Source organism: Bubalus kerabau, chromosome 17 (assembly GCF_029407905.1).
Source record: "Bubalus kerabau isolate K-KA32 ecotype Philippines breed swamp buffalo chromosome 17, PCC_UOA_SB_1v2, whole genome shotgun sequence".
Classification (NCBI taxonomy): Eukaryota; Metazoa; Chordata; class Mammalia; order Artiodactyla; family Bovidae; genus Bubalus; species Bubalus kerabau.
The window spans coordinates 34,418,691-34,490,779 of NC_073640.1; positions in this window are offsets into that span (position 1 = coordinate 34,418,691).

Consider the following 72,089-nt stretch of genomic DNA (forward strand, 5'->3'; position numbering starts at 1 on the left):
AGAACTTGTCCATCTGTTAAACAAAAGCTAAATCTGATTCAGCTTGAGTACATCCTATGTATTTCCAAAGCAAAGCTTTCGTTCAAAGTATCTTAACAGTCCAGGTAACACGGTATTTATTATTAATGTTACTCTATGAGTAGAAAACTCTTTAAAATTTTTTAATGTCTTACAAAGTCAAAATTCAACTATGGTAATATAGGTTTCACCTAATAGCTCAGTTGCTAAAAAATCTGTCTGCAGTGCAGGAAACCCAAGTTCAATCCTTGGGCTGGGAAGATACCCTGGAGAAGGAAATGGCAACCCACTTCAGTATGCTTGCCTGGAGAATTCCATGGACAGAGAAGCCTGGCAGGCTACAGTCCGTGGGGTCGAAAGAGTCGGACACGACTTAGCGACTAAACCAAAAACCAACCAATAATCTGTTCAGGAATATTAAGAGAAACAGTGGGCATGTATGTGCAGTTCATGTCTGCAATACCCATCTGCCAAAGTTTCCCCCATATATTATAGAGCAAAACAAAAAATATTTCAAAGTACACAAACAGTTTTCTTAACAAAATCTTGTATTCATTGGTTAATTTGCACAGGCTTACAAAAGCATTTGTTAAAATAAGTTTTGATCATTCTTAGCATAAACAAACAAAAATTTCTAAATATCCCACTGGGCATGCTCATATGGGGAAAGAACAGTGGCCTCACCCAAAATGATGAAACTATCCCCTTTAATGGAGAAGGCAATGGCACCCCACTCCAGTACTCTTGCCTGGAAAATCCCATGGACGGAGGGGCCTGGTAGGCTGCAGTCCATGGGGTCGCTCAGAGTCGGACACGACTGAGCGACTTCCCTTTCACTTTCCACTTTCATGCATTGGAGAAGGAAATGGCAACCCACTCCAGTGTTCTTGCCTGGAGAATCCCAGGGATGGGGGAGCCTGGTGGGCTGCCGTCTATGGAGTCGCACAGAGTCAGATACGACTGAAGCGAATTAGCAGCATCCCTTTTAATGTGGAAAAACACCAAGAGCTTACAGAAACCGGAAGGTTAACTGGTAAGAATCTTAGTTCTTTCATTTACTAGTCCATTTAAGAAGCTCACTTGATCATCTAGTAAAGGTGGGCACTGTGAAAAATACCGTGTCATGTGTATTTAAAAGTTAATAATCTATAACCATAACTTACATCATCCTTAGGATTCAATGGACATACAGGAAATTGCTGCCCCTTTTCCTTTCATGGAAAAAGTGTTCATTTATAAAATGCACAACAGTTGCTGTAGTGCTCAGTGCTAGAGGAAGGAAAGGCCGTTTGCTTTTTTCTCACTGATTTACTGAAACAAGGCTATGTTGTATAATAAGATACTGTGAATCATTCAAATAAAAAAGACTGCACAAAATCCAATTTAACAGTTACAACACTTGTGTTTCCTCAAATAAATCTTCTAAACGGCATGTAGGTGATATGTGGAATACTTGATTTTTAAGATATAATTTAAATGATACTGGGCAATTTATAATGTTATTAAGGCACTCTTCTGTTGGAAAGGATGGAGTAATGAAAATCTGACTTGACCTGCATGAGTTTACTGGGACTACCATAACAAAATACCACAGACTGTGTGGCTTAAATAACAGAAGAAATGTATTTCTCATAGTTTCGGAGACTAGAACGCCAAGATCAAAGTGCAGAAGTGCAGTATCAAAGTCCAAGATCCAAGTGTAGCCAGGTTTGCTTTCTTCTGGGGTCTCTCTCCCTGATCTGGAGACAGCCATCTTCTTACTGATTCCTCACATGGCTGTCCCCTGGTCTATATGCATCTGTGTCCTAATTATCTCTTTGTATAAGACCACCAATTGTAATAGATTAAGGTCCACTTGTATGGTCTCATTTTATCTCAGTCACATCTTTAAAGGTCTTATCTCCAATACGGTCACATTCTAAGGCACTGGGGATCACAGTTTTAATGTATGCATTTTGGGCAGGCATAATTCAGTCCATTACACCTTCCTACTCTTAACAAGTACAAGACCAGATACCATATATAAGAGTTATTTTCAGATGTTGGCTAGCAGGCAGCACAGAAATGTTACCTCTGAGAGAAGAGAAATGAAGGTGGACTCTGCTATGGCCCTAGTTTTCTTCCTAGAAACCCATTCCAGTTTCCAAACTAGGATGGAAATTTTCAAAGCAGAGCATAGTGGTTTCACAGAGTTGAGGAGACAGAGATTAGAAGTTAGTGAGGTTAAAGAATGTCACTGAGCAGAATTTTGGAGAAGACAGATCTACACAGAGAAAGAGTACCAGAAACCTGAACAGGAATCTGTTCTATCTTTGCCAAACACTAAGCCAGGTATATACATACGGAGCAAAATTCCAGGAGGCCTTGCAAAGAATGATGAGTGTGCTGTAAACAGAATACTTCTCAGAAATCACACTAGATAGGCAGATTTTTAGCTCTGATTCATCATAGATTTTTCATTTCTCACTTGGGCATTCAGTAGAAACTGTAAAATGCCCACAACTTGAGTAGTAGGGCTAGTTTCTAAAATAATAGGTACTCTTAAAAAATGCCTAGACAAATCTCAACAAACTAAAGCTGATAGATGAGTGAATTAATACTGTTATAATAAAGCTCATAATTCCTTCCCTGGTGGTTCAGACAGTAATTCTTTAAAGGAAAACAGCAAAATTCAGATACTCATGAATATAACATTCACAACATCCAAGATCCACTTAAAATTTGTGAAGCATGATGATATGTAAAAAATGTCAACCAAAAAGTATTTTAAATGATCATTAAAAACAGAAATGACAGATATGATAAAATTTACAGACAAGACACTTTATTTGGAGCTTCCCTGGTAGCTCAGTGGAATGAGTCAATACAGGTGATATGGGTTTGATTCCTGGGTGAGGATGATCCCCTGGAAAAGAAATGGAAACCCACTCCAGTATTCTTACATGGGAAATCCCATAGACAGAGGAGCCTGGAGAGCTTGCAGACAATGGGATCAAAAAGTACTGGGCACGACTTAGCAAATACACACATCTGATTTTACTATGCCGAAGGATTAAAGTAAAATATGTACCAAAAAAGGAGAGAAATGGAAAATTTGAAAGAACCAAATGATATATCTAAAAAATAAAAATATAATATTGGTAATTATTCACTGGATGGGATTATCAGCAAAAAGACATTTGAGGAGAAAATATCAGTAAATTTAAAGATAGAGGAGGTATCAATTGATTACTCAAATAAAAGATATAGATGAACAGAATAAAATTTGCTTTTATGTGTTTGTGAGTTTCAGAAGAACCTGAAATATAATTAAGACAAATCCATCTAGGACTTGGACTTCTGGAAATACCAGGGTAATTGGAGGATATTTTTTTTTCTACTAATCTGTGTACAAACAAACAAACCATTAAAATTCAGGTGGATACTAAGAAGAGCATTTTCTCTAGAGTGAAATAAAAATAAACTCAGACTGGCAAACTGAATGACTAGGGAAAGTGGAGAGATGCATTCAAATTTCTGGAATCTCTGCAAAGTCACTAGACTAAACTAATCAATATTAAAGAGATTAAAGAGTATTTTCCATGATCCTCAATTTTCATGTGAAGATGGAAACCTTTACTCTCTGGCTACCTGATGAAAACTTGAAACTGATTCTAGAAGTAATTAGAATCAGTGATTCTGAGGTCCTTGGAATGGTTTGCTATTTGCTTAGGAAATCAGGATCATGTTCCTTATCTTCAGTTGAAGTAATAAAAGCCTAGAGGGAGTTACTTCTTCACTGAAGACAACATAAGACATTATGATCCACAGGCTGTGCATTTCACATCCAGCTTTCCCACTCACCTAACAAGTACAAGTGGTTTCATGTTCTTATCCTCAATTCCATCATTTATGAAATGAAAATATAAAGTATACTTCCCATGGAAAAACATTAAGTGTATTCTGAGTCTAAATATTACTTTAGGAATTAAAACAATAAATGATGTTAGTGTCTGTATTTGTTAACTTATTTAACAAATATTTACAGGGTCCTTACTATGTGCAGTTCAAATGTTATGGTGATGATCAAGATACAAAAGGCCTTATTCATGAGTATAATACATTCGAGTAGGAAAAACAGACAATAACCAGCACTTAAATCAACACGAATACAATGGAGAAACATAAACATAAAATGAAGTAAAGATTTGTAAAAGTGAATGGATGAAGCTAAGTTAAGCTTCCACTTCACATCATAACGCAAAGCAATTTTCAGATGCATTATGGAATAGCAACGTTAGAAGTAAATCATGGAGGCTACATATAAAAGCTAAGGGTGGGGAAAAACTTCTCAAACAAGAATGGGAATACATAAGCTCTATTAAAAAAAAATAGAGTCCTATTGTATAGCACAGGGAACTATATTCAGTTTCCTGTAATAAACCATACTAGAAAAGACTATGAAAAAGAATAGTCTTTTTAGATTATGAAATAGACTATGAAAAAGAATAGGGCCTTCTCTGGTGGTCCAGTGGTTAGGAATCTGCCAATGCAGGGGACACAGGTTGGATCCTTGGTCTGAGAGGATTCTACAAGTCACGGGGCACCTAAGCCCACATGCCACAAGTACTGCGGCCCACACACCACAACTAGGGAAGCCAGCATGCCGCAGAGCCCCTGCTCTGCAACAAGAGAAGCCGCTGCAATGAGAAGCCTGCTCACCACAACTAGAGAAAGTCTGCGTGCGGCAACGAAGACTTAGCACTGCCAAAAATAAATAAATGGAGGAATAATTTAGAAAAAAGAATGTATATATGTATAACTGAATCACTTTTCTGTAAAGCAGGAATTAACATAACATTATAAATCAACTATACCTCAATAATTATTTTTTTTTAACTGTAAGGAGATATTTTGTGATAAAATTTGTAATGATAATGATAGATTAAAGGCTAAAGGCCAATGAAAAACTGGTAAGTTGACAAGACAAAAATGCAACAGTTAAGGATAACTAGTTCATACTAGAAAAATCCCAGTGTTTAAAGGAATGGGATACATCAGATAAGCTAGTCATGATTGTCCTCTGCAAACAAAACTTGAATAAAATGAAGGATCAAGTCATGCAGCGGTCCAGTGTTGAATACACCAGGTGAAGTAAAGAGTTAAAGCAACCATCTTGAAACAGGAGCCACATTGGTCTCGTCAAGAATTGCTAAACCTGTAAGCTAGCATGTGATAGATTATAGGGGACCAGAAAAGTGTCAAGAAGATCTGTTAGTAGTTAATTGCAGCAATTAACATGAGAGTTGATGGGGACTTCAATTCAGGTAGTAGGAAGGTATGAGGGGTATCATTCATATTTTGAATGCTTTTTCTAAAGTTAGAAGAAACAAGCTGCTTATGGGTTGGGTTCCATTTGTAAAAGATACAGATATAAAGTTTACTTAGCAGATATGTGAGTTGAACCAAATTGCAAATCGTTTAGTAGAAAAGAGACTGAAGTTGACCTCACAAGACAATATTCAGGATTAAAATGGATAGTTTCTAAGAACTTCTAGGGAACTAAAACATTTAGTAGACATTAGATGAAGTTATATAAAAGCTAAATGCTTAATTTCTTACAGTGCTTTATTTTTTTAATAGTTAATTATGCAATTAATATAAATTTAAAATAACTAGAATAGGACATCTTGGAGAAGTAGATAAAAATCCTCCTGCCAACTCAGGGGACACAAGTTTGATCCCTGGTCCATGAAGATTCCACATGCCACAGCTTCTGAGTTACTTTCCTTAGAGCCAAACAACTGAAAGAAGCTAGGGTGCCTCGAGCCTGTGCTCTGCAACAAGAGAAGCCAGTGAGAAGCCTGCACATCGCAACTGTAGAGTGGCCCCTGCTCGTCACAGTTAGAGAAAGCCCGCAAGAAGCAACAAAGACCCAGTGCAGCCAAAAATAAAATAAAATTTTAAAAACCTTAGAAATAACTAGAATAAGCACAAGGAAAAAAATCAATATCCATAAATCTGCCTTCCCACATAACTATTAAGAAAGGGATAGACACATAATCTATAGATATAAATATATCTTAACATTTTTAGGTATTTCTCTTGAAAAATAAATATAAAATATAAAAAACCAAATAGACACACATATATGTTTAAAAATGGAATAATAATATCCAACCATTAGTACATTTACCTGTGCATTTCTCTATTCATACTGCTTATTAAATTTATATAAGTTAATTAACAATATGGCAGCTTTTATCATCAGTGCATTCAAAAAAATGACTTATTCTCATTGTCTCCCCTATGTCCTCCATTTCCATATGTGGAAACTCATAAAATGCTCTGCAGGCAGAATGATTTTAATGAGGACAGAGTGACTGATAAATTGAGACAACTTTGACTCTAGCAGAAGATTAGAAAAGAAAATTTTATCATAGCCATTTTTTTCCTTGCTACCACTGACTTGACCTGAGAAATTCATTGTAACATGAAAATTTAAAAAACCCTACAGACCTTGAGGGAGGAATTTCATCAAATGCTTCTGTTCGAGTAATAGCACATACAAATAGAATACATGCATCTGTGAAATATTAAATATCAATGCAATGTATAGTTATTCCAAAGTCATTCATTTTATATAAGATGTTAGACCTTGATCCTCCTTCCAATTTAACTTTGCCACTCTGCTCCTGATAGATTTCTTTTCAAGTAATGGCTATGCACGTGGATACAATAGCAGTGTAGATTTTAGCTCCACATGGTGTGCATTACCCAAGTCAGACTCACAATGATTTAAAAAGAAAACAAAATTTATAAAGTATAGTATTTTGGTATTTTAGTTAAGTATTCATTTTTGTGTATTTGTTGTGTATATGTGTGACTAGCCATTGTAAAGAAAGAAATTAAGTTGAAATTTTTGTAAGTAACTGGGGCAAAATTAATATCATGCACGAAGAGTCAGAGTTGGTCAAACCCAATACTCTGTAGTACAGTAAGGAACTGGACATTCAATGTAGGGTTTATGGTTGGGTTTGAATCCTATTTTCATTTTACAATATTTGACAACTTACTCATAAGCAAAGAACTGAAATTTCTTCTCCCATAACATGAGAGAAATAATTAGCCCAAAGACATTGAGAGAAAAATATTAAGTGTATAAGCACTTTCAATGCATCTAGCAAACATTTTATAAATATAACCACGAATGAATTAAAATGCAGGCAAGGCTTCCTGAAGGAGGTAAAATGACTCATGGTTTTAAAGAAGATTAGGGGTTCTTTTGGTCAACAAAAAGGATGGGGCAAGGAGAAGGCATTCTAGACTTGAGCAAAGGAACAGACATACAGAGCATAATGCATTAGGATATAACATTAGTTTAGTAGGGTTCATGCATGAAGTTTAGAATATTAGAAAGTTACAGTCATAGTAGAAGACTTACTTACAATGAGGTCTTTCCAGAATGAATATTTCATTAAACATATTAGGTTAATAAGATTCTTTACCATCTGAATGACCAAGGAAGCCTCTAAAAGACCGAGATTATACAGTTATGTAATATAAAAGCCAAAGATGATAAATAAGATAAGCTTATTTATTTTGAAGTGATGATTTTATTGACCTTGTTTTTAGCAATAACTCTCGGACCTGATATTAGAACCCTAAAGTTTAGAAAGTGATGGGATCTTGATCCTGGGTTTCTGGCTTGTCTGTTAATAGTTTCAGGATTCTTGAAAAGGTGTCTTAGTGTGTACAGATTCTAACTGATGCGTAACTGTACCCTTATGTCACTCCTGCTGCGGCTAAGTCGCTTCAGTCGTGTCTGACTCTGTGTGACCCCATAGATGGCAGCCCACCAGGCTCCCCAGTTCCTGGGATTCTCCAGGCAAGAACACTGGAGTGGGTTGCCATTTCCTTCTCCAATGCATGAAAGTGAAAAGTGAAAGTGAAGTCGTTCAGTCATGTCCGACCCTTAGCGACCCCATGGACTGCAGCCTACCAGGCTCCTCCATCCATGGGATTTTCCAGGCAAGAGTACTAGAGTGGGGTGCCATTGCCTTCTCTGTATGTTGCTCCTGGTCATATACAATTCCTTTGCTCCCTGTGAATTTAAATTACCTTTTCTTGAACTAGGTAAAACAATTACTCCCAAATTAAATCCCTCCAGCAACTTTGTAATCTATGTTCCACATCAAGATTTATTTTTCTCTCATTTTGTTTTAACTAACAAAGGCTTGAGTTTGAATGATGCAGAAAAATTCCCTCAGCAAGATTTCTACCTGAAGGTCATTCTTTTACAGAGATATATTTCAGGTGCTATGTTAATACTTCCAAGATAATTTACTGTTGTTTTCATTGAGAAAAGCCCCTCAAAAGAGAATATGAAAATATACTAATGTTTGAATAATGATTATAGGAGTTCTTATTATCTAAATTTGTTTCTTCCAATACATGATCTGTCATCCATAAACCAATATTATTCAGTTTATAGGCTCTTCAAAAGGGATAGAAAGAGCTGAACATTGGATATCCCTCCCCCATTTTTAACAACTTAAAAACCAGTCAAAAATTATTTCGTAAATAGAATTTCTGTGTGTGTGTTTATGTTCAGTCACTTCATTTGTGTCCAACTCTCTGCGGCCTTTTGGACTATAGCCCACCAGGGTCCTCTGTCCATGGGATTTTCCCAACAACAGTACTGGAGTAGGTTGTCACTCCCTTCTCCAGGGGATCTTCCCAATGCAGGGGTCGAGCTTGTGTCTCCTGCATTGCAGGTGGATTCTTTATCATTGAGCCAGTAGGGAATCATAGAGTTTCTTTGCCTGTTTGTAAATTTTGTACAGACAAAAAATTTAGCATACTACCAATTGCTGTGTCTCCACTCACTCTCATTTATTCCTTAATTTATTCTGTGCCTCAAGGGCAGTAGGGAATAAGGAGGGAGAGCTGGACTTTGACCATACTAAGAGAATTTGCATTATCTGTTTAGGACTCAGACTTTTTATTTTCCTGTATAACAAAAGGGTGACCTGGTCATTTGTTTTTTTCTCAGTCATCCTACTCTCACAGAGGGATAGAAAGTGGATTAACGGGACTAGAGGTGGGGATGAAGAATAAAACTGATAATAATAACAGATTAAAGGAACATTAGATCTGTCTAAAGGTGAGATAATGAAGGCTTAATAAAATAAGGTAGTGAGAAAAGGGTTCAGAAGAGAAGCAGAATTGCAAACACTTATTTAGTAGAAATTATATTGTTTGGGGCTGTGAAATAGAAAGGAAGAACAAGCTTTTGTGTTGTCTTTCTCCTTCAAATAACAGATGATAGTATTTACAGACCCATGGAACCATGCTGTTTATTTATTTTATGAAACTTTGAGGAAGGATTTAGTTGTAGAATAAAGTATTTTGATGCTTAATGAACAATGATTTAAAAATCTTAAATTCTTAGTCTATGGAAGAAAAACGTTTCACTTGATCATATAAGAACAAAAGTAAGGTGAGAATAAGTTGCATAGGTCAGGAGACAATGTCATTACATCTTTCATGAACTTTCTTTTTTAAAATGCAATGTAACTTCATTGAAGTTGTGGTTTTGTAAATTCAAACACATTTGATTGTGGTTTGAATTTAGAATGTGTCACCCAGCTTACTGGTATCAATTCTTTAGGATATACAAATGAGAATCTTGATACAAATTTGCAAGAACTGAAAACTTTTAAGAGAGGGAGAATAAAATCTGAATAGAACATGAATTTCTAATGTAGCCTCAATTTTCACTTGCTTAGATTGTTTCCAGTTTTCAAGGAACCAGAACCCATCTGGTGCTGAGTTGTGTGTGTGTGCATGTATTACCATGTTTGAATGAGTGAGTAGTATGGTCCCATTTCCTCAACCAGTAACAGGAAGAGCAGACAACACAAGGAATTACAGAGTAGTGCAAAGGTAAATGAATTTTATTTCATTTCTAAGTATTGTTGTCTGCAAAGCAGAGCCATGACAGGACAACACCGCTACCATTTCTAATAAATAATAAGCACTTTCAAAACTTCTCCATAATGTTAGTTACACAGTCCAATTTCTTTGCCTCCATGATAACAAGATGGAATGAAAACTGGCCACACCAATTTCTTTAAATTCACCCTATATAAGCACTTTGTTGAAATCAGCTATGGACCCAAGTAAGGCAGAGACATGTAGCTTTACACAGAGGAAGTGGTAACATGGAAAATATGTCAAGAAGCTGAGGATAAATTTCATGATAAAAACTAAGATCAGTCCCTGAGTATGTGATCCATCATAGTCTAACACTGAGACAACAGACTGAATTTATGTTTCATGTTCTAGTTGAGTACAAAGGTTATTCGTAGCTATATGGTACTGTCATCTAAATTGGCATCATGGATAAGGGGCATGTCAGATATTAGGGATTTAATCAAGTGTTTAGTGATCCAAAAAAGAAGGTTGCTTAGCATTTAGTTATTGGTATCTAATTCTGTAAGTGATCTCCTTTTTCTCTAGTATACTATTTTCTCTTATAATTTTGGGTGGGGGAATCAAGTAGTTTGAGAAGCATTGCATTTGTAGTAAAACAAAAGGGAGGGGAGGTATATATGCTATTTTTAGTCAATTTACTTAAATTATCTAATCTCCAATTTCTTCATTTGTAAGCTGAGGGTAATAACACGCAGCCTGTCTTTCTTGGCATTGTTTTGGAGACCTTTGGGATATGGAGAAAAAATAGTATACAAGCCAGACATCATTGCCATTATTGAATTATTTCTCTGCTTTTACCTTCCTAAATATAAATCTCTGAACTCTTAGTTAGGGTGTACTGAAGATACTTTTAGCAAGTCCAGAATTCCATAGGCATTTCAGGGTTAGTTCCAGTATGAGGGAGGGGATTCTAGAAGTATTGAGATCTGTATTAATTATGAAATGCTATTAAGATAAAAACAAGATTATTCACAAATTGAATGTATACCTGGGTTACATTCAAGCACAAAACATTCTCTAATCAAAAAGGTACATTTATGCACATATATGTGATAGGGTGTTTGTGTGTACGAATGAGTGTGTATATGTGTGCGCGCTAATGTGAGTTTACAGTGTCAGTACAGTTCAGTTGCTCAGTCATGTCTGACTCTTTGCAACCCCATGGACTGCAGCACACCAGGCCTCACTGTCCATCACCAACTCCCAGAGCCTACTCAAACTCAGGTCCATTGAGCCAGTGATGCCATCCAACCGTCTCATCCTGTCATCCCCTTCTCCTCCCAGCATCCATCTTCTTCAGGATCATGGTCTTTTCAAATGAGTCAGTTCTTCACATCAGGTGGCCAAAGTATTGGAGTTTCAGCTTCAACATCAGCCCTTCCAATGAACACCCAGGACTGATCTCCTTTAGGATGCACTGGTTTGATCTCCTTGCAGTCCAAGGGAATCTCAAGAGTCTTCTCCAAAACCACAGTTCAAAACATCAATTCTTCGGTGCTCAGCTTTTTTAATAGTCCAACTCACATTCATACATGATTATTGGAAAAACAATAGCTTTGACTATACAGACCTTTGTTAGCAAAGTAATGTTTCTGCTTTTTAATATGCTGTCTGGGTTGGTCATAACTTTTCTTCTAAGGAGCAAGCATCTTAATTTCATGGCTGAAGTCAGCATCTGCTATGACTTTGGAGCCCCCCAAAATAGTCTGTCACTGTTTTCACTGTTGCCCCATCTATTTGCCATGAAGTGATGGGAACAGATGCCACGACCTTAGTTTTCTGAATGTTGAGTTTTAAGACAACTTTTTAACTCTCCTCTTTCACTTTCATCAAGAGGTTCTTTAGTTCTTCTTCATTTTCTGCCATAAGGGTGGTGTCATCTGCATATCTGAGGTTATTGATATTTCTCCCGGCAATCTTGATTCCAGCTTGTGCTTCCTCCAGCCCAGCATTTCTCATGATGTACTCTACATATAATTCAAATAAGCAGGGTGACAATATACAGCCTTGATGTACTCCTTTCTGGATTTGGAACCAGTCTGTTGTTCCATGTCCAGTTCTAACTGTTGCTTCTTGACCTGCATACAGACTTCTCAGGGGGAAGGTCAGGTGGTCTGGTACTCCCATCTCTAAGAATTTTCTACAGTTTGTTGTGATCCACACAGTCAAAGGCCTTGGCATAGTCAATAGAGCAGAAGTAAATATTTTTCTGGAACTCTCATGCTTTTTTAATGATCCACTGATGCTGGCAATTTGATCTCTGATTCTTTGCCTTTCCTAAATCCAGCTTGAACATCTGGAAGCTCATGATTCATGTACTGTTGAAGCCTGGCTTGGAGAATTTTGAGCATGACTTTACTAGCATGTGAGATGAGTGCAATTGTGCTGTAGTTTGAGCATTCTTTGGCATTGCCTTTCTTTGGGATTGGAATGAAAACTGACTTTTTCCAGTCTTGTGGCCACTGCTGAGTTTTCCAAACTTGCTGGAATATTGAGTGTAGAACTTTCACAGCATCATCTTTCAGGATTTGGAATAGCTCAACTGGAATCCCATCACCTCCACTAGCTTTGTTCATAGTGATGCTTCCTAAGGTCCACTTGACTTCACATTCCAGGATGTCTGGCTCTAAGTCAGTGATCACACCATTGTGATTATCTTGGTCATGAAGATCTTTTTTGTACAGTTCTTCTGTGTATTCTTGCCACCTCTTCTTAATATCTTCTGCTTTTGTTAGGTCCATACCATTTTTGTCCTTTATTGAGCCCATTTTGCATGAAATGTTCCTTTGGTATCTCTGATTTTCTTGAAGAGATCTCTAGTCTTTCCCATTCTATTATTTTCCTCTATTTCTTTGCACTGAATCCCAAGGAAGGCTTTCTTATCTCTCCTTGCTATTTTTGGAACCTTGTATTCAAATGGGTATATCTTTCCTTTTCTCCTTTGCCTTTAGCTTCTCCTCCTTTCTCAGCTACTTTTAAGGCCTCCTCAGACAACCATTTTGCCTTTTTGCATTTCTTTTTCTTGGGGATGGTCTTGATTAGTGTCTCCTGTACAATGTCACAACCCCCCGTCCACAGTTCTTCAGGCACTCTATCAGATCTAATCCCTTGAATCTACAGTGAGTTTACAGTGTACAGAGCCTTTAAGTTGATAAGATTGATGTATCATATAACTATCTGCCTATACCAATCAATATTCTATAGAAGTACATAGGATTGAATATTGTTGATAATATTTAAAACTATAGAGTAAATATGTAGAGTTACTCAGACAGGATAAACCTATTGACAGAGGTCAGTCACTACTTGTGATTAACTGAGGAAGTGGTAATCACTCTGCTTTTAGAAATTCATTTTCTGCTACTTCATTTTTATGAAAGATCTGCATCACACCAGTTTTCACTAAGCAAAAGAAATCTGAAGAGGATTTTCACTTTTACAAAAATAAAAAATAAAAAGGCAAAAATTGAAATTAGCATTCAGCATTTGTTTTGCAGAGAGCTCTTATATAGGCAGCGCATACCCTGAGAAGAGTGCTCCCTACTGGCTCTTTCCTGGGAACCACTCTCAGCATCAAGCCATCGTAGCTTTGAACTGTGTCTGTGAGCATCTATGCTTTATCTTGGTTTATTTTGTGTATCTGTTAACAAGACGTTTCCTAAGGTCGCTGATTCTTCGCTTTATACCATTTTGGCTTACTAAAGGTTTCACAAGAATACTACTTTCAGAGAGCGGAGGAAACCTGCAAATCGATTGGCTCAGAATATGAAAACAAATATTTCTAGCTGGATTATGTACACTCCAAGGAAAATATCATTTTGAACTAAATGTACTCCAATGCCCACACCAGTTAAATATTACATGAGTATCATTCAAAGGTGCTAGTTCAGCAGGAAGCCTGGGCAGAGGAAATGACTTTCTTAGGTAAAATGATGAGCTCATTTAATCAGCTTCCAAACCCTTGACAGGGATTAATCTTCCATTAAGGAAGCAGGAAAGTCCTCCAAAGCAAACGGTGGGTGTTGTCCACCATTTTAAATGAGAAGTATTTTTATTGCAGCCATCAAACCCTTCTACATTAGCACTTTATTTGCAACTTTATTTGCAGCCTAATCAAAACTAAAGTATATTATCGTAACAATAAATGTCATTTGAGCACCAATTATATTTTAGATACAATGCTAAGCACCTTGCATGTCTAACCCTGTGTGTGTGATCAGTCGCTTCAGTCATGTCGGACTCTTCCCAACCCCATGAACTGTATAGCCCACCAGACTCCTCTGTTCATGGGATTCTTCAGGCAAGAATACTGGAGTGGCTTGCCAGGCCCTGCTTCGGGGGATCTTCCCCACACAGGGACTGAACCCCCATCTCCTGCATTGCAGGCAGTTTCTTTACCATTGAACCACCAGGGAAGCCCTGTCTAATCATATTTTAAAATAAACTGTTATGTAACTTTTAGTATACTAATCTTATTGACTTGCCAAGGTTTACACTGCTAACATGAGGCAACACTGGAATCTGAACCCCCTCAATCCACTCCAGAGGACATACTCCTTATTAGGTAGCTATTTTTCTCACGTTCTTCTTTGTGATGCCAAGACACAATAAAGACTACTCCAGAAGTGAAGTGGGGAAAAAATGGGTTTGTAAATGGATTTTATCGTTTTTCAATTTCATGAACTTGGTTCCTTGATACCATCAACTCAAATCTGTTATTAGAATATGCCTTAAGGCTCTTCTAGTACCAAAAAGCTAAAAACTCTCATATCTATATTGTGCATGTTTTCATACACTGTCCAGTGATAGCACATCCTGTTTATATTACACAAAGTACTTAATTCCTATAAAATTATTTTCTCATTTGTAAAATGCATTTTGCAGCTGTGCAAAATGTCTTGCAGCTATGATGATACATTCAAGTCATGGCTATGAAAGTATCAATACTTAACATGGTGCCTGACATATAGCTCTTACCAACGAAACAGTTTACTTATCACTTTCTAGAAACAATAGACAAGAAGATAATCTAAAATCTATCCATGCATAGATTGGGGATCTAATAATCAATCATTTCTCAGCCTGGGATTAATGTTATATGTCCTCTAGCAATTAATATACAGATAATCACAAGGTATGTAGACAGAATGGAGGCATTGACAAGGTACAGATTTTTGGCCTAGAGGTAAAAGAAACTCAATTTAGACGGAAAGGAAAGCTATGGACATATTTATGTAATGCAAGTAACCCAGCATTCAAATCAGAGTTCTTGACGAAAGGCTTCTCTTCCCGGAACCTGAGGCTGTAAAGTATAGTATGGGTCAGATGGGGGCTGAGCAAGGGCACGCAGTAAATAGAAGATTCCTAAAATCTCAATACTAATTTTCTAGAACAGTGCTTGGAGGAAGGGATCTTCCTCCAAGATCTTCCTCCAAGATGTCACATCAGTGACATCTACAAAAATCTAAACATCAATGCTTGTGTTTCATTTGTACTTCATGATAAAAGGGTTATATGATTATCATATACAGTCCTCTGATCCCTATACCTCAACACACACAGTCCCACACCCTCCCACAGGATGGAGAATAAATCTTCTATGTTTAGGGAAATGTTCTCAAACGTAACCCTAGGTCAGGTTAGGCCCCTGTGTATTGCACAGCACCTGAAGCCTTACTTCTGATCCCCAGTTCATTTACTGAAGAATTACTGAGTTACCAACCTATCCATTTTTTAACTCATTCTTTTGATTGAGATTTATTGAATACATACTCATGCCTGGTGCCACACCACACGTCACCCTGCTTAGACTCAATGGTGAAAACATGTATACCCTTTAACCTTAATGAAGCTTGTAGATCTAAAACATTTGGCACCTGAGTCCTGTAAGGCCAATGAATACATATGTATAAGTTAGGCTCAATCTCATTGTTGATAAGTGGCAAATTATCTTTATAAGATGATAGAATTTAACTAAATGATACCTCAGAACTGGCCAAGCTCTACTATTCTAAAATAATGAAGATAACAGTGGTAAGAATAGGTACGCTAGTTTGACGGTAAAACTAACACTTTGTTCACTAAATGCTAGGCTCCTTCCTAATTACTTCACATGAATGACCTCCTACAATACTTAGACAGGCATATGGATCAGATATAGCCTTCTTCATACTTTACATATGAGAAAAGTGAGCCCTAGACTGGTCAATGTGGACAAAATTTGGGAACAAAATTGCCAAACTCAGGTTCAAATCCAGGAAGTCTGATTCCAAAACCACCGTATGATACCATATCCTTTGTACAGAAACATTTTCTAGCAATAGATAAAAAATATTGTGGATAACAGAAGCACTGGAGTAAAGATGCATTCATTGTAAATAAAGATTTTAAAGAGAGAAAAATGTCTGATAAACACAATTCTTTTATCCATCACACTCAATGCAGTTAAAGAACACAGGCAACTTTTACAGCCTCCCTTGGCATTTAACTTATCTCTCCATTACTTTGGCAAAAGCATCACCATGACAACCAGTCTCTTCCAATTGTGTTTATAGTAAAGCTTCCATTTAAACTACTGACTTTGAGAGTACTTTCTAACTCTGGTTTAAGTGTAAGTTAGGAGGACACTGTTGTAAATAGTAAAGAATAATAATAATAATAATAATAATAATACAGCCAAAGAGCTTCAAGCAGAACACCTGAACAAGAATTATTCACAGAGAAACAATGGTAGTAGTAGTAGTAATGGTCACAACAGACGCTATGACTTATGAAGTTTATATGATACAGCAGGACATCTGGGAAGATCCCTCTACCTGTTACCTCTCCAAATAGCCCTGTGAGATAAATATTGCAGACAAGGACACTGAGTCACTAGAGGTTAAGTAATTTTCCCAAGATTAAACAGTTAGTAGTCAATATAGCACATCTACCCAAATTTGTCAGACTCTACAGACCATTTATATATATATACATATATAAAATGGCCTTTGCAGTGTGCTTTTATAGACCCCAGCATAGACCTTAGAGCTTGTTATTTCTTGCAAACAACTTCCATGCCAAGTGATTTAGAATTGACTTTTCTAGAAGCAAAGCCTGAGACTGAGATTCTAGTGAAAGTATTTACTAAGATTATACTCCTAGGAAAAGGTATGAATGGATATTCCAAATTCGTTCTCTCCCTCTCTCCCCCTCCCTCACTCTCCTCCCCACACACAGACACACATACACACAAAGATTTGCCTCCAAACTATATTTTTAGGAAAGAGAAGTCTGCATCATTTAAGATCTTATATCCACCTCTGATTTCATGAAATCTGGTCAACAGGACAGGATCATATAACAAACACATTGATACCAACACTTAAGGGTTAATTTTCAGTAAAGATGACCAAACATCGAAAAAAGTTATTCTTCACATTTAGCCTAAAATATCTATAATACATAGCAGATTTAGCTACTGGCATAATACACAAACTGTGAATAGCTTTAATATATTTTGTATTACTTAACCACCAGAATAGCCCCACAAAGTAGACATTATTTTCCTAGTTTCACGAGTGAGTAAAGAGCACAAAGGGCCAAATAATGGGCCTCAGGTCACAGAGCTGCAGCAGCAAAGTCACATTTCAAATGCTTTTTGCCACACCAAGCATCCTCGCATGCCAACCTCCTCAACAGATCCAGTATTTCCAGGGGAACTGCAGTGGGAGTGTGAGAGTGTGTGTTCCTTTTATGATTCTACCCATCCTTCCTCCTACATTGAAACAGGGTCAAAGGGGCCAGCTCTGGCCACAGCAGGCTCCTTTAAGGAGTAGCACCGGGGTGCCCTGGAAACCATTCATCTTCCCTCCCACACCAGGAGACCATCGAGAGCCTGCCACTCTCACTGCCAGGCTATTTAGATAAATATCTCACAGATAATCTCTTCTCTCTCTCTCTTTCCTATTGGCATCCCCCATCTTTTTCCCTCTTCAATTTCCAAAGAATTAATCTCTTAGATTAGGGCAAGAATTTTTAGACTAGAAAGAATTTCCAGGGACTCATTTAAAGTCTATAACAACTCTCAGAAATTCAATTTCACTACCACACATGGAGCATCTGCTATGGGCCAAGTAACAGAGTAAGATTTGAAGATGAAAAGGACGAGGCTGTAATGTTGAGAAAAGTGAAGGACTTGTTTAAAAAAAAACCACATTTGTAAACAAGAACACAATTATTTTTCAAATATCTAGGAGCTACCATGGACTACGTTCCTGTTACTGTGCTCTGCTTTAAAAATGTTTTCTTATCTAATCCATTTAACAAGGTGAGTTTTATTCTCACTATTTTACTAATGAAATATTGAAACTCAAGGCAACGTGGCTAAACAAGAGTTTCATGTGCTAAACACGCATTTTTCTGACTCCTTTCAATAACTTTTTTATCTGTTCTACAGCTCAGTGAACTATAATGAAATATTGAACAGAAGATTATAGTAAAACACAGTAAAATGCCACACAAGACAAAGAGATGTATAAAATACCACATCCGAATGTGGAATTATGAATTCTATTTTTTACTCTCCGTAATAGGACTGTCAGGGGTTGGTATCTTCAGGCAAGACTTCAATACAGGTCACAGGTCATACTCTCATCTGTTTCTAGTAGGCTACAGCTGTGTACTCTGGGGAAGTGGGAAACAGGTGCCTGGAGTCAAACAAGAGATTATTGGGGAGGCAGAGGATGAAGTTGCCAAGAATCAGTCAGACAAACGTGGAAGGTCACTGTCCTAGTAAATGACAGGAAAGGGAAATGAGAGTAAGAAAGCAGGCTGGCAATTCAGCACATTAGGAAGTGATACAGCAGACAACTAGAAGCTTGGACTCTGAGTTCACACTATTCCAGTTCAGCTCCTCTATCTCCATTTGCACCCTATAAGGTATATTTTAGATATTTACCATTACAGCTTCAGTTCCACCATCTTTACTGTGCGTATATGAGTGTGTGAGCAATCATTTGTAAATCACAGCATCTAGGCAATGGCACCCCACTCCAGTACTCTTGCCTGGAAAATCCTATGGACAGAGGAACCTGGTAGGCTGCAGTCCATGGGATTGCTAAAAGGCGGACACGACTGAGAGACTTCACTTTCACTTTTCACCTTCATGCATTGGAGAAGGAAATGGCAACCCACTCCAGTGTTCTTGCCTGGAGAATCCCAGAGACAGGGGAGCCTGGTGGGCTGCCATCTATGGGGTCACACAGAGTCGGACACGACTGAAGCGACTTAGCAGCAGCAGCGTTAGATAAGCATTAAAAGCTTATTATCTATAGTTCATGGAATAAAGTGGCAAATTTATCTCATCTCTTGTCTCTATTAGGCTTGAGTCCTACCTGCCTCGCCGCCGTCTGTTGAAGGGCCTGGCTTCGGTGTCCTGTGGGTGTCAGGAGACCTGGAGAATGAGGAAGGGGCACACATATAGCATATTGTACATGAATTTCTCGCTTTAACCCGAACAAACATACATGGAAATAAATTAGGCAGTCACCTGCAAAATGGGATCACTTGCCTTGCTTTCTTCCTTTACATAATGCTGCTTTCCTGACGTTGGGCATGTGCACCTCCTAAGGACAGGAGAGACATGGTTTTTGGCAAGGCCTTTGGAAACCGAAAGCTGTCACAGAGCTCTAAACCAGGCTGTGGGGTCAGTCACAGATGGACGTTGATGTATTTGGCAATTAGCTTATCCTAGCATATAATGTGTAAAAAAGAATATTTCTGTCTGTCTTAAAAACTTCTTAGGATGCTAAAGGTGCCTCTGTCTCACCTCTGTCCACGCAGCAGTAAATTTTAGCAGGATTAATGGCTGAGCTTGCTTGAGTTGGCATCCCTGGTAGGGCTATTTAAAGTTGTATGTTAACAACTTTCACCTGATGGCCTCCTCCCACACAAGCTCCCAATGAAGAGCCTCCAAGGTGATGATGAAGCTTTGAAGGTCTCCTTAAAGGAGCTACCTTGCCTAAGGGTAGAGTTCTCAAAGAGGCCTAGGCTCCCTGGGTAGTGGTGGAAAATATGTAATGAAAGAGTGAATAAATAAATAAGATTTTAAAGGTTTTATATATAGAAAAAGCTAATGTTTTAATTACTAATTAGAGGTAAAACAGATATTTTCACTATTACAACAAGTGTTATCAGTATTGGAATTTTGGCTCAGACTATGAGTACACAGGTTAAAATGTTAAAAGTCTGTTCTTTTGGCCGGTGTTGTGTCAACTCACTGCGGATACTCTGGTTATCTCCTGCTGAATCAGCTCTGACAGGCAGTGATAAATGTCTTTGATTAATAAAACATTAGGAATCAAATTAAATATTACTGAATACATGGCTTGTCTTTGGTAGACAAGATCTTTCAATATATGCAGGCTTTTCATGGCTGGGAAATAGTAACAGTTAATAATAAAAGTTTTACTGGTCAGCTATCCTGTCGTAGGCACTGTTTAAGTACTTCATCAAGTATTAACTTATAAATCCTCATAATAAATCTATAAAATAGGTACAGTTTTTATTTCCATTTTACAGATAAGAAAAGTTTTAGTACTTTGCCCAATAATTTGCAGAATGAGGCTCAAGATCCTGTCCTCTTATCCACTAGATTTTAAAATATAATAATAATAACAATAGTGATAATATCTTCAGTCAGTCAGTTCAGTTGCTCAGTCGTGTCCAACTCTTTGTGACCCCATGGACTGCAACACACCAGGCTTCCCTGTCTAGCACCAACTCCTGGAGCTTGCTCAAACTCATGTCCATCAACCCAGTGATGCCATCCAACCATCTCATCCCCTGTTATCCCCTTCTCCTCCTGCCTTCAATCTTTCCCAGCATCAGGGTCTTTTCCAAATAATCAGTTCTTTGCATCAGGTAGCCAAGGTATTGGAGTTTTCTTATCCTTATCCATCAGAGGGCTGGAAAGAATGAAAACCACAATCACAGAAAACTAATCAAACTGATCACATGGAACACAGCCTTGTCTAAATCAATGAAACTATGAACCATGCTACGTGGGGCCACCCAAGACAGACGGGTCATGGTGGAGAGTTTTGACAAACTGTGCTTCACTGGAGAAGGGAATGGCAAACCACTTCAGTATTCTGGCCTTGAGAACCCCATGAACAGTATGATAATATCTTCAGTACTGAATAATGGGACTTCCCTGGTGGCTCAGATGGTAAAGAGTCTGATTGCAATGCTGGAGAACCAGGTTCGATCCCTGGGTGGGGAAGATCCCCTGGAGAAGGGAATGGCAACACACTCCACTATTCTTGCCTGGAGAATTCCATGGACAGAGGAACCTGGTGGGCTACAGTCCGTGGGGTCACAAAAGAATCAGCCATGACTGAGAGACTAACACTTTCTTTCACTTTCTTAAACAGTGGTCCTAATTCCTGGAACCTGTAAATATTTTAAGATGAGGAGACTATCCTTGATTATCTGAAAGATCCTAGATCCAATCACAAGTGACCTTTTCAGAGAGGAAGAGAAGGAGTATACACATAAAAGAGGAGAAGACAAGGAGCAGATGGAGGCAGAGACTATAGTGATTGGGCCACAAACAGAGAAATGCCATCAGCCACCAGAAATTGGAAGCAAGTGATGGATTCTTTCTCTAGAGCCTCTGGATGGCATGTGACCCTGCCAACATCTGACACACCCTGACTTAACCCCAATGAAACTGATGTTGAACTTCTAGCCTCCAGAATGGGGAGGAAGTAAGTTTCAATTGGTTTAAGCCACCAAGTTTGTGGCAATTTGCTATAGCAGCCTCAGGAAACCAATAGAGGTTGTGAGAGCTAATTAAGTCAGAACTTATCAAACACTTCATTTTATTTAAAGTTTGGGGGAAATATTTTGGCTAGGGTCCCTACATAGCAACTTCTGGGAGTAGGAACCAGATTTGTTGACTCCTAGCCCAATATTTTCAGCTCAGATGGAGCATCTCCTATCTTCCAGCTAGAATCTCCTGATTAATCCATCAAAGCCTCCTGCTCCAAGGAGCTCTTTCTGCATTACAGTAATTGTAGTCTTGGAGAGCAGCACTTCTTTCTTGCTACATCTCATTTGAGACCCTCACACAGAATATCTGGTTTAGATACCTTTCTGGCTTTTGAAAGAAAATGGATTTTTAAAGGGCAAGAGTGCAATTCTTCCATGTTGACAAATGTCCATAATTACTATCTTCCATGATTTTTGTATTAAAAGGTGTAATATATGTAAAGTGCCAATCTTAAGTATGGTCCATTTGATTTTTAAAATTTTATTTACTTCCTTATCAAATTATTAGCATTCTTTGGAGAGGTTAAATAGCTAAATTTTCCTAAAGGACATTATCATTTAGATTACTCTTTGTATTTAAATGCATCAGACATCCCTGGAAAGGCAAAATGTTGTACAAGAACAGAGGGTTTCAAGTGGAAATTGTTTCTTTCATAGAATATGTTGCTTATCATTTAGATTACTCTTTGTATTTAAATGCATCAGACATCCCTGGAAAGGCAAAATGTTGTACAAGAACAGAGGGTTTCAAGTGGAAATTTTTTCTTTCATAGAATATGTTGCTTAAAGGGTAATATTAGACAAGATATGTACTCTTTGATCCTTGGTTTCCTCATCTTTAGGTTATAGATAATTGTCTTTGGTCTCCAACAAAACTGTGTGTGTGTGTGTGTGTGTGTATGTGAAAAATGATAATGGATCTTACATACTTTATTTTTTTAGTGTGAAGAATTCTGTATATGAATGAAGGATTATAACTGAGCTGATTTTCATTCTTCATGACCTCATTTGATGCCTCTTTGGTGAAACTTCCACAGTTCGTCAAGACAGGTTAAGCTTCTTTCTGTCCCATGTTTCACAATGCTTATCTCATGTCCCTGTAATAGTACTTGCATTGGCTGGGCAATGGGTTTCTTTTTCAAGTCAGTCTCTTCTGCTACTTCCCTGACCTGCATGGCTCATTTAAGCCAGCCAGGACCATCCGTTTCCTAACAATGCAACCAGAATAGTAATGCATGCCAACCCATTTTCAGTGTAGACATCCAGAGAGATACATGAAAGTCAAACTCTAACATCATCTCCCCAACCATCTGCTCTGCTGAATAGCATTTAGAGCAGATTTCTGACTCAATTAATTTCCTTAAATATCTCTTTACCTGATTTACTAGGTACCACTTCCCAATTTTGATCTAGTTCCTTGTCTTAACTATGGCTTAAATTTTAGCCTTAACCTAATTGCTTCTTAGCTTAAAAGTAAACGCTTATAGCAGTCATACCTGGGCCCAGGCTTCTCATAGGAGTACAATTAAGGGAGCCCTTCATAAGAAATTCACACATTGGCCAGCTATAAAACTAGAGAGACTGCATATGATCCCCTTAAGGTTAGAATGTATCTCCCTATACCTTTTTAACCCTTTCATTAGGATTTGTGTTATATTCAGTACATGATCACTAAACTTATGATGAGATTTGACTTTAGTAATAGTGAAGTTAAGCACCAAGCTCTGATGATCTCATTAAGATCTCATCTTATTATAAAGACCTGCATTAACTCCATTTCAGTAAAGGTGTGATGAATACCTAGCTGTATGCTACACAATGGAATGTCTGAACAAGACATTCTGGAGATGCTCACAAGATAGTGCTGGAGACAGAGAAGTAAATAGAATACTACAATATAGCCCATTCAGAAGGTTATTTTAAAGGGGAAATTCTCTGTGCCAGAGGAATAGGGAAAGAGAACCTACAAAAGACTAGGAGGAGGACTGTAGATTCTGAAGCGCATGACTCATGAAGGAAGACTGGGATGCAGCCAGATGGAGAGAGAGAGAGAGAAAGCAATACTCAGTGTTGCTCCTATTTCTCTTTCCTTTCAACACCATTCCAGGCATACTGAGCACCCTGCAGTGTTTTAAATGATTTTCTTATCATCCCCTCACTTCTCTCTACCTTCATTTAGCTTATGTGTCTTCATTTGTAAAATCCTCCTTGTAGTTAGATAGCTTAAGTAATACAGAAACTATATCACAGTAAAACTGGTTATAAAATCAAATGGATTTTATATGAGGCCTGTAACAAAAGCTATGGATTACTCTTGAAAACTGTTTAAAGTGTGATCTTTGGGCTCACTAACTTTTATTCAAAAGACACAGTTGGATGTTTGGTATGAAAATTGGTAGGATCATACCATTCAGTGAGTACAAAAGCTCCGTTGCTTGGTATTTAAATCCAAGTCCCAAGTAATTTATGACATTACATTTTATGCCCTGCTCTTATGAATGGTAATAGACTGTTTTAAAAGGATTATTAAAGGTTTCAAAATACGAGTCATGTTAGCACTGAGTAACACAGCTATTTAAAAGAACTAAGGACTGTTGCCATAGAGGTTGAAATGGGTCAAAAGGTCCAGGGTAACTACTGAGTTCATCTATATGCAAATACTTTCCTAGAAGTGTGACTCTTCAGCTTTGATTTTTTAATAAGAACAGCAGGAGGAGAGTCTAGTCCAAGTAGTACTATCCTTTGAAACCTTAATCATAATACAGCTAGAAAAATACCATATAAACTTCAAATTAGGAGTTATATAAACAATGTGAAAAGCAAATTCTGAAATTTGTGTAGGGCTTTTTAGCTTATTCAGCGTTATCTACTATAAAGAGAAAAATAGCAGAACATTAATCATGTGCTTCTGTTTTTGTTTTGTTTTTTTTTTTTGCCCAGTGCCTCACTTTGTTTATTGTAGTTATGGTGTAACAACCTTGGAAATTAAATATTATCCGTGTAGTTTAAAGATGAAGACTGGCTCAGGTGATCCAATACGCCAAATCAACTGCTTAGTACCAAGACAAGCCAGATGAAAAGCCATGCTGCCTGGTCTCAAATAACAAGTTTTTCTTCCTGTCATCTGTCTAAAAACAGTAGGAGAAACCGAAGCAAAAAGAAAGCAAGGCATACGATGAACAGATCTGAATTTTACTGGCCTTGAGCAACTCCAAGGACAAACAAATAGGTCACAACTCTCTGAGCTGAAGAAATGCAGGGTAGAAACTCTCTTGTCCACCAAGCACTTGTCTTGCTTTGGTAAATGGTGATCAGCAGACAAAAGGGGAAGGTGATTAAATCATTCGCAAGTGAGTGAGTCAAAGGAGGTAAAGGTCGTGATGCAAAACTATGGAGTGGGCTTGGGGTGGGGCATGGTAATGTCTGGCCCCTCCCTTCCCTATGGAGCCCGTTTGACCCTTTTCCTATCATATGTGCCTGTGTGTGCTAAGTCGCTTCAGTCTTGTTCAACTCTTTTGCGACCCCATGGACTGTAGCCTGCCAGGCTCCTCTGACCCTGGGATTCTCCAGGCAAGAATACTGGAGTGGGGTGCCATTTCCTTCTCCAGGGTCTTCCTAACCCAAGCATCAGACCTTTGTCTCTTGCAGCTTCTGCATTGCAGGTGGATTCTTTTACCACCGAGCCATCAGGGAAGCCTTCCCATCATATAGCTCTCAATTTTTACAGGACAGTCATTCTCACTTCTTTGTAAGTAAGACTTTTGTTCTTACTTTCTTGACTCTCTTACTGTCAGGAGCTAAGCTGAATTATATCAGCATCCTCCTTTTTCAGACCCCAAGACAAACTTAATCAGTCAACTTCTGCTTCCATTCGTCTTGGTCCATCTTGACCATTGAAAGTAGACTAAGAAACAATCATAAAAATAACAGTATTCTCAATTACTTATTTTCTGGTGTCCCAGGTCTTCTACTAAGCTCAGTTTAAACATATGAGTATTGTTAGTGTTAGTTTCATCTCCTAGATGGCTTTGTTTGGGCTTTCCTGGTGGCTCAGAGAGTAAAGAACAGCCTGCAATGTGTGAGACTCCAGTTTGATTCTTGGATCAGGAAGATCTTATGGGGAACGGAATGGCTACCCAATGCGGTATTCTTACCTGAAGAATTCCACAGACAGAGGAGCCTGGCAGGCTATAGTTCATGGGGTCACAATGAGTCGGACATGACTGAGTGACTAACATGTATTGGCTTCAGTTCGGTTCAGTTCAGTCGCTCAGTCATGTATGACTCATTGTGACCCCATGAACTGCAGCACGCCAGGCCTCCCTATCTATCGCTAACTCCTGGAGTGTACTCAAACCCATGTCTATTGAGTCGGTGTCGCCATCCAACCATCTCTTCTGTCCCCTTCTCCTCCTGCCTTCAATCTTTCCCAGCATCAGGGTCTTTTCAAATGAGTCAGTTCTTCACATCAGGTGGCCAAAGTATTGGAGTTTCAGCATCAGCATCAATCTTTCCAATGACTATTCAGGACTGATTTCCTTTAGGATGCACTGGTTTGATCTCCTTGCTGGCCAAGGGACTCTCAAGAGTCTTCTCCAACACCACAGTTCAAAAGCATTAATTCTTCGGTGCTCAGCTTTCTTTAGAGTCCAACTCTCACATACATACATGACTACTGGAAAATCCATAGCCTTGACTAGATGGATCTTTTTTGGCAGAGTGATGTATCTGCTTTTTAATATGCTGTCTCAGTTCAGTTCAGTTTAGTTAAGTAGCTCAGTCCTGTCTGACTCTTTGTGGCCCCATGAATCGCAGCACGCCAGGCCTCTCTGTCCATCACCAACTCCTGGAGTTCACCCAAACTCATGTGCATTGAGTCAGTGATGCCATCCAGCCATATAATCCTCTGTCATCCCCTCTTCCTCCTGCCCCCAATCCCTCCTAGCATCAGAGTCTTTTCCAATGAGTCAGCTCTTCACATGAGGTGCCCAAAGTACTGGAGTTTCAGCTTTAGCATCATTCCTTCCAAAGAACACCCAGGACTGATCTCCTTTAGAATGGAATGGTTGGATCTCCTTGCAGTCAAGGAACTCTCAAGAGTCTTCTCCAACACCACAGTTCAAAAGCATCAATTCTTCGGTGCTCAGCTTTCTTCACAGTCCAATTCTCACATCCATACATGACTACTGGAAAAACCATAGCTTTGACTAGATAGACCTTTGTTGGCAAAGTAATGTCTCTGCTTTTCAATATGCTATCTAGGTTGGTCATAACTTTCCTTCCAAGGGGTCAGCGTCTTTTAATTTCATGGCTGCAATCACCATCTGCAATGATTTTGGAGCCCCCAAAAATAAAGTCTGACACTGTTTCCACTGTTTCCCCATCTATTTCCCATGAAGTGATGGGACCAGATGCCGTGATCTTAGTTTTCTGAATGTTGAGCTTTAAGCCAACTTTTTCACTCTCCTCTTTCACTTTCATCAAGAGGCTCTTTAGTCCCTCTTCACTTTCTGCCATAAGGGTGGTGTCATCTGCATATATGAGGTTATTGATATTTTTCCTGGCAATCTTGATTCCAGCTTGTGCTTCTTCCAGTCCAGTATGTCTCATGATGTACTCTGCAAATAAGTTAAATAAACAGGGTGACAATATACAGCCTTGATGAACTCCTTTTCCTATTTGGATCCAGTCTGTTCTTCCATGTTCAGTTCTAACTGTTGCTTCCTGACCTACATATAGGTTTCTCAACAGGCGGGTTAGGTGGTCTTGTATTCCCATCTCTTTCAGAATTTTCCACAGTTTATTGTGATCCATAGTCAAAGGCTATGGCATAGTCAATAAAGCAGAAATAGATGTTTTTCTAGAACTCTCTTGCTTTTCAATGATCCAGCGGATGTTGCCAATTTGATCTCTGGTTCCTCTGCCTTTTTGAAAACCAGCTGAACATCTGGAAGTTCACGGTTCACATATTGCTTAAGTCTGGCTTGGAGAATTTTGAGCATTACTTTACTAGTGTGTGAGATGAGTGCAATTGTGCAGTAGTTTGAGCATTCTTTGGCATTGCCTTTCTTTGGGATTGGAATGAAAACTGACTTTTTCAGTCCTGTGGCCACTGCTGAGTTTTCCAAATTTGCTGGCATATTGAGTGCAGCACTTTCATAGCATCATCTTTCGGGATTTGAAATAGCTCAACTGGAATTCCATCACCTCCACTAGCTTTGTTCATAGTGATGCTCCCCAAGGCCCACTTTACTCCCCATTCCAGGTGAAGTGGGCCTTAGAAAGCATCACTTATTGGCTTAGTTACCTTAGATTCAGAATCTATTTTGTCTGACTGTAAATGTCACACTCTATACCCTGGGAGAAGTCATTCTATGATTCTCTATTTGTACATAGTTGAAATAAAAACCCTACCTTGTGATACTGTTGTAAGAAATACATTATATTTATGTGGTAGAGTAAGTAAAACACAGTAAACCTCCATAAATAGCATTCTTGTTCAAATTTTTACTAGACTGCCTGGTAACAAATAAAGGTGACCAGTATTTGCCAGATGCTGGCTCAGCCAATAAGGAATTGCCTGCAAGGCAGAAGACCCCGGTTTGATCCCTGGGTCAGGAAGATCCCCTGGAGAAGAGAATGGCAACTTGCTCCACTATTCTTGCCTGAAGAATTCAATGGACAGAGGAACCTGGTGGGCTACAGTCCATGGGGTTACAAAGAGTTTGACATGACTGTGCAACTAACACTAAGAAACATTTGCTATTTAAACAAATAATTGAGCAAGTGGGAAAAAAAAGAATAGGTGGATAAACAGATTGAAATATCTTGATCATTTTTTCTCCCCCTTAGTTCTTCTAGATTTTTAATCTTTTTTGTCTTATGGATATCCTTGGCTCCCTGGGTTAAGAATTATAATACTTTTGAATCTTTCAATTATTTGCCCTTTCTCATGCTTGTAATTGATTCTGGTTTCCTAGTAATCAGAGTAAAAGTCAAAAACTGGTAGAGAATCTTATTTTCACCACAGCAAACATAACACCATCATTGTGCATGCTCAGTCACTTTAGTCATGTCCAGCTCTGCAGTCCCTTGCACTGGAGCCTGCCAGGTTCCTCTGTCCATGGCATTCTCCATGCAAGAATACTTGTTTGGTTTGCCAAGCCTTTCTCCAGGGTCTTCCCTACCCAGAGATCAAACCCACATCTCTTGAGTCTACTGCACTGAAGGCCGATTCTTTACTACTGAGCCACCAGGGAAAGCCATTGTTAGGTAATATATAACAATATCTTTCCATGAACTAAACATCAGATATATGCTGAGTCCCTATTCATATGCCAAGAACTCTTACAAATAAACAGATGATAAAGTACAGTTGCAATTGGAAAAAAAAAAAAAAAGGTTTTTTTCCAGCATTTTTGTTATTGTCAAAATGAAATTTTAAATCTAAATGTATATCAACAGATGGACACATTGAATTGTGATACATTTATGACACTGATTACCATGTATCCACAAGGACAGTGACCTATATGCTCAGAGGGATAGCACTGCAAAGTGTATTGCTAAATAGTAAGGAAAAGACATACAAAGCAATATGCAAAATACACCCTTATTAACAGAAAACAAATGCTATAAAGGCCAAATCCACATACAGGTACACAAAATGGATTGTGATGGGATGCTCACAAGCTGTTACAGGTGGTTCCCCTGGAGAGAAGTAGGAGATTTTAAGGTATTATTTGAGGCTTTCATATCATGTGCTACCTATTTATGTATTTTATGATTAAATAAACAAATAAAAGTGTTACGATTCAGGATTTCACATTTTATAGGAATGAAATGGCATATGAGCAAAAAAAATCACATTATGGGTATATATTCTGTACAGAAAAATTCCTGTGTTCATATTCATAACACACTCTTCTTATTTATGAAATATGCTTGTGGAATAAAAACAATTATGATAACAAGTAAAATAACTTGGTATATAACTTGGCCATCAAAGCTGAGTCTTTAATTTGTTAATGAAAATGCTAAAAATGATCAAGTTCCCATTCTTTCACTTTATATATATGAAAAATTAGGTCCAGATAAGGAATGCCACCTGACCAAATCACACAGCAAATTACCAGCAGAACCTAGGGATATATATTAATTGGAATCCATATTCAGATTGATTACTTGAGAGCTTATTTTGATTCTAAAATCAAAGAGAACAAATAGAATTTGATGTGCAATATATTAAGAGAGTTAGCTATCTCACTGTTTCCAGTGTTTGTTTGTTTGTTTTCACAATACAAAGTAGGCAGAGGTGATGTTTAACAATTAGAAAATACTGAGGTGTGATCATGCTTTGCTCTCAGCATTAGGCAGAGAATATCATTCCTCCCCTTTCCTTTGATCACAGACTTGCAATTTGAAAGCCAGAGGAATGATAAATGGCCATGAAATCCAGACAAAGATTCCTTTTGTTTGTCTCACAGAATAGGAAGATGGTCAAATTGATCAGTCATCAAGGTATAACAATCTGAAATAAATACCAGCCTCTTTGATGTGGCTTAGGATGCCAGCATCAGGGAAAGAGACCATTCTTCTGACTTTCACATAATTTAATGATTATGTCTGTTTGTAAATGAGCTTCCTTAATTGCTAACTGGTAATTTGGCATTCGGACAGGAGTGCAGGATCCCTCACCCTGCACAAGGAAGAAAAGATTGAACTGAGAGGGATAAATGGGAAGAGAGGCCTCCAAATTAGAAGTAATTGGAGCAGAGAGCAGGTGATGAAAAAAAGGTACAGAAATTACTCCACCTTCCCACAAAGAAATAACACTGATTCATCTGAGTGAAGCTGCAGCCAGGATCTTTGACAGGTGTGGATTTGTTTCTAGAAAACACCAAGCAAAGACTATATAGCCTAGGGGATGTTTCCATTTATAAAAAAGATAAAACTTGAAAGGACTTAGCCATCCTGATCCTGGGGAAGCATTTAACAGAAAATACTGGGTCAATGGAGTTGACTGGTGAAGGGCATTGGAAAAGGTCAAGAAATATGAAAGATGAATTAATGTATTGGAATAATATACATGTAAATATTGTTTGGGGACCTGTCATTTTTATTTACTTACTGTGCTACACTGAGCAAATTAGTTAAGTTTCTGGAACCCATATTCTTACTTACGCTGAAAAAGACACTGATGAATTTGTGCGTGCATGCTCAGCTGTGTCCAACTCTTTCCGACCCATAGACTGTAGCCTACCAGGCTCCTCTGTCCATGGGATTTTCTAGGCAAGAATACCGGAATGGGATGACATTTCCTAATCCAGGAGGATGTTCCTGACCCAGGCGTCAAACCTATGACTCCTGCCTCTCCTGTATTGGCAGGTGGTTTCTTTACCACAGAGCTACGTTGGAAGCCCTGACAATGAGATCACAACTATCCTTTGTGATGATTAAAAGAGTTTATGAAAGTGGTGCTTTCCAGAAAACAGTACTAAGTGACTGTTAGGTCCTACACTTACTTCCTGTCTTTTAACTGGAAATGAGATGGAGTGTACAGTGTCAACATTTTACTAAGTCATAAAGGTCAGTTGATAATTTCCCATTATTCATAAGGGCTTCCCAAATAGCGCTAGTGGTAAAGAACTCACCTGCTAATGCAGGAGACATAAGGGACGTGGATTTCATCCCTGGGTCAGGAGGATCCTCTGAAGGAGGATCTAGCAACCACTCCAGTATTCTTGTCTGGAGAATCCCCATGGACAGAGGAGCCTGGTGGGCTACAGTCCACAGGATCACAAAGAGATGGACACTACTGAAGCAACTTAGCATGCACATAGACATTATCCACAAACACTTTTCTATGGAATTTCTCTTTCTTCAAAATATGATAGGCCTCATGTGACTTGTAATTTCTTATATTTAGATATGTAAAACCTCAATGATCATGATTATTTAAGACTTTTACAACTTTTTATATACATACCATCAGATCCTTATCTCTGGTGCTATCATATTCTCACTATTAATTGGACATTTTCAAATTTAGATATCTTACTGGTAATTCATACACCAACTGAAATTACATTTTTCTTCTAACCATTATCAAAAATTCTCCCATGATAGTCTTTATTTGTTTTGCTTATACATTTATCCTTTGATTAATGAACTAAAAATAATTTTGTAAGTACTCACTCTGTGCCAAGACATGGGCAAGGGACAAAACCAGGTATGTCTCCTACATTCATCAAGCTTACAATCTAGAGGGAAAGTATAAATGAATAACTGAAATGACCATAGAATTAAAACTGTGTTTAAATCTGTGATATAAAGTAACAAGATACCAAGAGGGTATTTGGCTGGGAGAATTCCTCCCGTGGTATTCAGGGTGACTTCCTTGAGTAAAGGATGCGTGATGTATAATATATATATGTATGTGGTGGTGATAAAGATGTCACCCCAGACAGAAGGTTACAGTTATGCAAAAGTTCTATAGCTAGAGGTAATAAAGCATATTCAAGTGCAAGATGGATGAACATGATCAGAAAGCAAATTGTTAAAAGGATTATGGTAGGATATGAAGTGGGAGACATGAAACATATCAAACTCTCTGAGAACCATTTTCCTCTTTAGCCTTAGGTAACTTTCACAGGGACACTTGACCACTTCCTTTCCCTTATTCCCAGGGCCCTGTTACCACAATCTGTATAACATGCCTATGATGAGTCTCTGAAACCTTCCTGCTTCTCTCCATCCATATTGCTACTTCCTCAAACATTTGCCTCAAACTGGAAAGAATTGGAGCAAAGATCTGGTGATGATGGGTAGTTATAGCTGGTCTCCTTCCCTTCAGCCAAACCCCTGCTCCCCTAGAGATTTAATAAAGGTAGATTTTCAGGTGTGTTATTAGCAGCATTGCTTACAGTAAAAAAAAAAAAAAAAAAAAAAATCTCTGATTATTAAATCGTGTCTGGCTTGTGATGTCTTTGTATGGCTGAAAATATTTTGCTTTGGAATCATAGCTTTGAAATTCTACACAAAAGAGACTCTTTTAACTGGTATTTCCCATGTAGAGATCCTGAAAGCTAACTTCATAGACACTGAAGTGGTTAATAGATACTGGCTCATGTTGGAAATGACACTTTGAAACTAGGCTGGATCCCACATGCATACAGGTATGTATTCTTCCATTACCTGAGCTTTCCCCTGCTGGAGGTAAGGGGAGCTGGTCAAAAATACTTAACTATGTGAACAGGTCCACTTCTGTAAGGCATGCTGAACGTCTGGTGTGTGGTGCTTTGTTGCCTAAATCTGAGTAGCTACAACCAGGTATGTCCTCTAACAGTCTTGTAAATATTCATATTTATTTAAAGCTGAATATAAGAGCTCCTGGTGGGTATTGTCCTTGGCAGTAATATGTATGCTTTCTCAAACTGTGTGTAATTTTGTGTCCTCATGTCTTTGCTCAGTGTTTCTTCTTCATAGAAGTATATCACCACCCTTCTCCTCCAGATAAACTACAGTCCATCCTTCAAGGCTCATCTTAAAAGGGTCTTTAACTTATTATATAGTGCTTCTTCATGGTGCTCACATTCAGAACTTACCAAGTTCCAGTCACCTTGAAATATCTGTCTTTTCTCTTGGGGAACAGTGTGCTCAGGCATTTTTGCATATCCAGAGCTTTGGACAATTCATGGAACAGAAAAAAGAAAAAAAAAAAAAAATGAGCATCTGTTCCTTAAATCTCAGGGACAAAGCACGATGTCTTGCTACTACTACTAAGTCGCTTCAGTCGTGTCCGACTCTGTGCTACCCCACGGACAGCAGCCCGCCAGGCTCCCCCATCCCTGGGATTCTCCAGGCAAGAACACTAGAGTGGGTTGCCATTTCCTTCTCCAATGCATGAAAGTGAAAAGTGAAAGTGAAGTCGCTCAGTCATGTCTGACTCTTTGCGACCCTATGCATTGCAGCCTACCAGGCTCCTCCGTCCATGGGATTTTCCAGGCAAGAGTACTGGAGTGGGTTGCCATTGCCTTCTCCGATGATGTCTTGAGATCAGATTAAAACACTTCTTCAAGAGTTAGGCAATAGCTTCTTTCTCAAGGGAATATTTTCCTAAAACTCTTTACGTGCCTCACCCCCTGGGATTTAGTCTCTGTCTTTAATGATTCATATTACTTTCAATTTTGTGTGGTTATATTATTATCATGATTATCCTTAAAGAAATTATTATACCTAATTTTGTCCTCTCAGACTATCACACCCTTGAGAGAATGAGCCATATCTTACTCTTAACATGTTTTAAGACACCTAAATTGAGAAGTGAATTCTAAAGAACATGCAGTGGAAAAAAGTCTGTTAAAATACATGAAACTACCATTTTAAAATTTAATGATTTAGATTACTGTTGGAAAGGAATTTGCTTATGCAAGTTGTTTAAATGGGTTTGTTTTTGCTAACTTTAAAGAAACACATTTTGCTTTGTTCTATAATCATTATTTCCATTTAAGTGTATGTAGTGGACAAATGACTTTTATAAGCATGATGTCATCTGATCCAAGGGCCTTCCCAGATGGTGCTAGTGGTAAAGAACCCACCTGCCAATGCAGGATACTTAAAAAAACATGTGTCTGATCCCTAGATTGGGAAGATCCCCTGGAGGAAGGCATGGCAACCCACTCCAGTATTCTTGCCTGGAGAATCCCATGGGCAGAGGAACCTGGGGGGCTAAAGTCCATAGGGTCACAAAGTGTCAGACATGACTGAAGCAACTTAGCACACATGCACACATCTGATCCAGATCTTTATAAACACAAGAAGGTGTGGAATAAAGGGAAGGGGACTGATTTGGAGGCACGAAAAAACGTCCAGTTCTGATTCTCTGATTTCCTTCTGAATTTTCAATTTTTCCTTTAAAATTATATTAGTAAGCTGCTGGGTTGGAAGAAGCACAAGCTGGAATCAAGATTTCCAGGAAAAATATCAGTAACCTCAGATATGCAGATGACACCACCCTTATGGCAGAAAGTGAAGAGGAACTAAAAAAGCCTCTTGATGAAAGTGAAAGAGGAGAGTGAAAAAGTTGGCTTAAAGCTCAACATTCAGAAAACTAAGATCATGGCATCTGGTCCCATCACTTCATGGGAATTAGATGGGGAAACAGTGGAAACAGTGGCTGACTTTATTTTTGGGGGGCTCCAAAATCACTGCAGATGGCGACTGCAGCCATGAAATTAAAAGTTATAACCAACCTAGATAGCATATTAAAAAGCAGATATATTACTTTGCCAAGAAAGGTCAAGGTCAATCTAGTCAAGGCTATGGTTTTTCCAGTGGTCATGTATGGATGTGAGAGTTGGACTGTGAAGAAAGCTGAATGCCGAAGAATTGATGCTTTTGAACTGTGGTGCTGGAGAAGACTCTTGAGAGTCCCTTGGACTGCAAGGAGATCCAAACAGTCCATCCTAAAGGAGACCAGTCCTGAGTGTTCATTGGAAGGACTGATGCTGAGGCTGAAACTACAGTACTTTGGCCACCTCATGTGAAGAGTTGACTCATTGGAAAAGACTCTGATGCTGGGAGGGATTGGGGGCAGGAGGAGAAGGGGACGACAGAGGATGAGATGACTGGATGGCATCACCGATTCAATGCACATGAGTTTGGGTGAACTCCAGGAGTTGGTGATGGACAGGGAGGCCTGGCATGCTGCGATTCATGGGGCCACAAAGAGTCAGACACGACTGAGTGACTGAACTGAACTGAACTGAACTGAATGTTATATATACTTAAAATTGTCCTAGAAGGACGAATCTCCTATATACTAACGTTTGCTTGCCAGTGTCAATCCCTCCCTACTTCCAATATAATAAAATGTAATCATTTTAATGTTCCATTTAAGCCCTTCTATGATCTGACTTTATTTATTATTATTATCATTATTACCATCATCATCATCATTTTAGCTTTTACCTTTCTCTTTTGTTAATTTCTTTACTAAATCTTGTGATGTTTCTAGACTCATTTTAAAGTTCTACCTGGCATGAAACTAGGATAGCATCAGTTTGCAATAAATGTCTTCACAATTAATCAACCCAAATTGGTTACCCTCTTCTCAAGTCCCAGATAATATTCTCCCACAGATAATACCCAGGTCTCTGAGTGTGCACATGCATGCGTGTGTGCTCAGTCTCTCAGTCATGTCTGACTCTTTGTGACTCCATGGACTATAGCCCACCAGACTTCTCTGTCCATGGAATTTTCCAGGCAAGAACACTGAAGTGGGTTGCCATTTCCTCCTCCAAGGGATCTTCCAGACCCAGGAAATGAACCCATGTATCTTGTGGCTCCTGCATTGGGAAGGAGATTCTCTACCACTGAGTCACCTTGGAAGTCCCAGAGTATGCACACCTCTTCCATATTTCCTTATTTCTGATGTCTCTAGGTATTTTAGGACAGAACCTTGAAGAAATCAGCTGTTCTCATTTGAATTACTCTGAGTCACCTGTAAAAGAAGGGTCATAGCATAAATGTGTTTCCCAGAGGAAGAAAAGTTAAATTATATGCTGGTTACAGTGGTAGTGGTTTTTCATTCTTATACCTTTAAAAAAAAATCAGTATGAAGTGTTTAGCACAGTATGTGGCAAACTATAGTCCTACAACAACAAATGTTAAAGCGATTATACTTATTGAGAATTATTCTTGTTATAGTTTTGACAGTTTGAATTATTTTCCCATACATTTTCACTCTTGCTGCTCCTAATCTCAGATTAATGGAATCTGATTTCCTTCTTAAATGATGAAGCCTTGACTATTGGACTAGCTTTGACTAATACGATGTCAGCAAAAGTGATGCAAGCAGAGGCCATATACATACTAGTACAGCTTGACTTGGCTTTGTACATTAGTGACCAGACATGAAAAAATTATGTCCCAAGTATTTGCTGGCCCTGGATTCTGGGTCCCAGAACAAGCACTCACGGCGCACATATAAACCTAATCCAGAGCCTAAAGCCATGCTCAACTGTATTTGCCACCTGGAGTAAATCCATCCAGCTGAGATCCAGACAGGCTTAGCCAAATCACAGTTGACTTGAACCTCCCTGAGAAGAAATGCTTATTGTTGTAAGCCACAGAGTTCTGGGATCATTTGTTATGTCACCTGCGCAGTATCTAACAGGTATACCACAGGTACCCAGCAGCATCGATAACAGCAGTAACAGGTCGCCAAGTGCTTACTATATTTTGTCTCATTTGATCTTCTCATAATTGTAGAATGTCTCATTATCCTCAGACACAGAGAGTTTAAATAACATGCTCAAATACAAAAATAATAGGTGATAAACCCACCCAGGTTCTTAATGACCATAACAGACAGCCTCTCTCAAAATGTCCAAAATTTGGCTTCCCAAGAAGACAACATAAGATGTTTTGAGGGCTTTGGAAGTATGTTTGATATTCTCTCTTTGTGAGTGGAATTCTGACCTAACCTGAGATTAAGAATACAGTGCAAAATGGTCAGTTCCAATCTCAGACACATGTAAGAATTACCCAGTGTTGGTAGTGGGGAGAGAGAAATAAGTGTCCATCCTAGACATTCTAAAGCAAACACTCCAGATGTCGAGAAATATGGATATTTATTTGGAATATGCTTTCGAACTGTGGTGTTGCAGAAGACTCTTGAGAGTCCCTTGGACAGCAAGGAGATCAAACCAGTCAATCCTAAAGGAAATCAGTCCTGAATATTCATTGGAAGGACTGATGCTGAAGCTGAAACTCCATTACTTTGGCCACCTGATGGGCAGAGCTGACTCTGGGTTGAATGACATCACTCAATGGACATGAGTTTGAGCAAGCTCCAGGATATGGTGAAAGACAGGGAAGCCTGGCACGGTGCAGTCTATGGAGTCACAAAGAGTGGGACATGACTGAGCAATTGAACAGCAACAATAACAACAAAATGCTTTCCAGGCAATCTCAATGGAGCTAGACCTGCATCTCTCTGAGGGACTCTTAGGCTACGAATGGTGATGTTTATTAAGAGAATAAGCCTCTTTACATTCTCTTTCCTGAATGTCATGTTGTGTGAATCTCTATTTTTGGACCTTGGAGAAAATGTCATACCCAGTGTAAAAAAAAGTTGGTCATTCAGTCATGTCCTACTCTTTGTGGACTGTGTAGCCCACCAGGTTCCTCTGTCCATGGAATTTTCTGGGCAAGAATACGCGAGTAGGTTGCCATTTCCTTCTCCTTAAAAGGAACTTGACATTCTTCTTCTTCACTCTCTTAGCAGTATCACATCATGAAAAGATTATGAAAAAAGCATGACATTAGAAGTAAAAAAGACTTGTGTTCCAATCCTGGCTTTTCTATAAGCTATATGACTTTGAACATAACACTTAAATTTACATTCTTCCTTTTAAAAAGTAAAAAGACTATTAAACATAATAGTCTTCACTAAGTAGAGCTGTTTAGAGGACTCACTGAGATAACATGTCCTAGAACACCCTGTCCCATGGCACAACTTGTTGTGTGAGTGCTCAATACACACCAGGCACTGTGCTCCCTTCTAAAGTGAATCAAGTTGTACAGAAAGTTTGTAACAGCAAACAAACTGTTTTAAATGATCAATGTTTTAAACTGTTTTAAATGAACAAAGACTGTTTTAAATGATCAGTGTGCAAGAGTTCTGTGAACAGTGGATGCTAGGTTAGCACTTTTATTCAAGAGCACAAGCCAGGGGGCAGAGTCTATGTAAACACAGGATTATGCCTCAGGACAATATTGCCTTCACAACTTGTGTTTAGTCCAGAAGAGAAAACAGGGTCCTGAATGGCTCAGATCCCAGGGACTTGCCAGAATCCCAAGTTCACAAAATGTTAAGTTGTCTCCAGGCGGTGAATCTGAGCTAGAATTTCTTCTTTATTTTCTCACTTTATTAAAAAATGTGATAATGGAATATGATCACTATATATTGTCTATGCCTGCCTGCCCACTGCCCGTGCCTAATTTAGAGGAATACCTTCTTGATATTTTAAAAGACTACCAGATTTTTTTTTTGAGGCGGGGGGGGGGGGGGTCCTGTTTTTTTGTAAATTTGTAAGGGAAATATATTGCACATTAAATGAGAAAAATATATATATAACTTTTTTCTCCCATCATATTCTCTTGTGCTTTCCAGATAAGCAAAGCAAATTGTCAGCTTTATACTCATCCCGGAAAACTGACACTTAAGTGATACGCTCAAGAAACTATAGGAAACATAGGTAGAGGACAGAGTACTTGTGCTTTTAAAAACTTGCTGAATCACTGGGGAAGATTGTGTTCTTTGGGAAATTAGCATAAATATCAGGGTACAGAGCTTTATCTCATTATTTTCTAAGTTATCACCTCATACCCCTCAGTCCAGAAGATAATATTCTGTGGTGTAATTCTTAACAGAGTACACAAGCTTTCCCCGCCCCCTCCCCCCCTGCACCCCCCACCCCCCTTGCTCTGGTTTCAGTGTATTTTAAATTTAGATCACCAACAGACCTTTTGTTATGAGATAGAAGATCATCACACATTAATCTGCTCCCACCCACCCCACCCCCTTCCTCCAACCACAAAGAGGCACTGGCCAAGGCTGAGACAATCAAGTAATCAAGGGGATATTCAGACAGAAAGGAAAACAGAGCTCTAGCCCATCACCCACCTCCACAGAATACCCTATTACTACTTCTCAGGAAGCATCTCAGGCAAGGTTTCTAAGGACAAACCCTTTGAAGCAGGAACTAGAGAGATCATGAGTTGTAATCAGTAAAAAGAAATGAGTGAGATGCCAAGGCTGATTACTGGAAATTGGAATGTATGATGAACACAGGGCCAGAAGGAACATGAAAAATCAGAGAACTGGGTGGTGAACTAAGTTTAGGTATGTTCAATGCATGCCAGGGTCTGTTTTAGGGTCAATAATTGGTAGGGTTTAGAGCCTCATTCTTCACTACTATGATCAGATGTACTTAATAGTTCCTCTGAAGTGTAGATGCCTCGTTTGCCTGCATGGAGGTGAGTTTATATTTTTGCTTCATAACCTATAATGTACTTAGCGTCATTAAGCCTAATGGAGAGCGTGGCAACACATGGGGGAAGTTATGTGAGTCTCAAAAGAAATACTTTGCCTTCTTCATAAAGATAATTTGGGAAGAAAAATAAAATGTTGCATGCAGTAAAGGCTGTATATATTCTTATATTTGGTATGTAAATATCCTAACTTAATCAGATTTGTTGCTATTTAGTCGCCAAGTTGTGCCTCACTCTTTGCGACCCCATGGACTGTAGCCTGCCAGGCTCCTTTGTCCATGGAATTCTCCAGGCAAAAATACTGGAGTGGGTTGCCATTTCCTTCTCCAGTGGATCGTCTCGACCCAGGGATCAAACCCACGTCTCCTGCTTTGGCAGGCAGATTCTTTATCACTCAGCCACCAGGGAAGCCTACTTTAGCGATCGGGTAACCTTAAATAGATGGTGCAAAGAAGAACTCTTGTCCTGGGAGAATCTGAACACAGCATGGCTGTACCTTATCTAGTTCAGGGAAAGAGAAAGGCTGCTGGTGGCAGGACTTTGCTTTTGATTGTGGCGACAACGTGTTGGGAAGCATCTAACATTTAGAATCTTCTTTTATAAAAAAAATCTCGGTCCCACTTATTCGTTTTGCCTTTCCAAAAAATTACACACCACCATGACTACTGTGACCTGGTTTCCTTACTAGTAAAAGAAAAGGGCTCATTTGGTGATTTCTGAGATCAAAGGCTCAGTCTACCCTAGGCCTCATCCTTGGCAAAAATAAGCCCAGGGCTTTAAGAAAAAAAGACTTAAATCTCCACTGGAATTATTTTTGCTTTGAGATGACAGGACTTCAGCTATGCCTTCAAAATATTCCTATTCTTTCATATAATCACATTCAATAATCATTAAAAAAATATTTTTTTTCTTTTCTTGCCTAATGTTCTGTGTCCTTCATTTTTCTCTGCACCTAATTTGATGGCAAAATAAAGCCATGAATATAGAAATATTCATCCTCTAGCCATTGCATTAATTGATGTCTGGGAGTAAGGTGATGCTATCTAATGAGACTGAATCAAGTGATCAGTGCAAAATACTGATTTTCAAATACATTTTATCTAACCATTTGAGCTGCCTTGAAAATTGGCATAATTACACAGTCTGAGCCTCTAAGATATGGTAATTCTTGATTCAGATATTTCATTTCACAGGAGAGGGAATCAGAAGGCAAGGTTTGATGTGAGTGACTTCAGCACTTATTACCTATAACAGAGCATACTTTTCAAACACACACATGAAAGAAATGTAAATTATTAAATTACCGCAAGTGATTCTGAACAAGTAGATCCACTCTAACATCTTTACCACAAATGAAGCCTTTACTACTTTTCTTTCTTTTTCAGAAAAATAGTCTAATAATCAAAGGACTATGAATATTCAGAACAAAAATGGGATTAGAAATTTTAAGGTGCTTATACAATGAGAGGAGAGAAATTAGATTTTTTTAATTCATTGGGTCACATTACATCCATTTCAGATTCCACAACTGGTACTTCCTCCTCACAACAGAGGATTCATTATGAAGTAAAAGCAATTTTAGAAAGAATTTTACTGAATCATGGAAAGAAAATCACCACAGAATTACTGGTAGTTAAAAAACTGAAATAACATGTGTGCAAATGTGTATGTGGGCATCTGTAAAGTTTACACATTTACACATTTCACACATATGGATGTGAGGATAAGCATAGGTAAGAGGCAGAGTCAAAGTTATGAATCCTGTTTCCAGAAAGTATGCCAAATTGTGTGTGACTCTACAGTTTCAAGGAGCACAAATAAGCCCTCTTTCAAAAACTGAACATCATTATTGTCTGCCTAATATATAGCAGCAATTGGATAGTGCTCTAAAGTTCACAAAAAATTAATTCAATATATTATAAGAAATACCATAATGTATTTGCCGCATCTGTACTACTGTACCCTGGATCTGCTCAAGTGTAGGACCACAGCTTTCCAATCAGCTTTCATTTCATCATTTTCTACTCCGTCTTCCAGAGTCCTATCAGAGTAATTAATTTTTATGATGTGAAAAGCTGAACACATCACCTCCCCAACACTTCTTTTGGAAAAACAAATCCAGTTATGGGATTTTCTGAAACTCGGCAGACTTTGCTGATAAGTCACCAGAAAATAAATTGCAATTTCTGAGAGAAATAACTTTTCTTCTTGCTTTTCAATATTAGAAAATGGTTTTGTGTAACATATTTGATACATGGATATATGAATCAAGCCATTGATTTTTACCCTCACAAACAACAATATTTATGTGATAGCATGAAGAGGAAAAAAGCTGATTGCTCATGGAAAAAAAGACCATAAAGTCATGGAAAATGACTGTGGGAGAGAACAATATTTTTTCAGATATTCAGCTCCTTTCCAGAAGGAAAATATATATATATATATATATATAAAAAATGATCTCAAACATATAAAACCTTATTATTGTAAAATATATAACCTTAAAATATACAACCTTAAAATTATACAATCTTAAAATACTTGCCACACCACTTTTAGAATTCTAAATAAAATGACAGCTATATTAGATTGTCAAAATAATGCAAACTTAAATCAGTATTACATCAGTAGGTTTAAACTGCGAGTAATGTACAGTATTGCAGATATTGTACAAAACTGGGAACCCAGAACTCAAGGAAAAGAATGACATTGTTGAAAGGGTGGTGATTTCAAAACACGCGAGATTCTAAACCCTAGCTACACCCCAGCATATTTGCTAATTATGTGCTAATGCTTTCTAATAAGATCTTTAAGACAATAACCAATTCTTATTTATGAGTGGCAAGTGTCCCTGGAGGAGGCAATGGCAACCCACTTCAGTATTCTTGCTTGGAGAATCCCATGGACAGAGGAGCCTGGCAGACTACAGTCCGTGGGGTCGCAAAGAGTCAGACATAATGAGCAACTTTTACTTTTTTCTATTCCATTTATTGGTAATACACACTGAGGTGGAAATGAGAGTCTAAATTTCTTTTCTCCATTGCATTGTTATTTTTCAATTGTCTATTTTTGAACACATGTATGATCATTAATTTTATGTGTCATCTTGGCTGTGTTAAGAGATACCCAGAGAGCTGGTAAAACATTTTTTCAAGGTGTGTCTAAGAGTGTCTGGAAGAAACTAGCAGTGACTCAGCAGATTGGTAAAGAGGATGCCTTCACCAGTACATGTGGGCAATGTGCATGCACTAAAAGCCTGAGTAGAACAAAAAGGCAGAGTTAGGACAAATCCGCTCCCACTGTTTGACCTAAGACATCCATCTTCTCCTGCCCTCAGACATCAGTGCTCTTGGTTCCTGGGCTCTAGGACTCAGATCAAGATATAACCACCGATTTCCCAAGTCTCAGGTTTCTGGGCTTATTCTGAATTAGACCACCAACTGGGCTTTCCTGTTTATTCTGCTTGAAGACAACAGACTGTAGGATTTAGTCTTCATGTCACATGAGTTATTTCTTATAATAAATCTGTCTCCAGATAGACAAATATAGATATATACAGGGCTGTAGCTATATTTACACACACACACACACACACACACACACACACACACAGGCACACACATATTTATACACAGATTTCAACCTGAGGTGTACTTTCATTCATCCTCACTTCCTGATCCATTATCTATTGCTCTATTCTACCTTATATCTTGACCTGTCTTCTTCTGACTCAAATGATGTCAGAGAAGTGAAAAGAGTTCACAAACAATCCTTTACCTTATTCCCTTTCTCTTATTTTTTATAACAATATGCACAATGCAAATTCATGTCAAAAGCCATTCCTGCTATAATTCAGATTATAAACTCTTATAGGCCTTAAATGTGCAGTCAGTAGTTCATGTTAAACCACACAAAGAATTGGAGGATAAGAGAGTGGCCCTATGAGGAAAGGGTAAAAATGAGAGAGAAAGGTGAATGGATTGCAGTTATTTTGCATGGATCACAGACTCTCCAGGATCATTTAAGATTCATCTTCCAATCTAGTAAAGGTTACAGCATAGATAAGATAGAACAGGAGTCTGTTTAATTTAGCACATCCGAAATGAAATAAGGATAATTTTTTACATGAACAACTTGGCTTGCTCTTAAAGGATAATATTCTGAAGCTTTCATAATTTGAAATGAATATCCACAAAGGTTTTGAGATTTGTTGCTGAAGTTTCATGGTTTTATATAGGCTCCCACCATTACATTGACTACTTTACTCATCCTTTCTTTAAACATATATTGAGTCTCTACTATATGCAAGCGTGTGGCACATAGACAAACATCTGTTCAACATCTTGTTTGATCTTGAAACAACTTATTTGATCACTAAATCACTCTTTCAAACATATTAAATGAGTTCCTCTCTTTCATGTGGCAGTCTTTTTACTAGGCAATAGCATAGTCAAAGATCTGTATAAAAAATAAGTTCTACATTTGATAAATTCAGAGGTTTATGGAGAAGGCATAAAATGTGCTTAAATACAGGGTAATATGTGATAAAATAGGGTTATATCTAAGATGGTACAAAGAATTAATTTTTAGAAGGATCACAGAAAATTTCAGATGGGCAATGGCACTTGAGTCAGATCACGATGGATGAGTAGGAATATGTTAAGTGGATGCTAAAATTCGTATGTAAACGGATTTGGATGTGAGGATATACATGAGTTTCATGAAACCAGTGTTAAGATCAGTGGTTTTTAATGAGGGAAAATTTTGTGACCATGGAACATTTGGCAGTGCCTGGAGCCATTTTTAATTGCCATGACGTGTAAGGAGATGCTATGAGAATCTAGTGAGCTGAGGCTAGGTATGCTGCTAAACCCCTTACAATGTGAAAGCAAAGGTCCACATCAAACACCAAAAAAACAGCCCAATTTGCAACAATATTGATGAACTTGAGAGTATTATGCTAAGTGAAATAAGACAAATACCATATGATTTCACACGTGTGGAATAAAAAAAAAGCAAACAAACAAACAAACAAAAAACAAAGTAAATGAACAAATCAAACTAAGCATGCTGATACAGAGAGCAGAGTAGTGGTTAGCAAAGGGGAAGGGGCAAAGTGGGGGTGGCGGAAGAAGGCCAAAATGGATAAAAGGGATCAAATGTATGGTAAGGAGTGGAAACTAAACTTGTGGTTGTGGACATGCTGTGGCTATACAGAAGCAGAAATAAAAGGTGGTATACCTGAAACACATTTTACCTTAATAAAAACTAAACCTAGAATTAGAAAAGATTACTTGGTCCAAACCATCAATAGTGGTGGTTTAGTTATTCAGTCGTGTCTGACTCTTGTGACCCCTGGACTATCGTCTACCAGGCTCCTCTGTCCATGAGATTCCCAGGCAAGAGTAATGGAGTAGCTTGTCATTTCTTTCTCCAGGGGAATCTTTCCGACTCAGGAATTGAACTTAGGTCTCCTGCATTGCAGTTGCAGGTGGATTCTTTACTGACTGAGCTACAAAGGAAGCTTTCAAATGTCAACAGTGATTTTTAAAAAAGAACAGATAAAGGACCAATAGAAAAAGAGGTTGGAATTGAAGTAAAATCTCACATATAGAGCTTGGATATCTTATTATGGGTAATGGGAGGAAGTGATATTGTTTTAACAGGATAATTACATTTTTTATTTATTATCCAAGATAACTCTACAAACTGAAGTATGGAAGATAAATCTGTTGGCACTGAAATTAAATGCTGTGATACCAATAATTAGAGTATTGCAGTAGTTATTGTAGTAATTTTGGCAAGTAATTATGGGAATATGAAGTAAGACTACAGAGATGGAACAAGATAGAGGATATCAAATCATTAAAAGTACACACAACAGCATTTAGTGGATAAAGCAGTTTTGAGAGAATTGCTCAATGAAATATGTATAAACAGATTTACATTTGAATCAAGATGTAAAGAAAACTATGCATTTAGAGCAGTAGTTTAATTCAGTTTGAATTCCCCTATAGGTTATTTTCCCCTTTATTATTCTTAAAAAATATTTTATATTTTGAAAAATCTAGATCCTTGCCAATTTGTTGGACCGTATCACCACCAATGCTACCAGAATTCGAGACCATTTGTTCACATTACTGACTCCAAAGTAGGCCTATTATGCTCATGTTATTAGGGGAATTCTCTCACAAACCACTGCCTAATGTTCAGAATGTAATATATTTAAGCAAACACTTAAATCTTACAGACAAAAATACATGCATAGTCTTGGCCTGTCATTTTCTAATAGTTTGTGTTTTTAAAAATTTCTTTTAGTATGAAAATTTTGAAACTTTCCCTCATTCTTTCATGTGCTGAAGCAAAGTGAATGTCTGTGACTCTTTTGGAAGATGCTTTACAGATGGACAGAGCCTCTGTTTTTTGCATTAAATAGAACCAAATGCCGTGCTACATTTGTACAGCAATGAACATTTATGCAAATCTGAAGAGTAGGCAGGTGCAAGAGCAAATTTCTTAATGCCATTTGCTCTGAAAATTATATAAAGCTTCTAGAGCTCTGCTTTTTATAGTAGCTAAAGGAGTTTTGTTTGGTATTTTTAAACAATAACACCTGCTCCAGGCAGAAAAGTTAGTTCCCATACAGCAGGAAGTAGCCTGCTTTTGGTGGAGAGGAGTTCCAGAGATTGTCTCCAATAAATAATGAGGCGATAAAATAAAATGTATTTTGAAAAGGCTGGGTGGGTGGTGGAGGTAGAAGTAGGTGGGTGGGAAGGGAGAAATTTTGCCTTTTGCACTGACAGATGCTGGCAAATGGCAGGAATTCAGCCCAGCCAAGGAGATGGCAGAAGTCCACAGGACTCCATCTGGGGCCTGTTTCTTTGGCCTCTGAAACCTGGCAGAGCCTCTTCCCTCATAAGCCTAAATTTCCCTTTCTCTTTGTAGCTTAAAAGGAGAAGACCTTCATGACTGCCATTTCTCTTCTGCTCCATTTTTTTTCAGCCCCATGCCATAGAATCAATAGTGGTTAATTAAGATCAGCGATTTGTTCATTCCAATTTCTTTCATCAAAGCTGAATTCTCTATGATGATATATTTTGGTAACCTCCCTATTTTCAAAGAGATACAGAATATCTGTTTTTCTTCTTTTAACATGATTTTAATATGTGATTTTGTAGTGTATGTGTCTACTCTTGAGGATGTCAGTTGTTCATTCATACATTCATCATTCCTTTAAAGAGGCCTTATCATGTGTTGGCAAGAAATAGTGGAGCTAAAAATGAAGAAACTCATACTTCATCCTAGTCGTGTCATTAACTTCCTTCACTCACTCAGCCACTTAATGCATTTTATTGATTTTTATGGTATTATGGCTATGACAGCCATCAGCCCACTCATCTCCAAGGTCTGTCAGCTGTCGTAACATTCCGGACTGATGTCCCATTCTCTTTAACACCTCCAAATACATCTCCAGGAAAATATAATGAATAATTTTTAGAGCGAGGCAGGTTAACAGTTTTTAACAAAGGAGAATAAAAAAAAATGAAGAGGACTTTAAGCAAAGTGTAAGCAAGGAATAAGGAAGTTGCTTTACACTCAGCAATTGTGTTAGGTGTTTGAAATTCTGGAAAGAGTAATATTTAACCCCGCATCTTAGGAAGCTCAAAATCTTCCTCAGATATAAACACACAAATATACCATGACAATAAAATGGAAGATACTTATTTATTAAATCAAATGATGGCACAAGCATTCTTGCGGGTGGCTCTATAGTGGCAGCAGTACTTTGTGACCTGCAGCAAGATGCCTATTGTACCTGGACATGGTGGGCTCCATTTTCTCATCCATTTACTCATCCCCTTACTCTCAAACCTGGTGTATTTATTTTCCAAAACCTTCCCTAAAGGTACATTTGAGCCAACTGTTTCCTTTAGCTATGAGACCCAGGCCTTCTCTCTAAAATAGCATCTCTCCTACATTCTTTCATTTCCCTCATCTCATTGGAGTCAAGAGGGGTATCAGTCCCACAGTGCAGGCAGGAATATCCCTGGTGTCTTCTATATATTCTTCTTCCTATATATTCTATGGTCTTCTTTTTTTTTTTTTTAATTTTATTTTGTTTTTAAACTTTACAAAATTGTATTAGTTTTGCCAAATATCGAAATGAATCTACCACAGGTATACATGTGTTCCCCATCCTGAACCCTCCTCCCTCCTCCCTCCCCATACCATCCCTCTGGGTCGTCCCAGTGTACCAGCCCCAAGCATCCAGTATCGTGCATTGAACCTGCACTGGCAACTCGTTTCATACATGATATTATACATGTTTCAATGCCATTCTCCCAAATCATCCCACCCTCTCCCTCTCCAACAGAGTCCATAAGACTGTTCTATACATCAGTGTCTCTTTTGCTGTCTTGCACACAGGGTTATTGTTACCATCTTTCTAAATTCCATATATATGCGTTAGTATACTGTATTGGTGTTTTTCTTTATGGCTTACTTCACTCAGTATAATAGGCTCCAGTTTCATCCACCTCATTAGAACTGATTCAAATGTATTCTTTTTAATGGCTGAGTAATACTCCATTGTGTATATGTACCACAGCTTTCTTATCCATTCATCTGCTGATGGACTTCTTTTTAACAATCCCTCCTGAAATTATAATAACTTAAAGATACCATCAATTTCCCACTGGTGTCCTAATTAATGTGCAATTCAAGCTGAAAATATCATTGGGTTGTCCACAGAGGAATAATACCCAAAAAGGTAGCATGTCAGTCATAAATATGCAGAAAATTAGAGCACTTGAAGGGAAGAGCAACAAAGGTCCGCCTAGTCAAGGCTATGGTTTTTCCAGTGGTCATGTATGGATGTGAGAGTTGGACTGTGAAGAAGGCTGAGTGCCGAAGAATTGATGCTTTTGAACTGTGGTGTTGGAGAAGACTCTTGAGAGTCCCTTGGACTGCAAGGAGATCCAACCAGTCCATTCTGAAGGAGATCAGCCCTGGGATTTCTTTGGAAGGAATGATGCTAAAGCTGAAACTCCAGTACTTGGGCCATTGGAAAAGACTCTGATGCTGGGAGGGATTGGGGGCAGGAGGAGAAGGGGACAACAGAGGATGAGATGGCTGGATGCTATCACTGACTCAATGGATGTGACTCTGAGTGAACTCCAGGAGTTGGTGATGGACAGGGAGGCCTGGTGTGCTGCGATTCATGGGGTTGCAAAGAGTCGGACACGACTGAGAGGCTGAACTGAACTGAACTGAATAAGCTGATGTCTTAAGTCAGGTTTCTAGGGTAATGGATGCAGATTTACATGTTAGGAGTGTCCTCAGGATAATACATATAAGGGAATGATAGCAGAAGGGTGGCTTAGAGGGAGGAATTGAATTGTGATTGAGTTGCAAATAAGGCTTAGACAGTCACTTGGAGAGTTCTGGTGATTTGGGAGCTCTGAGAATTCTTGGGGAATTCTGGGAATTCTTGAGTCACTTGGGGAGCTCTGGGAATTCTGGCCAGCCCTTCAGAATTGTCCTGTCTTAAAGTAAGGAAGTGAGGCCTTGACACTAGTCAGAGGATGCAGACTGCATAGGTGGGAGAGGGCATCATCTTGATTGAGGACATTCTCTTTGGCTAAAGACCAATTCCTCAAGAGGGCTTCCCTGCTGGCTGGTAAAGACTGTCTGCCAATGCAGGAGACGCATGTTCAGTTCCTGGGTCGGGAAAATCCCCGGGTGAAGGGAATGGCAGCCCATTCCAGTATTCTTGCCTGGGAAATCCCATGGACAGAGAAGCCTCGAGGGCTACAGCCCATGAGGTTGCAAATGAGTTGGATATAAGATAGCGAGTAAACAACAACAACAGAGTCCTCCAGAGAGACCAGTTGAGAGTTTTTAGCTGCCTACAGTCCCAGCTGCCACTGAGGAAGAGCGTTGGTACAAAAGGGAAAATCCGAAAGGCCAGCACAACACAACATCCATTATTATATTTGACACGGAAGGATTTTAAGGTGTGTTTTGGGAAGTAACCCAAAGTAGCACAAAGGGGGGATATTAAAAAAATACCTTATCATGAAAAGTCTTGCTAGCAAAACTAGTTTACCGTGAATTTTAACAAGTTTCTAACCCTTTCAGGGCCTCATTTGATCATTAAAAAAAAAAAAAAAGCTAGCAACATATCTAAGACTTTTAGGACTTTAACTTTTTAAAAAAGGATCCAGTTGTTACTTTCATCTGTCAATATGAAAATAATAACTGCAATTCAAATACTCTATATGACTGATTTCCTTGAATGAGCCCTTAATTATCCTCACCAAACAAAATAGGAAGTGACTGACTAAATGCCTACCCTAGGCTTTTCACTGTGATATTTTCCAATCTGTGAAGAATATTGTGCTTATATTATGGAGTGTTTTTGATTTTTTTGCATTATAATTATATATGCACATATTTTTCAATCTGTTACGCTATCAATGTAAAACCATTGACTTTTTTTTTTAAAGACTGACATGGAATAAGATTTTTATTCTGCTACTCGTTATGGGTCCCCTGACTGATTTATTAAGTTAATTCAACCTGTTTCCTTAGATGCAAATTGGAGATTTTCTTCTTAAATTTTATAATGTATATAAAATGCCCCATAGAGTGCATGGAAGATAAAAGGTATTCAATATTGTTTTACCTCTCCCATCTCCTGTCACATACTTTGATCTTATAGTTCCTCCTATGCTTCTCTTTTTCCCTAGCTTTCTCCTTTCTTCCCTGGTATGTTCCTTGAGAACAGGGTATATGCATAACAATCTTATTTTTACAGTGGCTAAATAATGTCTAATGTTTAACAATGTTTCCCTAAGTGCAGTCTATGGGCTTCATATATCAGAGTCACCAGGGTTTTTAAATAAAATGTAGGACCATAATTCACACAAACCTGACTTATAATATCAGAGATTATAATATGCATTTTATCAAAGTTTCAAAGGTATTCTCATAGGAGTGGAAATGTGGGGACCACCAATCAGAAGACTTATGATAAACATTTGCTACATGAGTACATGTGCTATGGTATCAATGTTCTCATTGATGGAAATGACAGTAGTCAGTAATAAAAAGAAAGATAAACATACCTCTTTTAATATGCTGCACTTTTTGTATGAATTCTCTGAAGATGAAATTATGAGTAGACATGCTTAAGTTAGATTTGGTTATGTATGTCCTATGATATTATAAACCAGAAGAATGCTGGATTCAATTAGAATCATCACAGATCGATGTGGGCTTCCCTGGTGGCTCAGATGGTAAAGAATCTGCCCACAATGCAGAGACCCAGGTTTGATCCCTGGGTTGGGAATATACCCTGGAGGAGGAAATGACAACTCACTCCAGTAATCTTGCCTGGAGACTCCCATGGGCAGAGGAGTTTGGTAGGCTACAGTCTATAGGATCACAAAGAATAGGACATGACTGAGTGACTCACACACACACACACACACACACACACAGGTTGATGTCTCAGACAGACAATTGGAAGAATTATTAAACTCTTCTCAAAATATAGTTATTACAAATAAATGAGAAATAAAATTTCCCAGGGTCTTTGGCACTATCCTAAGAATGATTCACATTCTTCTGCTATAAAGAGTCACAACATAAATAAGACTCAAAGGCAAGAAACTGGAGAAATATAGACACCCCAACATTAATGACCTTTGTTAATAGAGATTTCTGTCTTCCCAATTAACCATTTCTGTGCCTTGAGGATCAAAGAGTAGCTACTGCATAATGCTTCTAAAGTTTTGATCTATTTCAAATTCATCTTCTCACTTTTTTCTTCTTTGAATTTAGGGGAGTTCCAAGGATCATGACAGCTTTCTTTGTGTACTCCTACTGATTCCACTGTAAATTTGACTTATCTTCAATAAAGAACTTTAAAAAAAATATTGACATGAAATGAATCTGGTTTTATTATATAATTTGCATATGATCTCTGGGACTATGACTCTATTCCTTTCAGGACTGTTTTTTTTGTTTTTTTGTTTTTTCCCAGAATAATATGCCCTAACCTTCACAGAAAACAATAAACTATCTATCTTTCCATTATCCCATGGGATTTTTAAAGTCAGGAGAATCCTAGCAACTGGTGTTGGGACCCATCTCCGCTGCAAAAAAGATACAAACCATGGTTTCCCCTCAGGAAAATGCATAAAAACCAAAATATGTGTGTGTGTGTGTGTGTGTATTTGTGTGTGTGTGTGTATGTGTGTGTGTGTGTGTACTTGTTGCTCAGTTGTGTCTGACTTTTTGTGACCCTATGAACTGTAGTTAGCCAGCTTCCTCTGTCCATTGGATTCTACAGGCAGGAATACTGGAGTGGGATGCCATTCTCTTCTCCAGGGAATCTTCCCAACCCATTGATAGAACCTGGGTCTTTCACATTGCAAGCAGAGCCTTTACTGACTGAGCCACCAAACCAAAATAATACAAATTAAAATTTTGCTGTCAGAATTAGGACTCTTTACTCTTACAGGCTGAGTTAATGACTAATACTCATTTTCCAGTTTCTAGTATATTGTTGGTTATTTACAACAGTATCTCCCCTGGTGGCTAAGACTATAGAGAATCTGCCTGCAATGTAGGAGACCCAGGTTCGATCTCTGGGTTGGGACTATCCCCTGGAGAAGGGAATGGAAACCCACTCCAGTATTCTTGCCTGGAGAATTCCATGGACAGAGGAGCCTTGTGGGCTATAGTTCGTGGGGTCACAAAGAGTCTTACATGACTGAGGGACTAACACATTTTACAACAGTAGAATACACCTATTTATGCCTTTCTCCATACAAATTAGGAAACATTCTCTATCCAGACTTCTTCCTAACCTGCCTTAATTTTGACTTAATAAGGACTGTGTTGTCTGTATGATCCCCAAACTTCATGTTCTACGTGATTGGTGATTATTGGTATCTTTTCTAGTGTATAACTTATGTTTGACCTATCTAATCCCTAAGATTTCCCGTATTCCTCAGCCTCAAGTTTATAAAAGACAGCCCACATCACGGTCAACCACTTAATATTCAACCAGGATTGCCCAACTCTTCAAATAAGAGGGAGTGTAATACCCATGGCCAAATGATCTTCCTGTTCATCTTTCAATATGTGAACCACATAGCCAGAGAAACTTAAACAAACTTCTTTATATACTATGTATTTTTTCCGGCTGAGTCCTATTTGAATGCAAAGTACACAATCAAGACATGTCTTTTGTTGTCTAATTATGTCCTCAAACTTCATAATAGTCTATGTCAAAATCTAGCCATATATTTCAGTGTACATATCATTAGGGCAAGAGACAAGATTGACCCTTGGCATTCTGAAAGACTCTTGAGTGGTCCAGATATTGCAAGCAACAAAGTTCATATAAGAAGTCATAACAAATTACCTGGAGAGTGTCATTTTGGGTAATTAAGTTTTCTACTGTGTCAGTTTGAGTCAAGGTAGATGCAGAGGTTGTACATAGTTTATAAAAGATACAATTGTATTTAAAAAATAAAAATATTAGGGAAAAAACATGATCATAACTTCTTAACACACTTTTTTGTTGTTCATATTTTATTTTTTAAACAGTCTTTAAAAATAAATTACATTTCAAACTAACCATATAAGGAATCTTCCTGAAATTAGATATTAAAAGGGAATTGTCTGAAAGAAGCATCAGAGCACATAGTTTACTTTAAAAAAAAAAAAAACAGAAATAGAAACAAATTATGTATGTAATTAATATAGGCAAATTATACACATATATAGATATAGATATAGATATATAGATATAATTCCAGCACCAAAACTCTGGTATGGGTTCTAGTTAATAATTAGACTCATGAAACAAAATTAAGCTTTAATCTATCTCTACAGCTTCTTAGCTTTCAAAAGTATAAGGCAACAGGCACAATAGATATAGTATCTTCATTTTGTTGAGAAACCTTATTGATTCTAGGGTAAGCACACAGTGTCTATTGCTTCCTCACTTAACACGAGCACTATACGGCTTCCATGAATAAGACTGAGGTGTCTGAGCATCACTTTGATATAGAGAGGTGGTTTCCTCAGTTTTCCACCAATCTTTTATACCATTTGAGTTCACATAGGTCCCACACCTGCCTGACTATTCAGCTTAACAAAAGCAGTTGTGTTCCCAGAAAGCACATGAGGCTAAAGCAATGGTCTACATTTATCTTAACTCTAGAGTTTCCAAGGCAATGTTACTGGGAGGTGAGGAACACCAAGGTCCGGGTCACTCCCAGCCAAGCCTGCAGAAACTAAGCCTGATTTTAACTGTTACTCATAGACATGAAGCAACAGTGTGATATAGTAAATGCTAATATGTCAGCATGTAAAATTCTGTGTGAAAAAGGAAGAAAAAGAGTTTAATCCTAAATTGGATATTTAGGAAAAGCTTCAAACAAGGAGCAATATTGAGTTTTTGTTTCAAGACAATGAGAAGAATTTTCAGTGCTTGGACAATAAAGTTAAGGGCAATTTAAGCCCAAGAAAGAGTAGGTGGGAAACTGGAGGAATTTGTAAGATATTTGGAAGGAGGGGTTGGTATTTCAAGATGTTGAAAATATTTTTAGTACAGTAATTCAAGAAAAATGAAGCTAAAGGAAAGCTAGGCCCAAATAACTTGATACTGCTGAATTGAAAACATAATTTTTTTTTGTAATTAATTTCCATGTTTACAACTGGCTTGATATAGGTTTACATTATAAAAATATCACCATGGGTCACTATTTATTATGATGCTATTTATAATTATGGACAACATAAATTACCTAAATTAACCAAAGAGAAGAATATCAAGTAAACTTTATCACCTCTACTTCAAGGGTGGTTGTGCATTCATGACAAAGAACATGTATGACAGAAGTGTGTAATGAAAGCTAGTGCTTCAGGGGGTATTGTGCATATGTGCGTGCTGAGTCACTTCACTCATGTCTGACTCTCTGAGATCCCATGGACCGTGGCCCGCCAGGCTCCTCTGTCCATGGGATTCTCCAGGCAAGAATACTGGAGTGGGTTGCCATTTCCTTCTCCAGTGATAAAGTACGAAGTGAGTGAAGGAAGTGAAGTCTGGCAGTCGTGTCCGACTCCCTGCGACCCCATGGACTGTAGCCTACCAGGCTCCTCCGTTTCCAGGCAAGAGTACTGGAGTGGGTTGCCATTTCCCTCTCTGTCACAGGGTAACAGGCCTTCCTAAAATAAAGGAAAGTAGGAAGAACTAGACCAGGAATACTAAAAACACCAAAATTTCTAAATTGGGACATACCATCCTTCTGCATTATTATCACAGAAGTTCTTGTGCATTTTATTGTTTGTTGATATAACTTGTGATAAAATTTGGGGATTTGTACAAACTGAATAATATCTGCTCCCTCCAAAAAAATATTTTAAGAGTTTTTTTTTTTTTTTTGTACTCCTAGACTATCATTAACATCAAACCAAGTTCCTATGAATTCTCTGGTAATATTGAAATAAAAATATGTCACAGACAAAAGGGACTACATATGAGTTAAATCCTAGGGAATTAAGGTGATTTTGTTCCAAAATCTCCTGCACTGTTATATTGGTACATCTATGTCTTTGAAAATTTATATTGAACTGATGTGGTTTCTTACGAAAGTGATTCAGTTCTAAAAGATAATACTAAGATCTATGCATTAATTAAGTGTAATTTAGAGGGAATTAGGATGATACCTATTATATTCATGTTAACCAAGGTTCTATGACTAAAATAAGATCTTTTTACTAAAATATATATATATATATATGCATATATGGTAATTTTGGCACTGTTCACTTCATTCTTTTAAATCCCAGAGCCAGACTAGTTTAGATATATTATTAATACAAGTGAATTCCCTTGAATATATTAAAAACATGAAGAAATAATCTATTTTTCACTAGTTTTTAATGCAGAAATTTAAAAAACATTGGTACTTTTTCTGACAATTAATTCTATTCTTATTATTGACAATATGGGACTTCAGAAAACTTTTAAGTAGCAGATAATACTATCTGTGCTCTATGACTTTGATGAAATCATATCAATAGTTGTTATGTGTTTTCTTCTAAAAATGTTAACATTTAAAATGAATATCATGATTTTTTTCTCACCTAACATGAAGACATAATCTTCCACTGATGTACTAAACTATACTTTTTTTCATAAAAACATTTTTAGTGCCTACATAATTTTCCAAGGCTTGGGTATATCATGCTTTATATTATGATTTTAAATAATTTTGATTGGTAGGTAATTTTCAGTATTGAGCTAATGGTGGTGAACATATGTTAGAATACAGATCTTTTTGTTTGTTTTCTTTTGGGGCTTTAATTTCTTTTTCTTAACATTTATTTTTTTAAAGTTAGCCAAAAGCAAGGAAATCTATTTTTGTCTCTTAGATGTAATCAGTATAAAAAAAAAAAAAAAGCATAAAGAAACAGCATTTGTCACTGTAGATGAACCTTTTGGTTGAAATCTTTCAATTTTAAAACAACATTTTTAAACTGATTTTCTCATTTGAGACATTTCAATAGAACTGAGTATACAAGATTACTTATGAGTAAAGTCATAGAAATTTCATGTTGAATGCAGCTCAAATCATTTACTTTAATGTTCCACATGATGGAAAAAATAATTTTGAAAAGAATATGAATGAAAATACAGTTTTTTTCAAATAAAAACACATTATTTTAATCCTTAGGTAGATTTACTTAGATTTCTAGCAGGAGGAGGAGGGAGACGGAGCATTGGCTTTCGATCTGATTAATTTGCAAGAAATCCAGTAAAGTCACTATTTACCAAGATATGGTCAGAGGATAAGGAAGAAACCAAAGGATACTGATATGCCCTACATGTACCAAGAGCCAAATGATATGACAAATATCAGGACTGAAGAAGTGAGAAGCTAGTGATTACTGGAACACAGAGAAGAGAACAGGGTGGACTGGGGGACCTGGTAGCCTGATTAAATCTCCTCCCACCCTCTGACCTCACTCCCATTGACCAAGTATAATCACTCTATGTATTCTTTACTTTTTAAATATGGGCAGAACTGTTATAAAGTAAAATGGAAAAAGAGTTTATTTGAAAAAATGCCTCTGGAACTTCTGGGGGTAATTTAGCTGTTAACAATTGAAATCTTTTACAATTTATTTGTTTACATACTTATTTTGTGTTTAATATGTACCAGACACAATGCTGTCTTGCCAGGCATGTACTCTATTATGTATTAGAAGGTTGAAGTTTCTTACCCACAGACATATAAGCTAAATAGAAGTCGAGACAACATTTTAGCCTAAGTGGCCTCTAGGGTGAGCACAACTGACTGTCCTCTAAGTAGAGTCGACACCATCCTTCCCATCAGGGAAGATATCATCACTCTTTTATCACCACCTCTTTCATTTATCACCCTCCAAAAAGCAACCATTATATTTTGTTTTTCTTTTCATTGTTGTTAATGGTCTATCTCTCCCCATTTCAACCAACTCATCCTTCTGAGCATTTGTTTTAGGTATTTTTTTCCTTGGAATGGAGATTTTAAGATGGAATAATGTATGTTTTTCAGAGGAGGGGGGCGTTTTTAGATTGACATCTGAGAAAGGAAGCTGTCAGTCTGATGGAGAGATAGGTGTATAAGCAAATTTGGGGGCTGGGCCTTTGTTCCTTTGTGGCAATCTATAGCCACATGAAGGGTGCCACAGAAAAGAAGTGTCCAGAAACAATTCTGGACACTGTTGTTTCCTTCCACTGAGACAGTCCACAAGGAGGATTGACAACTAAGGGTCAAAGATTACCTTGTCATCATTCCTATTAGGTGGAAGAAAAAGCCTTACATTCCTAAAGTGCATCCACCATAGTAATTATGAATCTCTTATTTAATTTATAAGCAAAATAGTATAAATTATGCACACATATGCATATATACTTGTATTCTATTATATGCATAAATGTTATAAATAACAAATGAGATTACAGGATAGCTGATTAGATAGTCACTGTAGTAACACCTTTTAAATTATTTAATAGACATACTTACATACACAAAATATGTATGTGCATTTCTATCTAAATCTGTGTTGTTCCTAGACAGGAAAGGTTCACTGAAAAGTTCATGAATTGTTCAGCTGCAGAAATCAATGTGTTTACATCCTAAATTTGTTTTAGATCCTGCACTAAGGCATTTGATTGCTATCCATTATAGGCACACTGTCTGAATTCCTGCCTTTGGATGCCTAATAATATTATAGGCTCTACCTACTTGTTAGTATTAAAGAAAAAGTAAATAACACCTCTGTGAGCAGTTCTGTTCATTGTTATATTTAGGGTTGCAAACGGTCATAACTGAATTTAATTCCTCACTAACTGTGGATCTCGAATGGTTTCTTCTGCAGCCAAGGGAAACAACATAAAGAAGTCAGGCTGCTCCTTTAAGATAAGTTCTGGGAGGCAAAATCAGAAGAGAGTAAGGACAAAGAGCAGAGATGGTACAGAAAACGAAAGGAAAACAGCTGTGTTCTATATATTTTATATCTTTTAATCTTCACAATATATCCTAATCAAGAGGTATTTCTAAAGGAAAAATCTGAGTTAATGATTTTAAATAGACTTACTTATTCATGGTCACACATGAAATATATCCTCAGAGACAAGACTTAAACCTAGTTCTATTGACCCAAAGTGCAGATTTTAGCCCACTGCTCTTCTGTCTCGGAGAAGGCAATGGCACCCCACTCCAGTACTCTTGCCTGGAAAATCCCATGGACGGAGGAGCCTGGTAGGCTGCAGTCCATGGGGTCCCTAGGACTTGGACACGACTGAGTGACTTCACTTTCACTTTTCACTTTCATGCACTGGAGAAGGAAATGGCAACCCACTCCATGGGGTCGCACAGAGTCAGACACTACTGGAGCGACTTAGCAGCAGCAGCAGCTCTGCTGTCTCACCCCAGAGAAAAGTTCTCCAAAGGCATGCTTGCAGTGGGGTGTCTAACTGGAAACACACTTGCGATGAGTGCACTGGTGCGATGCCAGTCTGCTTACTTTTTGTGTTTTCCCATCTGTGATTCTTGACACGGATATGCGACTATTCCTCTTTGGAAGAGAATGGGTATAGATGTATGAAAAAATGAACTCTTAAAAATGTTAAAATATAAAACAAATGAACCATTAAAGTGTGCAGATAAAAGTTAAATGAAGCTCCTTGTGATTCACTCAGAGATTTGGTTTAAGATTTTTCAATTTCTGGACAAGCCTGCACCTGTCCACAGATTCTGCCTCTCTTCCTTTAATAATTCAGCTGCTGACAGTTGGAGCTTTGCTTCTGCTTCATTAATCTGCTCCTGGGAAGTAGTATTTTCTCAAAATTTTGGTGACATTTTCATTTCTCATCTTTAAAGGATCCTTCTCCACCTCTTCTAGAGGTCGCACAATTCTACCATCTCAGTCAGATGGACTCTCTTGTTTTTATTCAACCTGACAGTGTTCAAAATAAGGCGCTTAGTTTTTCTTTTGATTTACACTGATCATTTACATCTTTGTCCATTAGACAGATAGTCTCTTTCTGTTTTCTTTTGTCTCCAAATCACAATGCACTGAATTTGCATCCAGAGAGATATTTTGGATTTGTGAAGGATATAAGGAATTTGCATTATTAATGAAAAGTTAATCAAATGAGAGTAGAATTACTATAATATGTTGATTCCTCAAAAACATTTGCAGAGACTTCCCTGGTGGTATAGCAGTTAAAAATCTGCCCTCCAATGCAGGGGACTTGGGTCCATCATGGGTCAGGGAACTAAGATCCCACATGCCTTGGAGCAACTACACCTGCCTGCCACAATCAGAGGGTCTGTGTGCCTCAGTGAAAGATCCTGCATAGTGCAATTAAGACACATGAGTAAATAAATAAAGATTTTTTTTATTGCAATGAAAAAATAGCATGGCATATTTTAAATGTAGGTCTACTGATTTTCAAGTTCAGACAGTCTATTTACATACTTATGGTCTTTTCCTCTGTTTCTCTTGGTTTAATTCTGGGCCTCTGCTTGGATGCCAGTGTACTCAAGAAGATAATATTCCTTTGCTTCCAAATTCCCAAATATACTGATGTTACCACTATTGGGTCATAAGCATAAAATCAAATATAATAACACATGCTGCTGTGTTTTTCATGAGTCAGAAGATTTGAAACTAGCAAGTTCCAGAAAAGAAGGGATAAGTTTAGAGTTAAAAAAAAAAAGTTATATATGACAATGAGTTGGAAGTGTAATCTTTCTAAATCTCATCTTTTTTATTTCTAAAATGGTTTAACTGTCACTGCCTACCTCGTAGCATTATGCTATGCTATGCTATGCTATGCTAAGTCACTTCAGTCGTGTCCGACTCTGTGTGACCCCATAGACGGCAGCCACCAGGCTCCCCCGTCCCTGGGATTCTCCAGGCAAGAACACTGGAGTGGGTTGCCATTTCCTTCTCCAGTGCATGAAAGTGAAAAGTGAAAGTGGAGTCGCTCAGTCGTGTCCGACTCTTAGCGACCCCATGGACTGCAGCCTACCAGGCTCCTCCGTCCATGGGATTTTCCAGGCAAGAGTACTGGAGTGGGGTTCCATTGCCTTCTCCTGTAGCACTATTGTGAGTACCAAATAAATTAGTATATGCAAAATTCTCAACACAAAACATAGCAACTTACTGAAAGCACTCTATTATTATTGATACAAAGAGTTTTGAAACATAAGACAGATGAGTCTCCAATGGTAATCTGGTTATCCCCTTTGAGTTTCAGAGTTCTCATATTTGAATTAAGGGAAAAAAAAACTACATGTTATTAGCCAAATCATGTTTCCCCCCTAAATTCATGTATTAAAATCCTAAACCCCCATTACCTCCGAACGTAACCACATTTGGAGATAAAAAATATCTAAAGAGGTAATTAAGTTAAAGCAAGGTCTTTAGGGGGGCCTATTCCAATATGACTGGTATTCTTACTAGAAGAGTTAATTAGGAAACAGACATACACAAATCCAGGGCCAATTATGTGAGGACATAGTGAGAAGGCAACCATCTGCTAAGCCAAAGAGAGTCTTCAGATGAAACTGCACCTGCCAACCCTTCATCTTGGACTCCTACCCTACAGAACTGCGACAAAAGGAAATTCTATTGTTTAAGCTACCTAGTCTGTGGTATTTTTTATGGCAGTCATTCCTAGCAAATCAATATACTTCCCTTTAAATATAAAGAGCATAGCATAATGCCCATAAATAGATGACAATAAATATTTATTCTATTTCCCCAGTTATGACATTTATGACATTCTTAACTTTATAATTATTTCTCACACATATCTTTTTCTCTTAAGAACATGTTTTCTTGATGTCAGAAATCATATAATCTGTACTGAGCACTCTTCTTTTCATAGCTAAATTCAGTGATTTGCAACTAGTATATTGATGATTATTGGTTAAGTAAATAAATGGACATCTGAATGATAATGCATCTGAATTATCAAAAAATAGAAAAATTCTCTTTGGACCTCATATGGTTAAATTTAATGGCAACTTTATCTCAAGCATCCTGTAATTGCCAGATGGTTGTAGACATTTTAACAAAATACTAATTAGCAGCCTAGAAGCAACAGATTACAGGAATATTTTCCCATGTAACTCTCCATGTTTAGGTGGTGTAGAAATGTTCACCTCTTACTTGACTTAAAACCACATGAATATGGCCTATTTAATATTTTACTTATATGCTTTGTTATCTGGAGTGAGATTATTAATGCAGAATAAATGATTTGGCTAGATACTCTTGTCAGTCACAAAATAAACATGCATAGGTCAATAATGCCTTACTTGAACGATCAACATTTTTTCAAGAAAGTGTAGGGAATTTGTTCAATCTGCATGAGACACCCTGAGGCAGGCAAAGACTACCTGCATAGCTGATACCACACCTTTAAACACAGAGCCAACAGGAGGTTAGAAATGCCAACACACAGACTACCATCTAGAATACTATCGCACTTTGGGCTGAATCCTCACCGTGGGAAAACCAGTCTTTTTCAGATTAATTCAGCAGGCCCATCTGAACACTGAAACAGAATATTTGACTTCATAAGCTCATATAGTGTCTTGCCCATTTACAGTTAAATCACCTGTCAATAAGTTTATTTTCAACCTGCCTACATAAAAAAAAAAAAAACTATAAGGCATAAGCACTAAAACAGCCTTTCCTAATCTGTGTCTTGTAGAATATGAATCCCTTCAAATGTTAATTGGTAAAAACAAATAAAAAAAGAGATAGTGGGTTTCCTGGTCATTTTCTATTTGGGAGACCATGACTCTAAGTTAAATTGAATTTCACAAATTTGCAGAAATTTTAATATAAGAATCTATGTTAAGATTACCCAGACATATGATTTTAAAATATATCTGACCATGATACCTTAAATCTAGAGAGTGACTTATTGACTTATTATACTGTACAACACACCAATGAAATTGCTTCAGCAATTTCATTACAGTAAACATTGCTAATTCACACAGAAATCAGAAATGTAATATTGTCTTGTAGAGTGAGGAATATATGCCAGAGGCTGGTTGAAATTTAGGGAAAAAAAAAAACAAAAACCTAGAAAATTCCTATTCTTAAAGACAAAATAACTAGCATTTAGGAGATCACCTTTTGACTTTGGTATAAGATTGATTTCAGTTTGTTTTTTGACTTAACTTACAATTCCTTCTTCTTGAAGGACAATTGAGGCCAAATGCATATTTTTTTGTTAATCATCCAAAATCAGAATTGAAACACAATCCCAGGCTAACTAACAGAGGGCTATGGAGTAGGATTTCCTTCAATGAAACAAGGGCCTCACAAAATCAGGTTTCCCTCAGTGGTTCAGGTACCTATCACTCAGTCTGATACAACAGGGATAAATAATGGAGGTGCTCATTCTAAAGTGAAAGTGTTAGTGACAGTCCTGTCCAATCTTTGCAACCCCATGGACTGTAGCCCACAAGGCTCCTCTGTACATGGAATTATCCAGGCAAGAGTACTGGAGTGGGTAGCCATTCCCTTCTCCAGGGGATCTTTCCCACCCAGGAATCAAACCCAGGTCTCCTGCATCACAGCAGATTTTTTACTGTCTGAGCCACCAGGGAAGCCCATTTATTCTAAACTTATCCTTAAATAGATTCATCATAGCAATTTCCCAGCATTATGTTTTGTTTTTAGTAGCAGGTTTACTGAAATGTAACTTTAGTATATTTTCAACATCCCCTAAAGATGACATATTTTTAGCTGCCGCTCCCTAATCTCCCTTCCCTAGCCAGGTCAAAGCAACCCCTAATCTATTTCATATGTATATTCTGAGCATGGGTCTTTTGTGACTGTTATTCACTTAGCATAATGTTTTCAAGATTTATCTATTTGGTAAAATACATAAATACTTCACTACAGTGTATGGTTGAGTAATATTCCATTGTACAGTTGTAGCATATATTATTTTTTCATTTGTTAGTACACATTTGGATTGTATCCACCTTTGCTATTATGAATAATGCTGACATGAACACCTGTGTACAAGCCTTGTGTGCAGATTCACTTTTTTTATGTTTGGTATAGACTCTGGGCCAAATAACTCCGTGCTTAACTTTTTGAGGAACTAACAGACTATTTTCTAAAGCAATTGTACTATTACATACCCACCAGCTGTGTAGGAGCAATACTGAATTCTCCCCATCCTCACCTCTCCACTTATTTTCTGTGCTTGGTTTTTTTGATAATAGCCATCTTAATGATTATTAAGTGGTCTCACGGTGATTGTGATCTTCATTTCCCTAATGTTTAGTGATACTCAGCACCTTTTTATGTCCTTATTGGCTATTTGTCTATCTTCTTTGGAGAAATGTCTGTTGGAGTCCTTTGCTCATTTTTAAATTAAGTTTGTTTTCTTGCTACTTATTTCTAGTTCTTTTTAAAAATATTTTGGAATATTAATCCCTTTTCCAGGAAAGGAGGGTCCTGTGAGAGAGCTGCTCAGTGAGGGGCCATGTGTCTGTCTGTCTATAACACCCCCAGTCTCTCACCTCCGCTTTCATCCTGAGAGTCTGAATTTCTATTTACACTAGAAGCACCTGGAAGAGTAGTTAAATTCCATGACGCTGCCTCCACAGCTTTTGATTCAGTAAGTCTCACATTTTTAATAAACACCATGCATAATTCTGATATAGTTTGTCTAGTTCCCAAACATAACATATTTTCTTACATCTAAGGAACTCCTCAAGGGAACAAGAAAAGAAAGCTGAGAATCCAAATCAGTCAACATTTCTCCTTGTTAGAAAATATGAAAAGGCAAGCTGATGTATTTAACTATAGGTTTCAATATCTAATTATTTTCTTCTTCCATCTATCTCCAGCTAACATATCTATATTATATTCATCAATCTTTTATATTATTTACCTATATATTTGTATTGTGACTCATTGCAGGAAGTATTTTAAGTCTCTTAGAAACTGTATCATATATAAGCTGAAATAAAATTTATAATAAAGGATTGGAAAAATACAGACTAAAAATCAAGGCTGCTAAACTTGAAAAAGAAATGTTCATCATTAAGATGAAACTCTAGTACTTCACTGCTTCATAAAAATAGATATCATATATACCCTTTATAGTCATTTCATAGCATCATTCATATGACCTACATATTGTAAAATCTTTCAAAATAAAAAAAAACTTTTTGATAGAGCACTAACACATTATTAGTGTAGAAAACTGGAAAATAATGATACATTTAAAAAATGGAAGACAATCAACTTTAATATTTAGGTTTATTTCTTTCACAGTGGAGATATATATATGTATATGCTTATCTATAAGGATAGATAAGATAGATCATAATTGGAATTATGATGCAGTACTTTTTTTTTCCATTCTGCTTTGTGTAAAATGTTCAAATTAGGCAAACTTAAAAAGAAAAAAGATTAGTGATTACTTAGGACTTCGGGATGGGGAGGTAAGGTGAGATGGGATGGGAAGTGACAGTTAATGGGCAAAAAGTATGTTATCAGGGTCATAAAAAATTCTAAAATTATTGTGATTATTGAGCAATATTGTAAAGTTATTAAAAATGACTTAATTGTACACTTTGAGTTAACTTTATGCTGTGTGAATTCCATATCAATAAAGCTGTTGCTACTAAAATATTTCAATTAGCTACGTATCAAGATTTCACAAAATAAAATTCCATATTGTCTTTGCATTTTTCTTCCATCACCTTATTTTAAAATGAACACCAATATATGTACTGGTGTGTATTTGTATATATGTATGTGTGTTACTTGCTTAGTCATGTCCAACTTTTTGTGACCCTCATCTCCTGCATTGAGGCTCAGTGGGTAAAGAATCCTGCAATGCAGGAGATGCTGGAGACACAGGTTCAATCCCTGGGTCGGGAAGATCCCCACAGACAGAAGAGCCTGGCAGGCTACAGTCCATAGGGCTGTAAAGAGTAGGACACACAGTATACATACAGAAAGATATATATGTATATGTATATATGTGTATATATATATGTGTATATATATGTTGTGAGGGAAAGGCTTGAAACAGTTACACTGCTGTGACTGGAAGCAGATGATTATATCTTTTTCCTGAACCTAAACCTAAAAAATATAATAATTATCGTATTCCACAGACTTCTGAAAAATATTTGGTGAGCAGATCCCCAAGATCAGACTTGGCTCTTTGAAAATATGTGCTGGTAAGAACATAAAATCATTGTAATTTCATTAAATAAACAAATACATTTTTTATCCTGTACTTCAAGCTCACAAATCAAAGCATTTGTGTTATAACAACTTTGATGGTTTTGTGCCTGAGGTTTCTGTTCACTGAGATGAGGGCTACAGGACATAAAGCTGTTTTGGGGAAAGGATCTTGAGTTCAAGTGTAGGGGACATAGAATTGGCAGAATCTTTAGTATATCCAAAAATAGATAGATGCCTCTTAGTCATAGGAATGCTATAGTAAGGCTAATTATAGATAACTAAGAGGACATCTGTGACCAAAGCTCAAAAGTACCTATGGTTTCAACCAGGGATTTGAGATAAGACCTCAAAATCATTTATAATCCTCACTGGAGATTGGGTGAAGTGCTCCCAACATTACCCTGGTTGGGTTTGTATAAGAAACTGATTGCACAGAGATAATTTTTAGGAGTCAAGGGACAGTGACACTGGAGGAGGTGAGGCACTACATAGGACAGAGGCTAATGCATCCATTGAGTTTCTCTTTAACTGCACAAGATAAAAAGAAACATTTGATGGGTAGTCCTAGATAGCATATTCAAAAGCAGAGACATTACTTTGCCAACGAAGGTCCATCTAGTCAAGGCTATGGTTTTTCCTGTGGTCATGTATGGATGTGAGAGTTGGACTGTGAAGTAGGCTGAGCGCCGAAGAATTGATGCTTTTGAACTGTGGTGTTGGAGAAGACTCTTGAGAGTCCCTTGGACTGCAAGGAGATCCAACCAGTCCATTCTGAAGGAGATCAGCCCTGGGATTTCTTTGGAAGGAATGATGCTAAAGCTTAAACTCCAGTACTTTGGCCACCTCATGCAAAGAGTTGACTCATTGGAAAAGACTCTGATGCTGGGAGGGATTGGGGGCAGGAGGAGAAGGGGACGACAGAGAATGAGATGGCTGGATGGTATCACCAACTCGATGGACGTGAGTCTGAGTGAACTCCGGGAGTTGGTGATGGACAGGGAGGCCTGGCGTGCTGCGATTCATGGGGTCGCAAAGAGTCGGACACGACTGAGCGACTGATCTGATCTGATCTTGTGTTGTGGCTGAGTACCTCTGCATTAAGGGTCTCCTGTGCAAGTCAATTTGGAGAAGGAAATGGCACCCCACTCCAGTGTTCTTGCCTAGAGAATCCCAGGGACGGCGGAGCCTAGTGGGCTGCCGTCTATGGGGTCGCACAGAGTCGGACACGCCTGAAGCCACTTAGCAGCAGCGGCAGTAGTGCAAGTCAGTATGCATCAGCAGTGCACTTCAGGTTAAACAGTCATGTACTGTTTGTTGGAGAAACAAAATCACTATAATTCGTATAGCTTTTTAATATTCTCAGGGCAGATATTCCTGATAAACAGGCGTTCTTCCATTAGGAACTTAAAAAATATAAATTAATGTCTTATACTATGGCTCCTGTAGTGGTCTCTTGTGCTTTAGAATAGCACGAATCAATTCACCAAGGCAAGAGTCCTGTCACATTGTAAACCAGTGAAATTAAGTTTGTGAATCTGAAAAGCTGAAACAACACCCCTGGGACTGAGGAAAATGTGAGAATAAGACTGAGAAACCATGATTCCCTATCCATCTTCCTCCACACTTACATAGCCTGTCATCTGGGAAAGGAGCACAGTTTTCACCGCACGAGTTAAAGGCTGTGAATGTGACCTAGATAATTCTTGAAGAATTTAAGTTGAAACACTTCCTTTAATGTCTACTGAAAGAAAAAAACGAAACCTTCATTCCTTAGAATGAAATTGTGGTAAAGCAAGTGTATCGAAAGAGATGGATTGTGATGAAAAAGAAATTGTACTTCCAGTTAAGCTGTCTGAATATATCTGGTCAGACTTTAAAATAGTCTCATCATATTTAAATCATTGGAAATTGTGTGTGTGTGGTGGTGGTGGTTTAGATAATAACTAAACGTTATTCTAAACCAGAAGGATAAATAACTTCTCCACAGGAATAAGAAATACTTGGCGTTCAATAAATATCTAATTTGAAATGATTATGTTATAAATAATTTTCTCACTGAAAATACAATATTTTACCCCTTAGTATAGTTCTTGGAGAAGGTGATGGCACCCCACTCCAGTACTCTTGCCTGGAAAATCCCATGGATAGAGGAGCCTGGTGGGCTGCAGCTCATGGGGTCGAGAAGAGTTGGACACGACTGAGCAACTTCACTTTCACTTTTCACTTTCATGCATTGGAGAAGGAAATGGCAACCCACTCCAGTGTTCTTGCCTGGAGAATCCCAGGGACGGGGGACCCTGGTGGGCTGCCGTCTATGGGGTCGCACAGAGTTGGACACGACTGAAGTGACTTAGCAGCAGTATAGTTCTCCTTTGGTACTTACTCAAGATAATAAATTATATAATAAATTTTAATAGTCTTAGCTTCCTGCTTTAATTAGAACAAGAACAGAGAATAAGCAGGATGACCACCTGGCTTGATGCCTAAGCTATTTTATAGATGCCTGATAATTATTTTCTGAATGATTAACAACTGGTATTGAAACAATATTGGAGTGAATGAAAATATATAAAAATTAAAAAAAAAAATTTGCACTCTTCAGCACATAAAGGTAAAGTCTCCATGTTGGCATTCCTGTTATACAAAATTTAATGGGAAAAAGATATTGGGCATGATTTATTCTGCTCATAAGAACAGTACATTTAAGAGAAGGAGAAATTGGGCTTACTAGAAAGAAAAACACTAAGTGTTCCACAGTAGTTTAATTTGCTGGTTTTGATTCAGTAGTGTAGTTCATTGACTAAAGGGATTGAGAGAAATAATATTTCTTCCTTGGAGATAGTCTTAACTGGGTGGTCTAAACGGTTTTTTCTAGCACCAAGCCTATAAAAATTTAAACATCTCGAGATTTTGATTAATTTGTCTAGTCATCCATTAATTCACATTTAGTTTTGAATATCTACTGTATTTCCCTAATTGTGGTAGTTACCAACGCTCAGAATTTTGGAAGATACACATTGCCCTAACCCTCTCATTGCTTCAAGAATAGTAGAGAAAACAAGAATGAAGCAGGCAGTGTCAGCTGCATGCCATATGAGGGATAACTGAAAAAGGGGAGTGAGTTTTGGAAGCACAGAGCAAGGGCTCTTCTGCACTAAAACTGTTAACAATGATATGGGGTATTCAGGCGCCACCAAGGATATTTCAGACTCCTCAAGATACTTCTGTCAGATATCCTGGAACCGAAGTATTGTTAGGGCCATCAGCTAACCAAGAATCCAGGATCAAGTTTAGAAAGTGAAAGTGAAAGTCGCTCAGTCCTGTCTGACTCTTTGCAACCCCATGGACTATACAATCCATGGAATTCTCCAGGCAAGAATACTGGAGTGAGTAGCCTTCTCCAGGGGATCTTCCCAACCCAGGGATTGAACCCTGGTTTTCCTCATTGCAGGCTGACTCTTTACCAGCTGAGCCACCATGGAAGCCCAAGAATACTGGAGTGGGTAGCCTATCCCTTTGCCAGGTGATCTTCCCAACCCAGAAATCTAAATCCTGGATTTCATAGGCGGGTTCTTTACCAACTGAGCTATCATGGAAGCCCTCATGTTTAGAGGCGGAACAGAAAACCCATGTTCACTGAGCCATCTACCACTCAATTTTCCTGGAGGTTAGTCTGGTATAGTAATATCTCTTCGCCACAAATGACATAATATCCATCATTACACTGGCTAGCGAATTCCTGTGATGCAAGTTTTGATCTTAGACAACGAATGTGTAAGTTTTGGGTTTAGCTATGCAATTATTTTCTGAGATTTCATTGACTTGACCTTTGAGATTTACCCAAGAAACATTATAGACAGTGAAAGCTCCAAAGGATTGATAACATCAACTTTAGAGTCTCCCGGTCAAAGGATGGAGAAAGTTCATTTAGCCTTTCTGCAACTATTTTCCTAAGGGAAAAAAAAAAAAAAATGCTTCTAACATGATAGAATAGTGATTTCCAGGCGGTGGTATGCAATATATCAAGGTAAAAGAGGATTTTGTACAAAATAGCAACAAGGAGCAGCAAAATAGTTTGATTGTAGATTTTTATGTTCTACGCATACTCACAGCTTTCTCATTATTCATACTGACTTTCTTTTGAAAAAGAACTGTACTACCTATTTTTATAAAATACTACCACGGAAATCTATATGAACACACTGCAAACAATAGAGCATGGTGGAATTTTACTATCCTAATTTCAAAGGTTACAGGTATGTGAACTTAGGTTAGTTTAAAACTTTATTTTACAATTGGGAAAGAGAAAAATCTTGGGTGATATCTACACACACACATCCTTCATAATATGTTTGGAAAAAATTTGCAATTCATTAGCCAAGGATACTGAAATAAACAATAGTCAAAGGAGATGGAGCCATGTTTGTGCAATTTTACTTGGCTCCAGAACTTTAGAAGAGACATCAGTCAGCTTTGTTTTCCACAAAAATGAGGGTCAGTGAGAGATTAAATACTCATATTTACTATCTTGTTGTCTGCCTTTTATGTTGTGGCCTAAAAATATATTTGCCACCTGAACCATTATTTGGGAATATGTACAGATGCACAAGGCCATCCTCTTCCTTTTTTTTTTTTTATTTTCCAGTTTTACTGAGACATAATTCACATAAAATAAAATTCACCAATCTTAATACAGAAAACACAACCACATCCACATCTAATTTTAAAACAATTCTACCACCTACAAAAGAAATTCCAAACCTATTAGAAATCATGCTTCTTATCCTCTTACCCATAATCCTAGGGAAATTCAAACCTAATTTCTGTTTGTATGCTAAGTCACTTCAGTCATGTCTGACTCTTTGTGACCCCATGGACTGTAGTCCACCAGGTTCTTCCGTCCATGGGGATTCTCCAGGCAAGAATAATGGAGTGGGTTGCTTTGCCCTTCTCCAGGGGATCTTTACGACCGAGGTATCAAATCTGTGTCTCTTATGTCTCCTACATTTGCAGACAGGTTCTTTACCACTAGTGCCACCTGGGAAGTATTCATATGTCTGTTCTTACCATTTTATATAAATGAAATAAAATAATATGTGGTTTGTGAATGTGTTTTTTCTTTTAACATAATGGTTTCAAGGTTCATCTATATGAACATATATCAGTACTCCATTCCAATCCATGGCTGAATAAGAGTCCATCATATGAAAATGTCACATATCATTTATCCATTCATCAGTTGGTGGACATTTGAGTTGTTTCCACCTTTTGGATAATAATACTATGAACATTTGTATACACATTTTTTTGTGTGGATGTACATTTTGCTCTACTTTGGTATATACCTAGGAGTAGAATTCCTGAATTATATAGCAAATTAATAATTAACATTATGTGGAACTGGCAAAATATTTTCCAAATTGGCATCATTTTACATTCCCACCAGCAATGTTTATGGTTTCCAGCCTGTTTGCATCATAGTCAAACATCTACTTTGCCTATCTTTTTTTTAATTATAATGATCCTAGTGAGTGTGGAGTGATATCATATTAAGGCTTTGATTTACATTTCTTAAACAACTAATGATTCTGAGCATCTTTTAATGTACTTCTTAGACATTATATATCTTCTAAACAGAAATGTCTATCCAAATAGTCTGCCTAATTTTTACGTGGTTATGTATCTATTTTTGAGTTGTAAGCTGGCTTTGGGCTTCTCAGGTGATGCTAATGGTAAAGAACCTGCCTGCCAGTGGAGGAGACATAATGAGACATGGGTTTGATCACCAGGTTGAGAAGATCCCCTAGAGGAGGGCATGGCAACCCACTCCAGTATTCTTGCCTGGAGAATCCCATGGACAGAGGACCCTAGTGGTCTACAGTCTATAGCATTGAAAAGAGTCAGACACGACTGAAGCGATGTAGCATAACATAAACTATTTTTGTGTATACTATATACACAAGCCTTATAGATACATGATTTGCAAATGTTTTCTCCCATTTTATGAGTTGTCTTTCCACATTCTTGATGCTATAGTTCACAGTGTGAAAGTATTTAATTTTGATTCAGAGTCATCTTTCTCTTTTTCTTGTACCAATTGTGCTTTTGCTGTCATGTCTAAGAACCGACACCTCATCTAAGGTCATAAAGATGTGTTCCAATGTTTTCTTGTAGTAGTTCTTTTAATTTTAACTTTTATGCTTAAATTACTGCTTGATTTAATTTTTAAATATGGCATGCAGAAGAGGTCATATTTGTTATTTTATTTATAGATAATCAATTGCTCTAGAGAAGGAAATGGCTACTCACTCCAGTATTCTTGCCTGGGAAATCCTATGCTACAGTCCATGGGGTCACATAAGAGTCAGACACAACTCATCGACTAAACAACAGCA